The 71,654-nt window shown below is 40.7% G+C and overlaps 4 protein-coding genes across 4 annotated transcripts; 2 read left to right on the plus strand and 2 right to left on the minus strand.

Annotated features, from left to right (window-relative positions):
• The first annotated feature begins 5,991 nt into the window (after positions 1–5,991).
• LOC148880435 (Oxidoreductase family protein) lies at positions 5,992–48,255 on the plus strand. The gene is made up of 7 exons (XM_088962343.1): positions 5,992–6,503; positions 27,353–27,523; positions 35,823–35,987; positions 36,082–36,246; positions 47,397–47,531; positions 47,642–47,739; positions 47,900–48,255. The coding sequence occupies exons 1-7, from the start codon at positions 6,327–6,329 to the stop codon at positions 48,108–48,110; spliced, it is 1,122 nt and encodes a 373-aa protein (XP_088818469.1). The 5' UTR covers positions 5,992–6,326; the 3' UTR covers positions 48,111–48,255.
• A 782-nt stretch (positions 48,256–49,037) lies between these two features.
• LOC148880436 (GPI-anchored protein LLG1-like) lies at positions 49,038–52,568 on the plus strand. The gene is made up of 3 exons (XM_088962344.1): positions 49,038–49,378; positions 49,464–49,520; positions 52,056–52,568. Exons 1-3 carry the CDS (start codon positions 49,297–49,299, stop codon positions 52,304–52,306), a joined length of 390 nt encoding a protein of 129 aa, XP_088818470.1. The 5' UTR covers positions 49,038–49,296; the 3' UTR covers positions 52,307–52,568.
• A 2,598-nt stretch (positions 52,569–55,166) lies between these two features.
• Positions 55,167–57,622, minus strand: LOC148880437 (polygalacturonase-like). The gene is made up of 4 exons (XM_088962345.1): positions 56,790–57,622; positions 56,386–56,675; positions 55,818–56,046; positions 55,167–55,502 (listed from the first exon to the last, which is right to left on the minus strand). The coding sequence occupies exons 1-4, from the start codon at positions 57,210–57,212 to the stop codon at positions 55,278–55,280; spliced, it is 1,167 nt and encodes a 388-aa protein (XP_088818471.1). The 5' UTR covers positions 57,213–57,622; the 3' UTR covers positions 55,167–55,277.
• Positions 57,623–59,569: 1,947 nt separating this feature from the next.
• LOC148880438 (large ribosomal subunit protein eL15-like) lies at positions 59,570–62,496 on the minus strand. The gene is made up of 4 exons (XM_088962346.1): positions 62,441–62,496; positions 61,743–61,909; positions 60,059–60,256; positions 59,570–59,967 (listed from the first exon to the last, which is right to left on the minus strand). Exons 1-4 carry the CDS (start codon positions 62,442–62,444, stop codon positions 59,722–59,724), a joined length of 615 nt encoding a protein of 204 aa, XP_088818472.1. The 5' UTR covers positions 62,445–62,496; the 3' UTR covers positions 59,570–59,721.
• Between the last annotated feature and the right edge of the window lie 9,158 nt (positions 62,497–71,654).

Below are 71,654 nucleotides of genomic sequence, written 5' to 3' on the forward strand. Positions count from 1 at the left end.
CCGTTGCTGGTATGCCACAATCCAGATGTATGCCAGGTCGCACACTTCCTCGATTAGGCCCAAGTTAGTTCAGAGTTCGTCGTCGTACGCTTCGAACTGCAACGTTAGTATTTCGATCTCTGTAGGATCATGGCCTCTGTCCCATATGTCAGGTTGAAGGGGGTTTCACCAGTTGCGGTCATGGCAGTCGTCCTGTAGGCCCAAAGGACACTGGGCAGCTCGTCCACCCATAACCCCTTAGCTCACGCTAAGCGAGCCTTCAATCCATTGAGGATAGCCCTGTTCGTCACTTTGGCCTGTCTGTTCGCCTGCGAGTGTGTTACCGAAGTGAAGTTCTGTTGAATCCCCATCCTGGCACACCATTTCTGGAACTTGATATTTTTGAACTACTTCCCGTTGTCTGAGATCAACACCTTGGGTAGTCTGAAACGACACATATGTTTTTTTCAGAATAAGTTCTACACGTTCCAGGCTATAATTGTCACTAGCGGCTCAACTTCCACCCACTTCGTGAAATAGTCCACCACCATGATCAAAAATCTTCTTTGCCTGGTTGCTGGTGGGAATGGTCCGAGGATGTCAATCCCCCACTGCGCGAAGGGCCACGGGCTACTCAGGTACTTTAGATCGGCGGCTGGTTGATGGAGGATGTTAGTGTGTCTTTGACAGTTGTCTCATTTCTTGTGAGCTCGAGTGCGTTTGCCTTCATGGTGGGCCAATAGTACCCTTGTCTTAGTGCCTTTTGGGCTAGTGCCCTGCCCCCCAAGTGTCCTCCACAAAGCCCTTAATGGATGTCACGAAGTACCAATTCTACTTCTGAAGGCCGCAAGCAATGTAGGTAAGGGAGCGTAAAGGACCTTCTATACAATCACTCATTGATAAGGACGTACTGAGCTGATTGACGCTCTACCCTCCGAGCTGCATTGTGTTCTGTTGGTAGGGTCCCGTGGAGCAGAAAATCAACAAGTGGATCAATCCAACTCAGTTCTGCTTGCAACATGGGAGCGATCTCTTCTGACCCCCTGAGAATGTTGGGCCGAGGCTGGTCTTCTTTGTATACTGTTCGCATTGTATTGTCACTGGTGCTCTCCAACCGCAATAGGGTGTCGGCCTTAGTATTCTTGGATCTCGGTATTTGCCTGATAAACCAGGAAAGGAAGTAGGGCAAGAGTTCCCTTACCTTAGCGAGATAAACCGTCATAGTAGAATCTCAAGCTTCGTAGTCGCCATTGACTTGGTTTACTACTAATTGAGAGTCGTTGCACACTACGAGGTGCCTTACACCCATTTCCTTTGCTAAACTGAACCCGACAATCAATGTCTCGTACTCCGCCTCATTGTTCGATGCCTCAAATCCGAATTGGAGAGCATACTCTAGCTTTACCTTACTCGAACTGTACAATATTAGTCCAGCACCACTTCCTCGATAGTTAGATAAGTCATCAACGTGGAGGATCCAGGGCTCCTCGTCCCAGATCGGTCCTACCTTGATCGAGATCGGTGTCGCGCTAGTTGATGCCTCCGACGTGTTAGCAGGCTCAATCAGTTTGGGGGTTGGCGCGCTAAACGTGCATTTTGCTACGAAGTCTGCCAAGACTTGGGCTTTGATCGCTGGTCGTGACTCGAACCAGATGTCATGCTTGCTCATCTTGATGGCCCACTTTGTCAACCTACCAGAAATCTCGGGCTTGAGCAAAACATGCTTCAGAAACTTGTTGGTAAGAACGATGATGGTGTGAGCTTGGAAGTACGGGCATAGTTTCCGAGCTGCTACTACTAGCGCATACGCTAACTTCTTGGTCTACTTCTCTGATTAGTACCGAGCTGACCACCTCGTCACTCGCGGAGAGGTATAATTTTAGCTCGTTACCTTCCTTAGGTCGGGTCAAAACTGGGGCGGTACTTAAGTACTTTTTCAACTCGTCAAATGCGAGCTGACACTCTTCGGTCCATGAAAAATCTTTATTCTTTTTTTATTGCCTTAAAGAAAAGTAGGCACCGACCCGCCGATTTAGACATAAACCGGTTTAGGGCAGCTACCCGACTAGTTAGCCTTTGGACTTCCCTTATCTTTTGGGGTGGTCTCATATCTAATATTGCCCCAGTCTTGTTTGAATTGGCTTCGATGCCACGTCGGTTCACTATGTAACTGAGGAATTTACCCGAGGTGACCCCAAAGACACACTTGTTCAGGTTGAGCTTCATGTTAAATTTTCTCAAAATTTGAAAAACATAATTTAAATCATCAATCAAGAAATTCGAAAACTGTGTCTTCACAACCATGTCATCAACATAACATTCCATCTTATTGCCAATCAACGGCTCAAAAATCTTGTTTACAAGTCGTTGGAAAGTTGCTCCAATGTTTTTTAACCCGAAGGGCATTACTTTGTAACAATACATCCCTAGCTCGGTTACAAAAGTGGTCTTGTCCTGGTTGGCTATGTACATCCTAATTTGGTTATAGCAGCAGTAGGAGTCTATGAAACTCAGCAACTCGTGCACCGAGGTCGCATTCACTAGGCAGTTTATTCTAGGAAAGGGGAAGCAGTCATTCGAGCAGGCTCTGTTGAGGTCAGTGTAGTCGACGCACGGGGTTGACCACCCAGCTCAGGTAATGGACTTCCCTAACGAAGTCTACTGCGAGGAGCTTCCCAACCTCCTCGTCGACTACCCTTTACCATTCCAGGGCGAGGTTGTGTTTTCTTTGTCTAATTGGCATGACTAAAAGGTCCACATTTAGTTTGTGAGTAATCACACTAGGGTCAATACCGGGCATTTCTGTTGTAGACCAAGCGAAAACATCTAAATTATTAAGTAAGAAACTTACCAGTTGTGATCGGAGCGGTTCGCTTATCAGGGCACCGATCTAGAAGGTCTTCGTCGGCTCAATTTTGGAAACCAGTACATGGACTATTTCCTCCATTGGAGTAGCTTGCTCCTCCGAGTAGTCAGATGGTTGCTCCAGTTCGATATCATCCGCCAACTTTGCCTTGCCCTTTAATGTTGCCACATAGCACTTACGTGACTCTAGCTGGTCACCTCGTACTAACCCCCACTCCGCAATTCGTCAGGAACTTCATCGACAAGTAATAGGTGGACACTACTGCTCGCAGAGCATGCAGAACAGGTCAAATACCCGCGGTAGATAAGCTCTTCAATCTCGTCATGAAGGTTCCGACAGTTCTTAGTGATGTGCCTGATGTCATGATGGAAGTGACAGTAGACATTCAGGTTCCTGGGTGGCCACTTGGCAAACGAAGAATCCTTGATCTCCATCAGGATCTCACCTTGCTTTGTATTGAGGGGGTGTAAGATGTTCTTTCAACAGGAGGGGTCATAGATCACCGACCTAACCTAAACCCCTAGATGGTGACTTGCTTCTTTGACGAGGAGACTTACTTCTCCTCGGGGACTTACTCTTCTTCCACCTATACTTGTTGCTGCTTGCTCCTTCGTCTTCTCTCTTCCTCTTCTCGCCTTGTTGGACTTCTGCCTTCGAGCCGAGTGCTTTCTTTTGTACTCATGAACCGCTCGGCGAGGTCGAGGAACTCATTGAACGTCCTTGGGCGGTGTACTTCGATGTACCACACGAACTCCTTGTGTTTTACTCCCTTTCGTGCCGCAGTGAGGCACACGGCCGGGTCGAGGTCTGGTATCTGCTGACATTTTTCATTGAAACAGTTGATGTAGCTCCGAATTGGTTCGTTCTCCCTCTGGACCATGTTCAGAAGGCTTTCTTGTAATTTCGAGCACTTCTTACTAGTGACAAAGTGGGCAGTGAACATATCAGCAAACTGGGCCCAACTTTTGATTGAGCCTGGTGCTATGTTTCTATACCACTGCCTTGCTAGTCCTCTAAAGGTGGTCGAGAAGACCACGCATGTGCACCCTTCGTCTACTCTAGCAAGGTGCATTTGTGACTAGAATGCATCGATGTGGTCATTGGGGTTGAACTTCCCATTGGACGTCTCTAGAGTAGGTGTCTTGAAGCCTTTTGGCCTCGGTGCTGCTAGTATCTCGGGTGACAAGGGGGAGGGCCGACTCAACAATGCTAGAGCCAGCTGTGCAACTAATGAGCTCACTTCCTCCCTCACCTTGTTCAGTTGTAACGGTTGACTGCTTCTTGGTGGCAAACTATTCCTGGTGGAAGATTGGCGCATCTTGCGACATATTCGCTGCTTCTTTACTGCTGTTGACCTCTTATCAGGTACCTCTACTTGGGTTCGTTCGAGCTCTCGGACATTGTCGTGAGGTGGGAGTGGGTTCCTACCAGCCCGCGCCTCTCGCCCTGAGCTGGTGATCGTTGGCTTGCAACCCGTGATTGTTAGGCCGCGAGTGTTGTTTCTAATTGGTCCTTGCAACCTCTATCTTTTGGGTTTCCTCTTTGAGAAGGTTGGGGTGTGCGCTGACCGTCAACTCTATCCCGAGGTGGGGCCCGATCCCGAGGAGGGACTAGGACCTGTGAGTTTCCCACACTTCGAGGAGGAGATCGGCATACGCCCTGGTGCTGCTGCTGATCATGGGCCTGATGATGGTTCTGGTTCTGATTCTGAGGCCGATGTTGATACTGGTGCTGACACTGGGGTTGTAGCGATGGGAACTGTTGCTGATACTGTTGGTAGAAGTAGTACTGCTGGAACTAGTGCATCTGCTGCATTTGTAGCTGCATGGTTCAAACACTCTAGACCAGCTTGTCGAACTGTTGATGCCCAACCCTAGGAGGGACAACGGAGGGTTCTGGCACGGAGAAAGTGGTGCTTACCTGGGGAAGGGGAACATTCAACGACTGGGTTCGGTACTAGGCCTGTTGTGTTGATATAATTGGGACCCCCAAAACAGTGAGGGGGATAGTAAATTGGCTGGTATAGACCATGGGGAACTCTTGGCTAGTTGAGGTCTGTTCCTGTCCCTAGAGGCGGTCATGTCTACGCTCCTTGTGGTGTTGCTTGTAGAGGCCATTGAGTGGATGAGAAAATAGGGAATAGAGATTGTCTTTTTAATAAATTCCCACAGACGGTGCCAATTGATCGTGCGCAATTTGGATGCTCCTAGTTGTAAAGCAACTCGGACGTCAGTTGCCAGGTGGATCGTTCGAATTGCAAGAAAGAGGGAACAAAGAACTCAGGGTGACTAACCCGGCGAGGTCGCTCCGATGCTTAAGCTAGTACTCAATAGGTAGATGCGAGCTGGAAATCAGTAAGTAGAAAGCTAGAATGCACTTAATCGTGCATACCTTATGCTATGGGGTGAGTGCCCTTATATAGTTGAATTGTCGTGAGCCCCAAGGAGACTTCTCTGGGATCTTCGAATAGGGTGGTAGGAGTCTGTTCCACTCCAAAAGGTGGATAACATGCTGGCCGATAAGGCTCATCATCTCATCCGAAATTGGGCGGAATGAGGATAAGGCCTATAGTTCCGCGTCATGATTCCAGAGAGCTCAGTGAAAATACCTCATTTATTATTCAACCCAAAACCCATTTTTCAATTCTTTGGAATACTTTAAAGCATCACAATGAGAGCAAATTGTCCCTTAACAAGTAAAAATCTTTTATATATATATATATATATATATATATATATAAATATGTTTAATGAGGTTGACTTACCATTTAGGGGTAGTTTGATCATGAAAATCTCATTTATGTTGGCATGGACAATTTTCGTCAATGTACACTCTAACACTGGTCTAACTGATGGTGAGTTTTGAAGAATAAAAACTCACTGACATGGGGTTTTTTGAACATTTTAAAAAGTTATGATGAATTAAAGAGAAATGCTGAAAAATCGTGGTGGATTTTAGATAATTTAGTTATTGATTAATTGGCTCACCAAACGGTGTAATCCAAATAATTACTTAAAAAAATGTAAGTGAGTTTAGAAAGGACTCCAAACACTAATAACTATTTTTTCAAATAAGAAATTAAGAATTTAAGAAAGTACTCCAAACACTAAGAACTATTTATTCGAATAGTTAGTTACTCATGAAATAAGTAGCTATATTATAAAAAATTCTAGACCGATTCAATCAAAGCAAAGTCCATCCGAACAGCTATCATACCTTGCATTGGAAATATCTCGCAGAACTACGGAGATATTCCCGATGAAAGGTTGTAAAGGCTGTTTCGAACAGGGCGTTGCTCCGGACTGTACCGATAGGCAAAAGAGTCTAGATACACTGATACCTGCGGCTGATATAAAAATGTCAGGTCATGGTTCTCAGTTTTGTTGTGTATTCCCGTTGGGCGTTTCAGCGGGGAAGAAGATAATATAAACCAAGCCAAGGCCGTAGTGAAACTGGTAGTCTGACTCTGAGAGACTGAAACATGGCGGGAATAGTGAAGTACGGAATCGTAGGCGTGGGGATGATGGGGAGGGAACACCTGATCAATTTAGCCCATCTTCGGACGGAAGGCGTCGCCGTCGTTGGTATCGCCGACCCCCACGTCCCTTCTCAGAAACTCGCTCTGGATGTAGCCAAATCCTTTAACTGGGCACCGGAGGTATGTATGCATGATGATCAGATTTACAATTTTTCTTTCCGAAATTCCACTTCTACTAAACAGTAAGCACTCTTTAATATCCTCCATATTTGATATTTGGAGCAACTATCTGTCAACAGTCAACAGAGTAGGGTGGGTTTCAAGTTTCAATTTCCAATTTCGGCCATTCTTTAATTAATATAATAAATAACTAACCAGCCTCATTCTCTTAATTCTTGCTCATTCTAGCTAAGAATAAATAATTTGGTCACCAAACTTTAAATGGGACAATCCAGTACTCAAACATTCAAAATGTGACAATCTAATACCTAAACTTTCAAAATGTGACAATCCAAAACCTATCGTTAATCAGTCCGTTAATAAGCATTTAAGTGACATTTGAAAAGTAAAAGTTGCCCTAATAATACAATCTAATTCTCTTTATCAAGCACCCAAACATTGATAATAAAATGAACAGTCCTAAATTCTAGATTCTTCTAAGTCACCAACTTTTTTGAATAGAAGAGGCTAATATTTGGGACTGTTCAGTTTTTTGTCAATGTTTGGATGGTTCATAAAGAGAATTAGATGCCATTCGAAGGGCATTTTTGACTTTTCAAATGTCACTTAACGGCTGATTAACGGACTAATTAACAACAGGTACCGGATTGTCACATTTTGAAAGTTTGGGTACTAGATTGTCACATTTTGAAAGTTCGGGTACCGGATTGTTGCATTTTAAAGTTTGGGGACCAAATTGTCACTCGAGCCTAAGTACATTGTATTGATTGGGAATTTTCTCTTCCTTTTAGAATGAAAAATCAGCTTCGTAACACAAAAATTGAGTAGCTTGTAGCATGAAAAATAATCATGCCCCATCTTGCTCATTTCATTCTTTGAGGAAACTCTGTCTACAAAATTGCTGCCATAAATGTTTAATTTTGCAAAAGCACTTTTACAAAAACACTTTTATGAAAGTACTTTTACATGAAAGCATTTTTATGAACCCACTTTTACGAAAGCACTTTTACGAAAAGTACTTTTATGAAAGCACTTTTTTTGGAAGTACTTTTATGAAAGCACTTTTTTGGAAGTACTTTTACAAAAGTACTTATACAAAAGCACTTTTACGAAAGTACTTTTATAAAAGTACTTCTACGAAAGCACTTTTATTGAGCAACATAGGACATTTGTCAATATGACAAGAATTCATTTTTAGGAAATAAATGTTTGGTTCATAGAAATATTTTCTCATTTTGCCTATTTTTACCAATTCTTTTCCATTTTAGAATTTCATCTTGGGTAAGAATGAGAATTGAACCAAACATGGCCTAAATAGTCTCTGATAAGTAGACTTGGCAAGAAAAGTTTACCCAACCCGAAAGGCGGGTTCGAGTTGTGTTGGAACACAGGTCGCTACGGGTCACCTCTTTTCGAGTTGTCATTGAACTGGGTGGTTGAATTATTCAAACCGTTTGAATCAGTCAGTTATACCCGTATTTTTTACCCGTCTGACCTGTGGGTCACTCCTAACTTGAATATTTAGGATTAGGGTGTAGCTATTGTCAGCTGATCCAAATTGACCCGAAATTACCTACATCCAACCCAACATGACTCGATCCAATTGCCACGGATAAGGATAAGGTTGGTCAGGTCCAGATAATGTCCATGAATGCTAGGCTGACGTTTGATCTCTTTGCTCGATTATTAGTTGGGTGGAGCTAGAACAAGACGAAGTTGAGATCTACACGTCGTAATTGGTCGGACCAAGGAGTGCTGGACTTTTTTTGCTAAGTAGTTTAAGGGCATATGTGCAAGTAAAGATGAAAGGATAAAGACATAAAAAGATGAAAAGATATATAGATTTTGAATTTTTTACTATATTTCTTTAAATACTAATCATAGAAAATGCTAGTGTAGAAAAAATCTCCAGTATGTTAAAACCAAAGCCATTAACCAATGACAATCATCCACTACCCACGATGCCTGATACCTATAATGGTGGGTAACAATACAGGTGTGACCCACCCTTATTAATGATCATCAGCTCAATTTTGGCTTTATGGTGTGGCAAAAAATTTTCTCTTCATTGCAATAGGACTCTTTTAGCTTGTTTATATATGATGCTGTAATTTAACATTTTTGGCCTGCACAAAAACCTAAGGCAAGTATATACATCATTATATAGTACTAGTGTAAAATGACATGTTGTGCACCAATGCAAGTATTGACCATATATGATACATGGTATTTGGATTTAACTTTTATGACCTGTATCAAAACCAAGGCAAGTATTTGTTTTATATAGTATAATAGATAGATAGATAGATAGATAGATGACTAGGCGCATCAGTGCATCCAATTTGAGTCACCCCAAAACTAAAAGTGAAATACAATTATAGAAACTAACCCATGAACAACACCTGTTCTTAATCTTGATGAAGATTGTGTTGTCCAGAAGAAAAGAAGGAAGAGAGAAGAAAGAAAAGAGATTTGGAGTCTCAAAAAGATGCTGGCGACGCCAACTTTTTACTATTTTACTAGGGCGACACAACTTAAAATAAAAGATGCTGAAAGTACCAAAGTACCCTTGCGGTACTAAACTTACAGAATAATAACCTTTCAACATTCCCTCTCGAGTTGGGACATAGATATCAATCATGCCCAACTTGTCACATAAATTATAATGTCGCAAGTGATGCAACCCTTTTGTGAAGATGTCTGCAAGTTAGTCTTCAGAACTGACATAGGGAGTACACATTTCCCCTATGACAACCTTTTCTCTAATGAAATGTTTGTCAACTTTGATATGCTTAGTAGATAGTAGAAACCACTATCTGCTGATTCGGTCAAGCTTCTTGTGGAAGGAAGAGGTGAAAGCTGTAGATTTCAGCAATAGAAGAGGAAAGGAAAGAAGAGAGAAGAAGGTCAACTAGGATTGTGTATCATAACCCTAGCCGCCAGCCCCTCATTCTATTTATAATTAACTTAAATATGAGATATTACAAAGATGCCCTTAGTAGGGCGGCAACTCAAACTAAATAGTTACAATTCTTTAAAAAATAAAAACTAATGGGCCCAAGGCCCAACAACTTCTTAATTTAAAAGAAAATAAACTAAACACAAATCGGCCCACTCAACACTCCCCCTCAAGTTGGGAGTAGATGTCACACATTCCCAACTTGCGTAGATCATGCTCCAGCTTATTCTTTGCAATGCCTTTTGTGAGAACATCAGCAAGCTGCAGATCAGAAGAAATGTATGGAAGACAAACTTCTCCAGAAGTTACCCTTTCTCTGATAAAATGTCTATCTACTTCAATGTGCTTAGTTCGGTCATGTTGGACTAGATTATGGGCAATATTAATTGCTGCCTGGTTATCGCAGTATAGCATCATAGGTTCTTCTGCCTGTACACCGATTTCTTCTAATAGAGAATGGATCCAGAGAAGTTCTGAAACTCCATGTGCCATGGTCCTATATTCGGCTTGTGCACTTGATCTTGCCACAATTGTTTGTTTTTTACTCTTCCATGAGACTAGGTTACCCCCAACTAGGGTGCACACTCCTGAATTTGATCTTCCGTCATCAAGGCATCTTGCCAAATCCGCATCTGTATAGGTCTCTAGCTTCAGCTGTCCATGATCAGTAAACAATATGCCTCTGCCTGGATGCCCCTTCAAATAAGCAAGGATCCTGTCAACTGCCTTCCAGTGCTGGTCTCGTGGAGCATGCATGTATTGAATCACTACACTTACTGCATAGGAGATGTCCAGTCTTGTCATACACAAGTATAGTAGTCGACCCACAAGTCTTTGGTACCTCCCAAGGTCCTTTACTGGTTCACCTTCTGATGCATTGATTCCATGGTTCTGATCAATGGGGGTGCTAGCTGCCTTTGTTCCAAGCTTCCCTGTCTCTTGGAGAAGGTCCAAGACATATTTCCTTTGAGAGATAAAAATTCCATGTTTCGATCTTGCAACTTCGATGCCTAAGAAGTATCTCAGTTCTCCAAGATCCTTAATCTCAAATTCCTTATGTAGGTTCCTCTTCAGACTATCAATCTCACTTAGATCATTCTCAGTGACAACAATATCATCCACATAAACAATTAGGATTGACACCAAAGATCCCTTGCGCTTCACAAACAAGGTGTGATCAGATTGAGTTTGAGTGTAGCCAAAAACAATCAAGGCCTTTCTGAATCTGTCAAACCATGCTCTGGGAGATTGTTTCAAGCCATATAGTGACTTATTCAGCTTTCATACCTTTCCTTTTTCAGCATTATCATAAAAACCAGCTGGAAGATCCATATACACCTCTTCTTGCAGATCCCCATTTAGGAAAGCATTCTTCACATCCAGTTGAAATAAGGGCCAAGAGTATGAGGCAGTAAGAGAAAGGAGTATCCGGACAGAGGTCATCTTTGCAACTGGCACAAATGTCTCTAGATAATCAATGCCATAGGTCTGTGTGTACCCTTTTGCAACAAGTCTTGCCTTGTACCTTTCTATACTTCCATCTGCCTTGTACTTTACTGTGTAAGCCCATCTGCATCCAACTGTTTCCTTGCCTTCTGGTAGGTCCACAATCTCCCATGTCTGATTCTTAATCAAAGCCTCCATCTCTTCCTGCATAGCTGTCTTCCACTCAGGTTTGGAGAGAGCCTCACTAACACTCTTGGGTATAGACACTGAATCAAGAGAAGAGAGAAAAGCACGGTAGGAAGGAGAAAGTCCATTGTAGGATAAGTATTGTGAAATGCAATGAGCAGTGCACTTTCTCTTCCCTTTTCTAAGAGCAATAGGGAGATCAAGGTTATCTGTAACAGTGTTAGTAGGACTAATGGGAACTGAAATAGTAGTGGGATCAAGAAGAATACCTGAATCTGTATTAGCCGAATCTGGAGTCTCCAAGGGATCGACATGAAGTGGTGTGAGTTCTGCTCTAGTGGAATTAACCGCCTTATGAAGTCTCTGCCGTGAGTAATGCTGTGAGACGGAATGCAAAGGAGGTGGCAAGGTAGGTGACATCGGGTGGTGGTCAAGCACAGTAGTAGACACAGGGACTGGAACTGGGAGAGGGATAGACTGCTGACTTACTTCCCCAAAACACTCCCCCTGAGAAGGATTCCTTGAGAAGAAGTACGTAGATTCAAAAAAGGTAATGTCCATAGTAACAAACCGGTTCCCAGAGACTGGATCATAGCAGCGGTACCCTTTCTGATTCTCTGCATATCCAAGGAAGACACATTTCTTTGCCTTGGGATCAAGCTTCGAACGGTAAGGACCAAGGATATGCGCAAAGCAGACACACCCAAACACCCTTAGAGGAATATGAAACATCTCCCCCCTGAGGAAAAAGAAAGCCGAATGGAGTGTTGAATCCAAGCATACGAGAAGGCACCCTGTTAATCAGATATACTGCTGTGAGAACAACATCACCCCAAAAACGAATCGGAACTGTAGCTGTGATCATCATGCTTCTTGCCGTCTCAACAATGTGTCTGTTCTTCCTCTCTGCAACACCATTCTGCTGTGGACTGTAGGAGCAACTACTCTGATGGACAACACCATACTCCAACAGATATGAGGCAAGATGTCTCTCAAAATATTCCCTCGCATTGTCAGATCTGAACATCTTTATTCTGGTTCCAAACTGTGTTAATACCATCTGGTGGAATTGCCTCATCAAGGATGGTACTTCATCGCGGGATTTCATCAGGTAAATCTAGGAATATCGAGAGAAATAATCCACAAACAGGAGAAAATAGCGATAGCCGCCCATAGAAGGAACATGATAAGGGCCCCACACATCCGAATGAATAACATCAAAAGGAGAAGAACATCTTTTATTACTAGGTTTAAAAGAGTGTCTACAATGCTTTCCAAGTTCACAACCTTCAAACTTCAACCTTGACAAACTCACAGACTCAAACTGTTTTGGAAACAAAGAACATAAAGAAGAAAAAGACAAATGACCCAGATGATTATGCCAAAGTATAATCTGATCCACAGATTTTGACACTGTCCTTGCAAACATGATGACTTTGGTGAATTGGAAGAGCATCCAGGAGGTAGATTCCATTCACTTCACGACCACTCCCAATCGTCCTCTTTGAATCCAGATTCTGCAAAATACAATGTCCAGGAGAAAAAATTACTGAGCAGTTCAGGTTCTTAGTCAAACTACTAACAGATAATAAATTGGTGCTCAATCTAGGAACATGGAGGACAGAGGGTAAACAAATGGATTCATTAATCTTGACAGATCCCTTCCCAGCAATAAGAACATGGGATCCATCAGCTGTGGAGACCCTATCTCTGCCAAAACAGAGCTGGTAAGAAGAGAAAATAGTGGAGCAATGGGTCATGTGCTCTGAGGCTCCAGAGTCTATAATCCAAGGGGATCTCTCCTTACCTGAAGCAGAAACATAGTTTGCAGTGACATGTTGACTACCTGTGTGGGCAAAGGAGGTAGAGTGAGCTCCACCTATGCTACCTGTACCTTGTTGTCCGCTTGCGGCTGAACTGGAACTAGTTGTATTCCTCTGATTCAGGAGTAACCCAAACCTTTCAAGCTCGACCCTTACTACAACAACTGCAACAGACTCCAAAGCAGCTGTAGTAAGGGGGGCCGGAGTGTCACCGGTAACTGCCATGTGTGCATTTCCTTTCTTATTCTTCAATCTGGTCGGCACAAGATGTGGGTGAAGCTTCCAACAAGTATCTCTTGTATGCTTAGGCTTCTTACAGTAGTCACAGACTAAGTCCCTTTTGTCTTCCTTTGTTTTCATTGCCATTCTGTTTAGATTTCACAGCACTTACCATAGCGGACTGATCAGACATGAGATTCTTCATCATTACATCCCTCCTGCACTTCTCTCCTGACACAAATGCATATGCTTGGGAGAGAAGATGTTGTCGTGCAATGTCATACTCAGGGTTAAGGCCAGCAAGGAATTCGAACACCCAATACTTCTCTAAGTATCTTTGATAGGTAGCTGCATCCTTGGTGGTTTCCCAAGCAAAGGTCTCTAGATGGTCGATCTCCTACCACAGGGTCTTAAGGACTGAAAAATAAGCTGCAACAGATCTATCTCTCTGCCTTGTAGCAATAATCTGATTTCTCAGTTGATAAGCCCTAGCAACATTCTTCTTTTGTGAATAGGTTTTTGCAACCACATCCCATATCTCCTTAGCAGTATTTGCCCATAAAAAAATTTTACTTATATGTGGCAACATGGAATTACACAACCATGTCATTACCATATAATTTTCTTGCACCCACCGGGAGTTGCCAGTTTCAGGTTTCACTTCTTCACCAGTAATATACCCCAATTTTCCACGAGCCCCAATGGCCATCTTTGCAGATTGGGACCATTCCAAGTAGTTTGTACCATCCAACCTAACTGTAGTAATGGTCCCAGCTCCGAAGGGGTCACCAACACCTTCTCCCACAAGTCCCATTTCATTCCCGGGCTTATATTCAACTTTGTGTCCCCCCATACTTCTCAAAAGGGTATAGAAAACAAATAAAAAATGCAGCAAAAACAAACAAAACACCTTTTGGAACCAACGACACTTCTTTGGTGTCCTGAACTTTCTCCCAACGAAAGGTTCCCTTTCTATGGGATGGGAGAAGAGAGAGAAAAGGCAACCGCCCTCTCTAGAAGCCTCCAAACCACGTGGGACTTGAATTGCCCCTTATAAAAAACTCCAAGGAACCCTAAAAAAATAGGGCGCCATTACCTAGGTCAAAATTGAAGAGTAACAAAAACAGGACTTTTCCCCTTTCTCTAGTTTTTCCTGATTTTGATGAGAAACCCTAGACCAGCTACAGGGCATATAGATCCATCAAGAAAATCCAAAAACTGGGCTTACCTGAGAGCTTCAATCTGCCTCTTAAATCTCCATGTAGTCGGCCGATCTAGGGCTGCATGAGAGAATCACTTCCAGAACCTTCAACATGCTCTGATACCAAGTAGAAACCACTGTCTGCTGATTCGGTCAAGCTTCTTGTGGAAGGAAGAGGTGAAAGTTGTAGATTTCAGCAATAGAAGAGGAAAGGAAAGAAGAGAGAAGAAGGTCAACTAGGATTGTGTATCATAACCTTAGCCGCCAGCCCCTTATTCTATTTATAATTAACTTAAATATGGGATATTACAAAGATGCCCTTAGTAGGGCGGCAACTCAAACTAAATAGTTACAACTCTTTAAAAAATAAAAACTAATGGGCCCAAGGCCCAACAACTTCTTAATTTAAAAGAAAATAAACTAAACACAAATCGGCCCACTCAACAGTTCTATCATGCAGCACAAGATTAGCAACGATGTTTATGGTTGCTTTGTTATCACAGTAAAGAGTCGTAGGTCCATCAACTGGAAAGCCCAACTCACTCAACAAATTTTTTAGCCACATAATTTCAGCCACTCCATGAGACATTACCTGATATTCAGCTTCAACACTAGACCTAGCTACCACATTCTGCTTTTTTCTTCTCTAGGTAACTAGGTTCCCTCCTATAAAGGTACAATAGCCACTGGTTGACTTCCTGTCATTCAAGAATCCTGCCCAATCTGCATCGGTATACACTAACTTTCAAATGCCCATTCTTTTGAAACAACAAACCTGCACTTGGGAACTTCTTAAGATATTTGAGAACTCTTTCTGCTGCTTCAAGGTGGGTTTAAGATATTTGAGAACTCTTTCTACTGCTTCAAGGTGGGTAGTCTTAGGGGCATGGATGAACTAGCTAAGAACACCCATTGCATAAGTAATGTCTGGTCGAGTTATAGAAAGATATAGCAATCTTCCTACAAGTCTTTGAAACTATTTCACATCCTTAATGGGTTCACCTTGACAGTCTCCTAATTTGTGGTTAGGATCAATAGGGGAATCAACAAACTTCACTCCCAATTTTCCTGTATCCTGGAGTAGATCTAAGACATACTTTCTTTGGGAAATGAAGATACTCTTTTGTGAGCGAGCCACTTCAATTCCAATGAAGTACCTTAGAAGACCTAGATCCTTCACTTCAAACTGGGTAGCAAGGAACTCTTCAACTTTTGAATTTCATCATTCCAATCACCAGTGATAACTATATCATCAATATATACTATTAGTGTTGCAATCTTTCCTTCCCCTATTTTCACAAAGTGTGTGATCAGATTGACACAACTTGTATCCTCTTTGCTGAATTACTACATGGAACCTACTGAACTAGGCTCTCAGTGATTGTTTCAGTCCATATAATGATTTTTTTGACCTACACACTTTCTGTTCATTACCTTGAGCCCGGAAACCAGGGGGTTGTACCATGTATACTTCCTTCCTCTTCAAGGTCACCATTTAAGAATGCATTATTGATGTCAAGTTGATGAAGGTCTCAGTCAAGATTAGTAGATAAGGAGAAAAGAACTCTAATGAGTTCATCTTAGCAACGGTTGCAAAAGTTTCTGCATAATCCACTCCATACACTTATGTAAACCCTTTTGCCACTAAACGAGCTTTATACCGCTCCATTGTGCTATCGGCCATATGTTTTACTGTGAAAACCCATTTACACCCAATTGGTTCCTTCCCCTTAGGAAGATCTATAAGTTCCCATGTGCCATTTTTATGTAAAGCATTAATCTCTTCCTTCATAACATCTGTCCATTCAGGTATCAAAAGAGCTTCTGCTACATTCTTAGGAATAGGAACACTGTCAATGGAAGAGAGAAATGCTTGAAATGAAGGTGAAATGTTCTCATAGGAAACAAAGTGGGACATGGGGTGTTTAGTGGTGCAAGACCTAACACCTTTCCGGTGAGCAATAGGAAGGTCAAGTTCATCAGCAATAGAGGTATCAATGGCAATAGGGTTAGGAACATCAATGGGAACCAAGGTACCTGGTTGGGAAGGATCCACCCCGGAGAGTTTGATGGCATTGGTGGTACAACTTCTATATGCTCCATAGCTCTTGAACTTGGCTAGCCTTTGTGACGTCGAAAGAAAACACGAAAGGGAGGAGGATCAGGAAGAGGAGGTAGCTGAACTAGTTTCTCCTCATTCCTACACTCCCCCTGAGGAGAAACAGGGAAGAAAGGCTCACTCTTAAAGAAAGAGACATCCATAGAAACATAATATCTCCGAAAGACGGGATCAAAGCATCAGTACCCCTTTTGAGTGAGGGAGTATCCCAAGAAGATGCAAGGAATAGCACGAGGATCCAATTTTCCACGGGTGGGTGCCGAATTTTGAACAAAGCAACGATAACCAAACACACGAGGAGGAATAGAAAGAAGAGGGGCCTTAGGAAAAAGAAGCTGATGTGGGGCTTTGCACTCTAACCAGTGAGAGGGCATACAGTTAATGAGATAGGTAGCACAAAGGACAGCCTCAAGCCAAAACCGTTTCCGGACATTCATATGAATGAGTAAACCCTTGGCCACTTCAAGAAGGTGTCAGTTCTTTCTTTCAATAACACCATTTTGTTGTGGTGTTCGAGCACATGACCTACGGTGAAGTGATCCATGCGAAGAAAAGAATTCTGTGAGATCATTATGAAAATATTCTTTGGCGTTATTGGATTGGAAAATTTAGATCTCAGTTTGAAATTGGGTGATATATCCATGTGTATCTAGAGTAATCATCAATAAAGGTAATAAAATATTTGTAGCCATTCTTGGACGGTAAAGTAACAGGGCCCCAAACATCAGAATGAATAATATGACAAGGAAATTCAGATTTATTATTCTTTGAAGAAAAATGAGTTCTACAATGCTTACTCAATTGACAAGTTTGACATGTAAATTGTGACACTAACATTGACTTAAATAACTTTGGAAACACCAATTTTAAAGACTCAAAAGACAAATGACCGAGATGACTGTGCCATAAATAGACTTGACTCGTACTAGACTGACTCTTGGACTCTGTAACTGTAAGACCAGCCTTATTCTCCAGCATGCAGAGTCCATCCACCATACGTCCTCTACCAATCGTCTTCCCCAAGGCCAAATCCTGGAGTACACAATAAGAAGGGAAAAAAGGTTACTGAGCAGTTTAAAGAATTAGTGATACTAACAGAGAACAAATTAATAGGGAATTTTGGAACATGTAAGACATTAGTCAGGGTGAGGCCAAAGGGAAGAGAAATGGTTCATTGACCAGCTATGGTAGAATATGAACCATCAGCTAGTATCACCTTGTCTCTTCCAGAGAGGAGGTGGTAAGTCTGGAAATAAGTGGACTTACTAGTCATATGTTTTGACGCTCCAGAATCAATTATCCAATGAGAGTTAGGGGAATGAGACGATACATGGAAAGCTGTGGCAGAGTTACTTGATGTAGACGCAAAAGAAGTTGAAGGAAGAGAATCCATCTGAAGAATTGCTCCACCATAGATTTCTAAATGGTCACAGAAGGAATTAATAATATCCTCCCTCGGGTCAGAACCAGAAGTGTGTGTTTGAGTCATAGTAGTAGTGGGGGGCCGATTCTCCTGAGAAGCCATATTTGTTGTGGTGAACTTTCTTGGACCTTGCTGTCTTGACTTCTTATTCAGATCTGAACCTTGCTTCTTGTTCAATTCCTGGGCCCATTTTGGTTTCCCATGAAGATCCTAACATGTTTCACAGGTGTGTTGGGGTTTCTGGCAATGGGTGCACCATAGTTTGTCTTTGTCTTTCACCCTTTTTTGAAGGTCCCCCTTAAAAAAATTTCCCCCACCTGTAGTAACATTCCCTTTTGCTGCCAACACAACTGCATCCCGTCCAGAGTTGTTCATTAAATTTCTTCTACTTTCTTTTGACTGTACTAATGCATAAACCTCCTGGACAGATAGAAGATCTTTGCTGCCTAAGATCTGGACTCTGATGGATTCATACACTGGGTTCAAGCCATGGAGAAATGCAAACACTCTTTGTTGGGAAACAAGCTTCTTGTACATTTTTGCATCTTCATCACACTTCCAATCTGCACTTTGATAGTGATAGTTGAAAAACAGCCCACTTGATGTATGGAACTATTTGAGATTAGATGCAAACCAGAAAATAAACAAACAAGAGAGGAAGAGAAGAGAGAGCTGGCGGCAGTGAGTGTTAGAGAGTAAGAGGTTCGAACATAACCTCTCTCTAACACTCTAAACATCTTATTAATAAGTTAATCTTTGACAAATTATAGAGAGGCCCTTGAGTGGGCAGGAAAATACAAAAACAGAACATTACAGAGTATGGGCCCAGAATGATGCCCACAATAGAGAGAAACATAACATAACATGAAATGACAGTCTATGGGCCATTCGGCTCATCTTCTCTACACTCCCCCTCAAGCTGAGCATAGATGTTAATCATGCCCAGCTTGTCAGTATCATGTTGAAGCCTTGCCTTGGAAATGCCCTTGGTGAGGAAATCTGCCAATTGTCCTTCAGAAGTAATGAATGGAAAACACACTTCACCGGAGGAGACTCTTTCTCGAATAAAGTGTCTATCAACCTCAATATGTTTGGTTCTATCATGTTGTACCGAGTTGTGAGCAATGTTGATGGCAGCCTGATTATCACAGTACAACATCATGGGTTTGTCATGATCAATCCCAAGTTCTTTCATTAAGGACCTTAGCCACAACAATTCCGAGACTCCATGTGCCATGGCTCTATATTCTGCTTCTGCGGAGGATCGGGCCATAACTAATTGTTTCTTACTCCTCTAAGAAACAACATTACCAGCCACCAAACTGCAATACCCTGAAGTAGATATTCTATCATCAATATTTCCAGCCCAATCAGCATCAGTATAGGCTTCAAGTTTCAGATGACCATGTTTGGCAAATAGAATTCTTTTTCCTGGAGAGCCTTTTAGATAGCACAAAATCTGTTATGCTACTGCCATATGGGTATCTCTAGGAGCATGCATGAACTGGCTAATGTAACTGGCAGCATACGCAATATCTGGCCTAGTCATGCACAGGTATAGAAGCTTCCCAAGAAGTCTCTGAAAGACCCCTTTGTCTTCTAACAAAGTTACATCCGAAGCTAAAAGTTTGTGACTCATATCAATAGGAGTTGCAGCTGGTCTTGCACCCAATTTTCCAGTTTCAGACGACAAATCAAGGACATATTTCTTCTGGGAAATAAGAATTGCATCCCTGGATTTGACAACTTCTATGCCAAGGAAGTATCTCAACTCCCCCAGATCCTTAATCTCAAATTCTGTACGGAGGAAAGACTTAAGGGCCAGAATGCCTGAGGCATCATCACCAGTCACTATAATGTCATCAATATACACAATGAGATACACTGTTAGAGATCCACTTTTCTTCACAAAAAGAGTATGATCTGACTGTGTCTGAACATAACCGAATTTAACAAGTGCAGCTCTAAATCTCTCAAACCAGGCTCTAGGAGATTGTTTGAGGCCATAAAGAGATTTCTTCAGTTTACATACCTTTCCTTGCATATCTTTCCCATACATTCCTGGAGGAAGACACATGTAGACCTCCTCATGTAAGTCACCATTCAGAAATGCATTCTTTACATCTAACTGATAGAGAGACCAATCAAAGTGGAGATAAAAGAACCCTTACAGATGTCATCTTAGCAACAGGGGCAAAAGTCTCCAGATAGTCAATCCCATATGTCTGTGTGTAGCCTCTTGCAACAAGTCTGGTCTTGTACCTCTCAATAGTCACATCTGCCCTGTATTTAATGGTAAAAACCCACTTGCACCCAACTGGATCCTTCCCTTCAGGCAAATCCACCACCTCCCAAGTACCATTTTCATGTAGAGCATCAATTTCAATCTGCATGGCATCTCTCCATTCTGGAATCCCAAGAGCTTCTGATACAGACCTAGGAATGGGGTTAGAAGCAACTGAGGAGAGGTAGGCACAGTATGAGGGGGAAAGTAGGTCATAAGAAAGGTGTTTGGAAATGCAGTGTGCAATACACTTCCGCTTTCCTTTCCTAGCACCAATGGGGACATCAAGATCTGGGAAGGATGATTCCAAGGGAGCTGAAGCAGTAGTTGTTATCTCATCTGTGATTGGGAGTGTATGAGCCTCATCTGTTGTAAGGGAAATCACTTGCTCATTCTTGGATCTCTGCCTTTGATACACTTTGGGATTATGGGTAGAACGAGGAGGTAAAGAAATAGGAGCACTAGGACAAGAGGAATGAAGTGGCTGATCCTCCTTTGATTCATTTGGTGAGGATACAGGTTTGTCAAGAGACTCAACTGGGACAGGAAGGGGAAGAGCAAAAACTTGTGACAGACTCTCCCCCTGTTGACAATGTCCTTCCTGAGAGGAACCATAAAAAGGAGAAAGTTCATCAAAGGTAACATCCATAGAGACATGTCGGGTGCCAGCCTTTGGATCAAAACAACAATAACCCTTTTGTGTGGGGGAGTAACCAAGGAAGATGCACTTGTGGGCTTTTGGTTCAAACTTGTGTCTCTGCACACTTGGAATGTGAACATAACAGGTACAGCCAAACACACGAAGAGGAATTGGGAAGAGATCCTTGTTTGGATGAAGAAGACTGAAGGAGGATTTAAACCCTAAAACCCTGGATGGCATACGGTTTATGAGATAGGTAGCAGTAAGTACAACATCACCCCAAAATCTTGTGGGAACATGTGAGGCAAATAAAAGGCTCCTTGCAGCTTCAACAATATGTCTATTTTTCCTCTCAGCAACTCCATTTTGTTCAGGGGTTCTAACACAGGAGCTTTGGTGAATAACCCCCATGTCAGAGAGACACAAGGATAAACTCTTCTCAAAATACTCTTTTGCATTGTCAGATCTGAAAACCTTAATTCTGATATCAAATTGAGTTAAAACAAATTCATGAAATTGCCTCACAAGTCTCGGGACTTCATCTCGGGATTTCATTAAGTATATCCAAGTGAATTTAGAAAAGTCATCAATAAACAGGATAAAATATCTATAACCCCCCATAGATGATAAGTGGTAAGGCCCCCACACATCAGAGTGTATGATATGAAAAGGAAAAGAAGATATTTTATTGCTCACAGGGTAATTTTTTCTACAATGCTTTGACAACTGACATGACTCACAATTGAGACTGGACACACTGACTCCCTTAAACAGTTTGGGAAGCAAATGACTTAAAGCAGAAAAAGGTAAATGACCCAACCGACAATGACTCAACATAATTTGACTGACAGACTCTGAAGAAGTAGAACCAAAAGCAACATTCTTGGGATGATCAAAGCATTGGCCAGGGGTGTCGAGCAAGTATATTTCATTCGCTTCATGGCCACTCCCAATCACCTTCCGAGACTTCAGGTCCTGAAACACACAGTGAGAAGGGAAAAAGGTTACACAACAATTCAATGACTTGGTCAAGCTACTTACAGATAACGAGTTGGTATTTAACTTAGGTACATGAAGAGTGGAAGATAAGAGTAAAGAGTCTGTAGGCTTGACAGTTCCCTTGCCAGAAATAGGGGCAAGAGAACCATTAGCTAAGGTGATTTTGTCACGACCAGTAAGCAAATCATATGACACAAACAAAGTGGAAATGTTGGTCATGTGATCAGAAGCACCTGAGTCAATGATCCAAGGGGTCTTGGGATTACCTGAGGTGGACGCATGGTTAGCAGAAGCCCTTATACCTGAGTGAGCAAATGCGGTGGTGGCTGGACTTCCAGAAGGGTTGGATGATGAAGTTACACCTTCAAGCTGGCTGATCATCTTTCCAAACTTCTCATATTCAGCTTTCATGGCTGCCAATTGTGCACTGGCAAACTCAACCTCTGTATCTGTACTTGTGGCTGCATGTGCACTTCCTGTCTTTCTACTATCATTCTTCTTCTGGAATCGGATAGGGACAAGACTGGGATGCAATTTTCAACACTTGTCCTTGGTGTGTTTCAGCTTCTTGCAATATTCACACACCACCTCCTTCTTTCCTGTGCCACTGGGAGCTCCTATAACCCCTTTGGGTTTAATTCCCATATTTATAAAATGATCATTGGTACCGACTCCTTGAACCTGCACTTGCCTCCTACTTTCTTCACTGTTGACCAAAGCATATGCTTGAGACAATGAAACATCTTCCTTGGACAAGATGTTTTGCTTTGTAATGTCATATTCAGAATTCAGCCCTGTCAAGAACTCAAAGACCCTATTCCTTTCAACCAATTTCCTGTATGTTTCAGCATCCTTAGGGGTATCCCATGTCACAGCCTCTATCAAATCAATCTCTTGCCATAGAGATTTTAGGGCTGAGAAGTATGTTGCAAGTGACATCTCCCCCTGTCTTAGATTCTTCACATCATTTCTCAGTTTGTAATCTCTAGCAACATTCAACTTCTGGGAGTAAGTTTCTACAACACTATCTCAGATTTCTTTGGCTGAGTTCATCCACAGATAATGTTGACTAATCTGTGGCTGCATTGAGTTCACAAGCCACCCAATCACTGTGTAGTTTTCTTGCACCCATCTCTCATAAGATGGATCATCCTCTGGAGGAGCTTTCTTGCTCCCAGAAATAAAACCCCATTTTCCTTTGCTACAAATATGGATTTTCACTGATTGTGACCAAGCCAAGTAGCTGGTCCCATCAAGCTTAACTGTAGTTACAGCCAGCATAGAATCGGTTGGGGTTCCCAAAATCTGTCCATATTCAGCAGCATTCTTGTTTTCAAGGCTTGAGAAATCCATCATGTAAAGGCTCCAATTAGGAGGGTCTTGATGAGTTTAGTTTGAGCTGAATAGGCAACAACAACTAGCTCACAGAATCAGTTCAATCTTGATAACTGTGACAGTCCAGTTCGGTGGTAATTCTTTCTATACTGTTTCAGCCTTCAAAGGACACCCAACAAACCTCCAAACACAAGGTATTTCAGGTTCCCAACAGCCGTTGTCCCAAAGAGAAGAAGAAAAAAAAAGGTCACAGTTCTTAAGAGACCTTTTGTCGAACACTCAGAGTGCAGTAGTTAACAGCCTACTGCTAACTAGAAGAAACCACTTCATAGTGTTCAGTATAGGTCCAAGAAGAGGCTGGGATGAAGATGAGACTAGTACCACTTAGTTTAGATCAGTTTCAGCAGCTTGGTAGTCCAATAATCAGCTGAATAGCACTTCCAAAACAACCCAGAAATTTCTGAGTAGAATCAGTCCAGCAACAGTGGGTTGAATGGAGGTGGGCTTTGAATGCTTTAACAGTCCTCCCAAACAAAAAAAAGTAACCCAGCAAAGGACTGAGAAAAGACTTACAGTAAGAGAGTCTCTGGTTTGAACTATAAACTAGGCCAAACACTTGTTCTCTGAGATAACTTCGAAATTCTTTTTCTCTGATTTCAAATTAGGCCAAACAACTTGCTCTCTAATTCTTCCTGGTCACCGAACCCTTCTCCAAGTGTATAGAAACTTGGGCACCCTCCAATGACCTCCAAGAACCAGGCGGATGACTGTAAACTTTCAGCCCTAGAACCTCCTCATGCAGTTGGCTGAACAGCCCACTTGAAAAACAACCCACTTGATGTATGGAACTGTTTGAGATTAGATGCAAACCAGAAAATAAACAAACAAGAGAGGAAGAGAAGAGAGAGCTGGCGGCAATGAGTGTTAGAGAGTAATAGGTTCGAACATAACCTCTCTCTAACACTCTAAACATCTTATTAATAAGTTAATCTTTGACAAATTACAGAGAGGCCCTTGAGTGGGCAGGAAAATACAAAAACAGAACATTACAGATGGGCCCAGAATGAGGCCCACAACAGAGAGAAACATAACATAACATGAAATGACAGTCTATGGGCCATTCGGCCCATCTTCTCTACAGTGATCTAACTCCTTCCAGACGGAGGTCAAGTCTGAATAGTACGTAGAAAGGTTCCTCTCCCCATGTTTACAAGTGGATGATTCTGCCTGTAACTGATAGATTTTTGCATAGTGACGTAGTTCAGAATAGGTCGATTTTGCCTGCTCCCAAATCTCATAAGCTGTTTTAGCCCACATAAAGTTCCTTCTTACCTGAGGTTGCATAGACACCAAAAGCCAGGACATAACCATGCTATTTTCCTGGTTCCATCTATCATACTCAGCACTCCCAAAATTCGGTTCTTTAATTCTCCCATTTATATACCCTATCTTCCCCTTGCAATAATGTATAACTTGATCCCCCTCGACCATTCTAAATAATTCAAGCCATCCAGGGGTATAACAGCCATAGGGAAGGATAAATCTATACCCCCACTTATTTTGTTTTGCATTGAAGAGACTCCAGATGTGGCAGTCTTCACCACTCATAATCACAACTTCAGGTTACACTCCAGGTGAACACAAAACCCCTAAAAAAAACAGCCGAACACCCCAACAAAACTCTTTGCACCAGGGAATTAGAGACAATCTGTTATGGATGCATTCGTGGGAAGGGCATACCGCCGCCGCCGGCAGCAGCAGTGAGGAGGGCTCACACAGCAACTTATCTTGCCACGTCAGCTTATCCTGCCAGCTCTCCATTAGCTTACTTTATCCAGTTCTGTTCTTACTTATCTATTAGAGATAGGAGTTAAGTTCTGTTCTTAGTAGGAGTCTGTTTACCTATTAGAAGTAGGAGTTTGATTTTAAATTGGATTGTCCTAGCTTAGCCGAATGGAATAAGGAGTCACCTCTTGTAATCTCCTATTTAAGGAGCTGTGAATTGGGAATAAAGGCATTCAGTTTTCCAGTTAAGAGAAGAGTGAGGAGAGTTCGGGTGGTCTCTTGGACAAATCACCCATTCGGTTGCCACAATAGGGTCTGCATGCAAGGGAAGGCGCAAGGGGAAGCAAGAGGTTCTCCCCGTGGACCGACCCGTGACGAGATCCTACGCCCGGGCCCATAACACAATCACTCCCCTCCTTTTTCCCCTTTTAAAGCTCAGTTCTTCAAACAAAACCAGCTGCTGTTACAGAACTAACAGGTCATCACCGGCCTACCATAAATCAGGTATGGCTGCTGTCGCAGCATGTACAGGTCCTCTCTTGACCTACAAATCAAGTGTGGCTGCTGTCGCAGCATATACAGGTCATTCCCTGACCTACAAATTCATCAGAAGGCTGCTGTCGCAGCATATAAAGGTCATCTCCGACCTACAGTTTGTTACAGGGATCAGCCAATCCCACAAAAAAGGAAAGGAAGTGCTGCTCACCACACATTAACTAACTGAACCTATTACAGGTTCTGTTCTGGCACATGACCAGAAAAAATGAAAAAAGGAGAAAGGGAGAGAGAGCACTTCAGTCCGATGCAGAAAAGAAAACTGGATCTGGATCTTCAATAAATCTTACTGTAGCTGGCGAAGGAAGAAGACAGAAAAGGTTTGCTCGATCTCTTCTTTCAGATCTGACAGTCCCGCTCTGATACCATGTTGTCCAGAAGAGAAGAAGGAAGAAAGGAAGAGAGAAGAGAGAAGAGAGAAGAGAGAAGAAAGAAAAGAGATTTGGAGTCTTAAAAAGATGCTAGCGGTGCCAACTTTTTATTATTTATACTAGGGTGGCACAACTTAAAATAAAAGATGCTGGAAGTACCAAAGTACCTCTGCGGTACTAAACTTACAGAATAATAACCTTTCAACAGATTGTATTCGTAAGTTTTTCAATTCAATTTCATTGTCTAATACAGAGTCATGCAGTCACTGTCATAATGCTAATAAAAAATGAGTTTGTTTCCTAGAGTTCCAAAATGTATCTGTATTGTTGTAAACTAAGAAAAGTGCATATTTTCCATTGGTTTTCAATGTTGCATAATGTATGTGTAATATTGTTAACTAAATTCCAATTAGGTATGAAATTATAGTGTGTTCTCATTTGTACCACAAATCACAGTACACATACAACATGTCTTGGAAGGGTAATGCACATGAGTGGTTTTACTGCTTTTAGCACGTTTCTTGTATAAAAATGTTTCCATGAGGCATGGAACCTCTATAATTCAACCAATGAGTTCAAATTGTAAAAGTAATACTATGAAAAAAATAATACAGTAATATACATGTTCTCCATCAAAACTTATGACAATCTCTTTGGTGAGCTGTGAATTTCCATCAGCCCACACAGATCTTGTAGAACAACCCTATACTATCTTACCATCTCCTGAAAAGAAAACTCTGATTTTGCAAAATTACCCCCTAACCAACTTAATATAGTCCTTGAAGGCTGCATTTGTTTCCAGTGCAAAAACAAATATGTACCATTCAAAATTCCTTCTAACTGGTTTAATTTTGTACTGATAAATTTTGAATTTCAACCAAACGGTTTTTGGTTGTAATGAGTACAAACATGGGTTCCAAGAGTAAAACTCATCTTTTTTTTCTACATTAACCAACCATGAGTGCAAAGTTTGTATATAAAAAATCATATAAACTTTGTATTCAATTGTGAGTGCAAACATATCTTGAAAGTTGTGATATCAGTACACAAATGTATGCTTAATAAGTGCTTGCAAAACTGAACCAGAGTACATTTATGCATTGAACTGGCATTTGCACTGCAAACAAACGCAGCCCATATGAACCATTGAAAATTGAAAAGATGCTATTAAGTTGAATTTCAGCAGTTTCTAATAAATTACCATATGGTACTTGCATTCCTTAAATCTCCCTCCACTACCAAGGAATGATCTGTACAGCTATCACTTCTTAACAAATGTATCCCATGGTACAGTAGTACTTTGGTGGGAATTGCACATGCTTTTCGTATTCTGTCTACTCTGTATGTGACTTTGAGAGTTCTGTAGGTTTTCTCAGGACACAAGGAATCTGTACAGCTATCACTTCTTAATAAATGTATCCCATGGTACAGTAGTACTTTGGTGGGATTTGCACATGCTTTTCATATTCTGTCTACTCTGTATGTGACTTTGAGAATTCTGTAGGTTTTCTCAGGACACAAGGAATTATTGGAGAGTGGACTTTGTGATGTAGTGATTGTATCAACTCCAAACATGACTCACTATCAAATCCTTATGGATATCATCAACCACCCAAGGCCCCATCATGTACTTGTGGAGAAGCCATTGTGCACAACAGTTTCAGATTGCAAAAAGGTCGAGCATATGTGGCTATTATTCTATGGTGTTCTAACTCCATGATATAATTATCTTTCCTTGCTTTATTTACTTGAATCATATTAAATGGAACATGAAGTCTATCACTGTTAATTATCTTGTTCTTTGTAGTTAGTGATATTGACTATAACATACACTACCTAACCTGAATTTGTGCATCACCCTCCACATTTTCCCTATATTTGAAAACTGAAATTAGAAAACTCTAGCTAGGATATACAATGGGTAGTTGAGAATTTGAGATGTCTTTTCCATTCATCCCCTCTTGATATGCACATTCCATCATTTCTTTTTTCCTTTAATTGACAATTTTATTATTTCTACATTGTAAACAAAAAAACTAATTGCACATAATTGAAAATTTTGTACCTTGACTGTCAGGGTGGACATCTCGTTCTGCTGGAGCAGACAGTTGGGTTGGGAATGGATGGGAAATTTTTGATTGGATCTCAGCCCATCTGGGTTAGCTTGTTGGGTATCTAAGGGTTTTTGTTGCATTGCTCAAGCTTGGTCTGTGGTGTTTGGCCTAGGTTCTTGACCATCTTGTTCTGATGATCTTATCTTCTCTTTTATTTCTCTTTTCTTCTGATTTTGGTATTAATAAAGTTGCCTTTACTAGTACAAGAAATAATAGTGAAATTTGCTTAGGTTTTAAAATTTCCTGATATAATTGCTAAGGTACTTAGACAACATCAATTTGGTTATAGGGAAATCCTTGCTGCAATATCCCTTTTCTCAAGGGTTTATTGTATTGTCATTGGATAATCTTAATGTTTATCTTGTAGTTTTGATCGACCTATTCAAATCTTTAGTTCTAAGAACAGCCCTCCATCATTCCCACACAGTCCTCTAAAGTCAAGGCAGGTAAGCCTGAAGGTAAGGGAATGGAGTTCGTGCAGGAAGGTCAGTGGAGGAGATCCTTGAAGATAGAAGCAAAAAATTTCCTGTTCGAAGAGATGAGAATCAAGGGGAAGGTAAGCCTGAAGGTAAGGGAAGCGAAAAAGGGTACAATATTGCTGGAAGGATTAGAAGTGATTGAGTAGCTAAGAGAGTTCATAGCTGGAGCCTATTCAAAAGGTAAGCAGATAAACTGGCAGGATTTTAGTACATTAGAAGGGAGAAGATATGCTGTTGAATGTAAGAGGAATAGAAAAGGTTTCTTCGTAGCTTTGTCTTAATTTTTTGGTAAGGGACGAAGGCAACTGGTGTGTCTACCAGGAGGAAAACAGAGCCAAGGATGGGGGGAAGTTGACTGGTTGCTCAAAGAGAAGCAAATGATAAAAAAAGCTTCCATAAGGGAGGAGAAGGCATATCTCAGCAACAGCAGGGTAGAACAAGGGCCAGTGGTCATGGCAAAAACAAAAGGCCAATGTAGAATGGTGGGAGGTCTAGAGAGAGAGAAGAGTGGGATAGTAAGTTTGTGATACAAGCCAAAGAAAAGGTTAATGATTGGAGGAGGGTAGCTGACTTACTGGCAACCAGGTTGGTGCTGAAGAGTGTCTTCATAGTAACCCCCTTCGATAACTGTAAAGCCCTCCTAGATCCAGTAGAGAATGAATTGGAAATATCAACTATCAATATTCAGGCTGATTTCGGATCATTCACAGTCTTTAAATGGAATCCAACACCAACTCCAAGGATTTATTTGTCGAAGATGGTGTGGTGGTGCGTGTAATAGGCTTGCCATTTCATCTGTGGAAACAAGAAGTAGCAGAGTCTATAGCAGTATTGTGTGGAGGAATCTTGAAAGGAGCTTTCTCGGGTGATATTTATTCAGTAGCAGTCCTGTTAAGTGGTGTGAAGCCAGAAGACATTCCATGAAAGGTAGAGGTATGAACAGAGGGGAGTTTTGTCTCTGTGTGGCTAGCATCCTCCATTGAAGCAGGGCTATGGAAGGAGGCTCGTATGGTAGGAGGGGAGAAGGAGGAAGAAGAAGCATTACGTGGACTTGTGAGATTGGTTAATTCAAATGGGAAGGAATGTTTCACTAAAAAGGGCCAACAAATTCTGGGAAGCCAAAAATCTTTGGGGCAGATGGAAGGTCAAACCTGTAGAAAGCAAGAAAAGGCTATGACAAATGGCAGATCTTTTGTGTAGGTGGTGTCAGGGGAAATAGACAAAAATATACCAGTGTCTAAAGGGAGAGGGCTGAACCAGCAACCTCAGGCAGGGAGGGTTGCTGGTTCGACCATTAAAACAGGGGGCGTGACTTGTTAAGAGGTCATGTGGGAGGAAAAGACTTAGAAAATGGGCCCAGTCGAGTGGATCCCTTTTCTGGTGGGCCAAGAAGGCCACTCAATTTAAGGTTTTAAAGCTGGGTTCTTATATTACAAGTTTTGAGCCCAAGGCCCATTACAAGACAGATGGGCCAAGGGACCCTTTAAGTAAGCACGTGACTGGGAGGAGGGATGAGCTGATAGACGAGATTAAGCGTCTATCTTCTTCTACCTCAAATCCCTCCTTTCGGTTGAACAGTTCAGGTGCAAAATCTCAAGACTCTTAGTCTCGAGGCTCTTTACAGTGGGTCCCATCCAACCTGGCGAACCGTCTCTCACCAGATAGGTGCAACCCGAGATATCTGAAGCCTAGTGATTTGAACAGAACAGGGTTTGAAGATTGGTTGAGTGAACAAAACAACAGTGACGATTCTAATAGAGACGAAACTGTAAGTTTGGGAAGTCTGTCTCCGAAAAGCAACAAAGATTTACTTGAAATAGAAAGTTTGCATACAAAGTTGTTGTTTTTAGAGGAAGAGATTGAAGAGGCAGGTGGCGGGAAGACTAGAAATGGCGAAGAAAGTGGTCCTAAAGCTGTGAAAACTCCTCTTCCCTTCGTCGAGGGAGCTGACCTTGAGTCTAATGAATTACAGGATGTTGGTGGAGAGGGACAAGAATCGGACGTGAGGATGGATGTGGGTATTCCAGTGTCGGAAACATAGAGAAAGGATTTCCAAGTGGGTAGGTCGTCAGGAAGTGATTCTTTCACTATGTCTACTTCACAACTTTGTCCAAAAAGGGGAAAGGCTTTAAAACCATTTGTCGCCTGTCAGCAACTCAATTCCAGTGATTCTAGTCCTACCCCCATCCTACCAGGTATGGGTGTCAATTCTTTTTTAGGTACTGACTCGTGTGCTATGCCTGTAATAGATATTCTAGCTTCCCATCCAGGAGGTTCTGATGCAAGAGAGAGGGTGATAGTGGAAGGAGGAGAGAGGGTGATGGAAGGAAGTAGTAAGGGGGAGGCAGACAGAATTTGGGAGTTGATCTGTACAATGATGGAGGAACTAAAAAAAAAGGAAGGATTCTTAGAGAGATGTTGTAGCCAAAATAAGTGTGAGCAGGGTAAAATTCTTCCTCAGACATTGGCTGGAAAGGATGGAGAAAGAAAGAGGATGATTGTTGTATTAGGAAGGGGGGGGGGAAGGAACAAAGAAGAAAAAAAGATCTGAAGTGGAAAGCTAATCTCAGACATTGAGGGAGATTTAGAATTTAGAGGTAGAGGGGATAGGGGAAGGGCCTAAAATGAGGAGATTATGGCATTTTCATGGGTGTTTTTGCTATTTTGTCTCGATGAAAATTATTAGCTGGAACGTAAGAGGGTTAGGGAGTGCAAGAAAGAGAAGGGTGATTAAAGATCTACTCCGAAGGGAAAAACCCGTTATTGTGTTGTTACAAGAATCCAAAATGATGGAATTAGATGGGAGATGGGTGAGGAGTTTTTGGAGGTCTAGAGGTTTAGTTGGAGCTTGTCTCCTTCTTGGGGAGCCTCGGGGGGGGGGGGGGGGATCGTAACACTGTGGAGGGAGGATGTGGTGGAAGTAGTGGAAGAATTGATAGGCAGATTCTCAGTTTCCATTAAGTGTAAGAATGTAGAGGATGGGTGTGTATGGGTCTTAACCAATGTGTATGGCCCTAATTCCTATAGAGAGAGGAATGAGATGTGGGAGGAACTATATGCAATCAAGGGGCTATGGGATGTCCCTTGGTGCCTGGGTGGGGATTTTAATGTCATTAGATTCTCTGATGAAACCAATAATCCCCAACGGGTAATTACAACAAGCATGAGGAAATTTAATGGTTTTATTGAAGAATGTGAATTGAAGGAAATACCTTTGTTGCAAGCCAGTTACACTTGGGCCAACCTTCAGGAAACCCCTTTGTGTTTGAAGTTGGATAGGTTCTTATTTAACCTTGCCTGGGAGAATAGTTTGGAAAACTTGGTTGCTAGAGCGTTACCCAGGGTCACCTTCGAAATCACTTTCCTATCTAGATAGGTATTGAGTTTTTTCCTACAGGACCCAAACCCTTTAGATTCGAAAATATGTGGCTTACCCATCCAGATTTTGTAAAAAAAGTGAAGGAATGGTGGGGTGAGGAGGAGAGGGGGGTAAGATGGAAGGGGATCAAGTTTCATAAGAAATTAAAAAGGTTGAGAGCCAAAATAAAATAGTGGAATAGAGATCATTTTGGTAGAATTGAGGAGCAAAAATTGTGCCTAATCTCTCGAATAGAAAACTTGGATGTAAAGGAATCTCAAAATGGGTTGACCGAGGAGGACAGATTGTTAAGGAGACAATTGAAAAAGGATTTGGAAGAGGTGTTACTGAGGGGAGAAATCAGTTGGAGACAAAAATCTAGACACAAGTGGATTAAGGAAGGCGATGGGAACACTAGATTTTTCCATGATTTGGCAAATGGGAGACGAAGAAAGAATCTTGTGACTAAGCTAGAGATAGGCGAGGAGGTGATTACCAACCAGGATGACATAGCCAGAAAATATGTGGACCACTTCAAATCGATTTATAAAAGACCTTTGAGTGATAGAGCAGTCGTGGAAGGGGTGGAATGGCCAAGAATTGATGACGGAGTGGCAAGGTGGTTGGAAAGGGATTTCGAGGAAGAAGAGATTAAGAAGGCCATCTTTCTAATGGATAGATCCAAGGCTCCAGGTCCAGATGGCTTTACAATGGGTTTTTATCAATACTATTGGGAGGTGTTGAAAGAGGATTTAGTTGAAGTCTTTAAGGAATTTGCAGACAATCACATTATAAGCCCTGGAATCAATGCCACCTTTTTGGCCTTGATACCTAAGAAGAATGATGCCAACCACCCAAAAGATTATAGGCCTATTAGTCTGGTGACAAGCATCTATAAATTTCTGGCTAAAGTGCTCTCGTTGAGGATCAAAACAGTCCTCCCTTCTATCATTAGTGAAACCTAGGGGGCTTTCATTCAAGGGCGACAAATAACAGATCAGATCTTAATTGCGAATGAGTGTGTGGAGGAAATGAAAAGGTCTAGGAAGAGAGGTTTCATTTGTAAATTGGATCTTGAAAAGGCCTATGATTTGGTGGACTGGGAGTTTCTATTAGAGGTTATGCGAAACTGTGGATTTGGGGACAAGTGGTGTAGTTGGATTTTTTGGTGTATCAGTACTTGTCACTACTCTATTATGGTAAATGGTATGGTGAGGGACTTTTTTCCAGCTTGTAGGGGTGTCAGGAAAGGGGATCCACTCTCACCCTTCTGTTTTACCTTAGTAGCTGATGTGATTAGTAGGATCATTACTAAGGCTGACAGTGAAGATGCCATTAGGGGTTGGAGAATAGGGAGACACCAAGTCCCCGTCACCCACCTTCAGTTTGTAGATGACCTAATGATCTTTTGTGAAGGAGGTTTTAGCGAAAAGGTAGCAAACCTAAAGGAGCTAATCAAAGGATTTGAAAGTATTTCTAATTTGAGAATTAATTTGGAAAAGAGTTGCATAGCGGGTATAAATTTGGAGGTAGGGGAGGTCGAGGCTATTGCGGAGTGTCTTGAGTGTTCCACCTCTGCTTGGCCTATGTCATACTTAGGGCTTCCTTTAGGGGCAAATCCTAGGGAGAGTAGATTTTGGACCCCAGTGATAGAAAAGTTTGAGAAGAGATTGGCCTCATGGAAGAGGAATTATGTCTCTTTAGGAGGGAGAATTACCCTAATAAGAGCTACCTTGGCTAACTTACCTACCTATTTTTTGTCTGTATTTATGATACCAGTTAGGGAAGCTAGGAAATTGGAGAAGTTGATGAGAGATTTCTTATGGGAGCTGGGACAAGAAAAAAAGGATCACTTGGTTAATTGGGAAATTGTGTGTAGAAGTAAAGAAGGGGGTTTGGGACTTGGGAGGGTAACTAGAAAAAATCAAGCTCTGTTAGGGAAATGGTTGTGTTAATGGCCATTAGAAAGAGAGAGATTGTGGCATGAGGTGGTGGGAAGCATTCATGGGAGGTCAGAGAATGGATGGGATGCTGGTGTATCAAGGCAAGCTAACCTAGCAACACCTTGGAAGGCCATTCACAACACCCTTCCTCAATTCCTCAATTTTATCAGGTATGAAGTTTGTTCTGGCAACACTGTTCATTTTTGGGAGGATATTTGGGTAGGAGACACACCTTTAAAGGATCTGTTCCCTTCGCTATTTTCTGTTTCTTTGTACAAAAAAGAGGTGGTCTCAAAATTTGTCTCACCTTTGGGAACACCCTTAGATCCTACTTGGGATTTTGGGTTTCGTAGAGGACTTAGGGATGATGAAATTGAATCTCTTTTTGTCTTGCTTGGTTGTCTTAATCAAGTTTGTTTGGATCCCTCCAAGCCAGATAAGAGGGTATGGACTCCTAGACCCAATGGAACCTTCACTTGTGCTTCTTTCCTCAAGTCCATCTCTCAACTTTCTACTCACCAACCCTTTCCGTCAACATAAATTTGGTGCAGGCCAGTTCCCCAAAAAATTATGGCATTTTGTTGGAAAGTATTCCATGGGAAAGTAAACAGTCTAGATAACCTACAAAAGAGAAGGCCTTTCCTCTGTATTTGTCCTAATTGGTGTATCCTCTGTAGAGCTCACGTTGAGGATTGTTACCACCTATTAATATCTTATCCCTTTTCTACAGACCTTTGGGCTTGGCTACTTTCGTTGTTTGGGAGCAGTTGGAGTCTACCAGCAGAAGTTCACATGCTCTTCAACCATTCTACCTTTTATTGGCCTACAAAAATAGGGAGAATTATGTGGAGATGTGCTCGTGCTACCTTGATTTGGACTCTTTGGGAAGAAAGGAATGCTAGAATTTTCAAGAAAAGGAAAGGAGCAGTCAAGAATTGAAAGGCTGTGTTAAATAGGGCAATACCTTGGCTGAAGACCGTGGAAATCTTTCATCAATTCTCCTTTAATGACCTTTGGAGACATTGGTCAGCAATAGCAAGGTGCTCATCCCTAAAGGACAAATCAATTACAAGTTGGTCTCCTCCATCCGAAGGCTCACTGAAGTTGAACTTTGATGGAAGTAGCTTGGGTAATCCAGGATTATCCGGAATGGGGGGTGCTTTGAGAAATGAGAAGGGAGAGATTTTGTTGCTCTACTCAAGTCCCTTGGGAATTGGGAACTCCATCAGGGCAGAACTTTTAGCTGTTGTACAAGGGGTGCAATTTGCAAACCAGCTGGGGGTACAACACCTAACGATCGAGGGGGATTCCAAAGTAGTGGTGGGTTGGTTGAAAAATCCTGAAGAGGCTATGTGGCGTTACAAGAATGAAATGAAGAAATTTAGTTGGTTGACAAGGAATATGTTGGTCACTGTAGAGTGGGTGGGGAGATCAGCAAATACTTTGTCAGATGTGTTAGCCAAGCAAGGGGTAAATAGGGAAGAATTGTTTTGGGCTCAGTTGTGATTCTTGCTTTTCTTTCCTAGTTTACTTGTAAGATTCAAGGAGGGGCTGCAGCTCGTGCCTCTCCCTAGGATGATGTATGAATTCACTCTAAATCTGCTTCTGAATTAACAAATTTATTATCATTCATAAAAAAAAAAAAATCTTAATGTTTATCTTTTGGTCAGAAGAAGATTCCATTCTGTCACAAGCATTCTTTGAATGTTGTTTCTACCTTTGTACTAGAATTATAGTGATGCCGGAATTATAAAAGTTCATTATGCTGGAATAATTGTGCGAAAGGGGGCTATCGTCATTGCCATTATGGACTTATGAGAAATAAATAAAATTATGTTTGTTTTCCTAAGCTCCTACACATAAACCTTCTTAACCCCCCTTAGGGATTATGATTCTGCATCTACACAAACACACATGTAGTATCCATATACATTCACATATTGTGTATATTTTTACTGTTTCTCATGTTTACTTCCCTTGTAAAATTTCCTTCAGCTACCTTAGGCTAGTTTCTGTCACTTCTGTTATTAAATATATTGGGGTTACATCAAAGTCTCAGTGAAACCTGGGGTTCTCCTAGGTAATAGATGCTGCTGGTAGGAGGCCAGAGATATTGGTGCAAGTTGGCCTGGAGTATAGGTACATGCCACCTGTGGCTAAGCTGATAGAAATAGTTAATGGTGGAATACTTGGACAAGTCAAAATGGTGGCAATACGTGAACACCGGTTTCCTTTTCTGGTTAAGGTAGCATGTGCTATTCTCTCTTTGTTCTTTCCTTTGTCACTTCCAAACTTGCTACTATATTAATGGATTTTTGTTTCCTTCCTTTTTATAACAGGTCAAAAATTGGAATCGTTTTAATTGTAATACAGGAGGAACTCTGGTAGAGAAGTGCTGTCACTTTTTTGATCTCATGAGACTGTTTGCAGCTGCAAATCCAGTTCGGGTGATGGCTTCTGGAGATATTGATGTTAACCACAAGGATGAAATCTATGAGGGAAAGGTAAGTCTTAATGAACCGGGAAAACCAAATTGTAAGCATAAAGGGATAACCGGATAAGTAAAACAAGTCAAGCAGTAACTTACAAATTATTTTTCTGGTATATATTGATACTATTTATAAGGTACACGAGCAGAAGGGCACTTGAGGAACCTGAGTGCAATATGAACTTTTCTTTTTGAAGATAAATAAAGAAAAAACTTTATTGCTAAATAGAAGAAAATACAACAAAAAACAAGTGAGACAACACAGAAACCACAAAAAACAAAACTTTCAGGATCAAAAACAGACATCAGAACTCCTTTATGAGTTCAGAGAAGTCCAGAAATCAGCACAAAAGTCTTCTTTCTTCCAGCCCATGAAACTCTGGAAGCAGCAGCACCAACCAATAACTGTCAAACTGATGACATCCACCACCTCTTCCATTTTTTTTTATTTTTCTCCTAAGAAATTCTTCTGTTTCTTTCCTTCCAGATCTCCCAAAAAACAGCAAAGGGAATACAGGTCCATAAATCTTAGTTTTAACACCAACTTGGATTCTTGGCCAGAAACTAAAGATTTCGGCTGGATTTGACATAGAGCACCTGTCCACCTTGAACAGCTTGAAAAAATAGGACCAAACTGGAGTTGCAAAGCTGCATTGAAGCATTAGGTGAAGAACATCTTCCTCTCCAGCAAAACACAGTGCACACCTACTTGGAAACTGAAAACCTCTGAACTTTAAGTTGTTTTGAGTTAAAATGCAACCTCTAGCAATCAGCCAAGCAAAGGCTTTAGCCCTTGGTGGCACTGGTTTCCCCCAAACACCCCTAACTGGATCAGCTGCCACCTGATTTCCGATCAGAGCCATGTACATTGACTTGACTGTGAACACCCCATCCTTACACTCTTTCCATAATCTGATATCTGCAGCTGAGGGATTGATCTCCAAGGCCTGAAGCTTTGCCAACAGCTCCAAACACTCTCCACCTCCCAATCGAAAAGAGGCCTTCTGAAATTTGGATTCCAAACCACAGCACCATTAATTACTTCATAGCATTCTGAAATAGGCACTTCCTTCTTGCCCAGATTGTATAACCTTGCATGGGCAGATTTCGCAGAATTTCCCAACCCCTGACCAATCATCTTCCCAAAACCTTATACTCAAACCACTTCCTACTTTCCATGTATAAAAAGGAATTGTCAAAGAGTCAAATCTCATGATCCCTTTCCATACACTAACTCCATACAAGTGTCTCACTTCCTTTGAATCCCACCCAAAGTTCACTACCCCATACTTACATGCCACCACTCTCCTCCAAAGTTTCTCCCTCTCTCCCAAACCTCCAAACCCACTTCCCCAATATGAACTTATACCTTATCTTCATTTATTATATATTGATGTTACTCCATTGAAACTGCTCTTATTTTCATATTGATAGGCAGATTTGTTAATGAACCAAGTTTAGCTGAGCTTTTCCAGTCCAGCTTGATTTGGGCATGTTACCAACCTAAGGCTTAATTTCTCAGTTCAGCTCACCTAAGTTAATTTTGGGTCTCTTTATGACCTGGAGTTGGAAGCTTGCCAAATTCATGTGGCAAAACATTTGTTTCATGTCAGTAAAGTGAGCAAAAGAAAATAAAGAAGTTTGTCAAGTCAAAATATGGTATATTTAGGCCATGTTTGGTTCAACCCTCATTCTTTCTCATTCTTGCCCAAGATGAAATTCTAAAATGGACAATAATGGGTAAAAATGGGTAAAATGAGAAAATATTGCTATGAATGAACCAAACACTTTTTTCCTGAAAAATGAATTCTTTTCAAACTGGCAAGTGCCTTATATTGTTTATTTTCATTGTTAAAAAAAAAAAATTGTGTTAGCAGTCATAAACCACCAACCTAGGTCTCCAAAATCATTAGCATAGATGTTTACCGGTAGGGCTGTCAATTGGACTGGATTTGGTCCAATCCAATATTGGTCCATTTATAAATGGACTGGACCAAATCCAAACAAACCAAGTCCAATCTAGTCCAAATAAAATGCAAGTGAACCGGATTGGGTCCAGTCCAATCCAAATTGAATCAAACACCAAAGTAACATGAGAAATCCAGAAAATATAAAAAACTACAACACCTGCCACAATCCAATCCGGTCCAATTAAAATGCAAATATACCGGATTGGGTACAATTCAATCCAAAGTGAATGAATAAAAGCACTTTTGTAAAAAGTACTTAAAGTGCTTTCATAAAAGTACTTTGATAAAAATACTTTCACAAAAGTGCTTCTGTAAAAGTACTTTTGTTATAGAAGTGCTTACGTAAAAGTTTTTTCATAAAAGTGCTTTTCTAAAAGTACTTTCCTAAAAGTGCTTTCATAAAAGTACTTTTCATAGTACTTTTATAAGTGCTTCTGTAAAAGTGCTTTCATAAAAGTGCTTTCGTAAATGTACCTTTGTAAAAGTGCTTTCATAAAAATACTTACGTAAATGTACTTTTCATAAAATTACTTTTATAAAAGTGCTTTCATGTAAAAGTACTTTTGTAAAAGTGCTCTAATTTTGGGGGTTTGTTTTTTAGAGGCTACTAGGGCCTATGATTGCCCGTTTTCTAAGGGCTTTGTTTGGGGGTTGGGTTTTAAGTGGTGTTTTGTTTTTTCTTTGGGTTCTTGGCCTAACCTGGGAGGTTTTTTAGGGCCGAGGTTTCTTTGCTTGTCTAGGTTGGGTTCCTGGGGAACTTTCCTCATCCTTTTGATGTATACAACTTGTATACCTTTTTTCTTTAATATACTTTCCCTTTTTCAAAAAAAAAGTACTTTTGTAAAAGTACTTTGCTTTCATAAAATTACTTTTATAAAAGTGTTTTTATGCTGGTGGTTAGCTAGCATAGATTTTCTTGGGAAACACTTACCCAAGTAAGTGTATTTACCCATGTTCTTTTATTTCCCAAGTAAAAAAAGGAAATGACCATTTTAGCCATAAAAATCCATTATTAAAAGGGGCATTTTTGTCCCATTCAAGTGTTGGAAACTTCCCCCCTTGGTGGGAAAGTTATTTACCCACCTAGGAGATGGGTATCACTTACCCGGGAAAATAAACTTTCCCTGGTTCCCACATCAATATGAAAAAAGAACATGGGATTCTTGGTCAATGGGAACCAAAATCCCATTGACCAACTTTCCCCCCTCTCAAAATCCAAAAACAGAAGGCCCCCAAATATTTAAAGAACTGGTCATGAACCAAGCTAAAGCCACCCTCTTTTAGCTTGAGCTCATTTAGCTAAATGAGATGGACTCTATAGTCAGTCTTGGCTTCTTTACAACCTTAAATAGGAATTAGGGTGGAGTATTAAATCAGTAAGATGGTGCAATTGAATAAAAAATCTAAGAAGTTCCATCAGCTAATGGTCTATAATCTATTCAGTTAGTATTTGCCCACCAAGCCGTTGCATGACTCATGTATGCATGGTTCACTCAACATAACCTGTTAGGACCTATCTCTTTCCCTGTATCTTATCTTTCTGCTCTCTTGTACATATATGCCTGAACAAATATAGAGAAATACAATTTTTACTCTCCACATAAAGTTTTCAGTTACGCACCATTCTGTTTCTCTATCATTGTTTATATGGAGTTATATATTAGCTTCATTGTGCAACTTGGCCAAAGCTGAAACTACTAGAACTCTCTATAAGTAAATCTATGTGGGTTATCATATTAATAGTTATTTTGATATGTCATTCAGAGACATTTGTTTCATGTCAAAACATCTAGTCAATCAAATAGAAGGGCTAGTAAGCCATATATTTCCTATGCTGAAGCTTACAACCTGATGCTTCTAGTTACCATCTTTCTATATTTCTGTTTTGTCTACAATTGCATTTGATTTTTCTGATGAGCTTATGGTTGTCTTCAAAGTTCAAACTAGTTGAAGGTTCAAGAGGCCAAGTATATATTTTCTAGTTCACTCTCAGGATTTAGCATCTCTATTCATGGAATCTCATCAATAAGCTTATACTACCAGTACTATAGAACCCCTGATCATGTTGCATACCTGTCTTGTGCATATTATATATGGCGTATGGTATGGTTACTGCATGGGCACTTCAAAACTATACATGGACACTTCTAAAAATATATAAAAGTACCTTTATGAATCATAGCATAAGAATTTAAAATATTACACCCATAAAATTTGGCAATATATAATCATTGAATAATGAGACTACTGAAACTACATGTAAGGCTATGTTTGGGTTCGTGACATCAGGGGATGGATTGGAGCAGGACAGAAAGGGCAGAGGAGCCATAAATGGAATGACCAGCTTTCTTTAGGATGTGTTTAGTTTGAAAGAAAAGGTAGGGAAACCTGTACAAACCTTGTATAGGTTTCCCTACCTTTTCTTTCAAACCAAACACAGCCTTAAGGATTCCAAAATCCTTTAAAATGGCAAACAACCACTGCTATGTGCCATCTGGAGTCTACTCTCTTCTTTTTCCAAGCCAAATGGTGAAAACTCAGAGCGCAGCTGATTCACATATCCCCTTGAATCCCACCTTGTTGTTTCCGCTGCAATCCATACACAGCCCAAAGTCATGTTATCATCATATTAATCGAGTTACTCATCAAAATATCCATGTCTTAGATCTGAAAAGTGAGAGTAGTATTCCTTTTTTCCTTTACTCAATGCTCATGTCTGTATACTTGGGCATCTCATCTAACAAGTAACAAGAAGAGCAACTAAGACTTCACTTCCTGAAGCCTATGTGTCTAGGCGGTTGGATACTATGTTACCCAGATATAGCAAGGCACAGCTGGATACAGTGCCAGATATGAAATTTAAACTAAAAATTGAGGTATCCAACATGATATAGAGCCTTTGTACAGGTATTCTAGGACCACAGGTTGAACAGTGTTTTAAAGGCGTGCAAGGCGTGTGCCTGGAGGTGTGCCTCCTGCAGGCAAAGCACCCACATAACGCCCTGATGTGACGGATCAGCCACCATCAGCGCCATCAGCACGCCATCTAAGTGTCTTGGGTTGGGTCCTTGTACTCTTTTTGTAAAGGGGGGTATGCCAATGGCAATTATGTAAATAGTAGTATGAATATTCAGTATTTTGATGTATCATTCTGTCACTCCCCCAAAAGCTTAACGTACTCTTTGAGGGGAGGTAGGTAGTCGAGTGAGCTCATAAGCGTGTAAAGGTTAAGCACGAGATCCCCTCGACACTGTACTGTGTGCTTGTGCTTACTACTGATTAATGCAATACAAGTTGCCTTTTGTCTAATTTGTGTGCATTCTTGTTTCCTTTTGTGTTGTTGCTTGCATTTGTAGGCTTTCTCGACCCCATCGAGCGCCGCACAGGGCCCCGTCGATTAGCCCCCGTGACAGTTGGTATCAGAGCCTCGTTGACACTAGCGGTTGTCAAGCCCAACGAGTCCCTGTCGTTCCCCGCAACAACACCAGCCCGATGAAGAAGCATGATATGCGAGAGGAGATCTAGGAAGGGATCTCACGGGTCTATGATGAGGACGAGCCTAGAGGTAGCTCTCCCAAAGACAAAGGCGTCAGCTCAAAGCCTAGCAAGCATGACAAGTCAGTTGGCAAGCTTGTGACCATGGACAAGCGCATCATGCGCTGTGAAGCAGTGGTTGGTGAAACTCGTGACCGTGCGGACGAGCTTCAACTCAACCTTGAGACCGTAGCAGCGGTTGTGGAAAGATTGGAGGACCAGCTTGGTGACAGCTCCAACAGGCCAGACAACCCACTAGAAGACCTAGTGAAGGGCATACAGATCCAGCTCGACGACTTGAAGGGCGAGGTGACCCTTTTGAAGAGACTGATGGCCAGTACAGCTAGTGCACCTGCTGCTCCAGCCCCTCCAAAGATCAAAGTCCGCGAGCCTACCTCATATGCAGGGACCCGCGATGCCCGGGAACTTGACAACTTCCTGTGGCAAATGGAACAATATTTCACTGCCGCCGAACTCGTTGAGGAGGCAGCCAAGGTGCGTACTATTGTTATGTATCTTACTAATGTTGCTATGTTATGGTGGCGCAGGAGATGTGCCAATGCGGAGCGAGGATTATGCTCCATTGATACCTGGTCCGTGTTCAAGAGCGAGATAAAACGCCAGTTCTATCCAGAGAACATGGAGTACCAAGCCCGTCGGAAGCTCAAGAACCTAAAGCACACGGACTCATTGCATGAGTACGTGAAGGAGTTCTCTGCACTATCGCTCGAGATCACGGACATGTTAGACAAGGACTTGCTCTTCAACTTTATGGACGGCCTACAACAATGGGCCGAGCTTGAACTCCAGAGACGAGGTATGAAGGACCTCGCCACAGCCATGGCCGTTGCTGAACAACTGGTAGACAACAGGCGACCAAGCAAAGATGGCCCCAAACCCAACTCATATCAGGGCCTAGGGAAGATAGGAGGTGATAGGAAACCTTACTACGGGCCCAAGGGAGACTCCGGGCCAAGTAAACCCAACACTTTTTAAGTTCAACAGGAGACCGGAAGGGGACTCTGGATACAGGGGTGGTCAGTTTGTGAAGAGAACACCTCCAGCACCATGCTTCATCTGTGAGGGAAAACATTGAACCAAGGATTGTCCTAGTCGGGGGAAGCTCAATGCCTTGCTTGCAAAGCTTAGTGATGATGAGCACAGTGAGGAGGAGAAGGAACCAGAGGAGACAAGAATGGGGGCTCTACGAAGACTCAATGCAATGAAGAAGAAGGTGAGCCCGCATGAAGCACCGAAGTTCAAGCTGAAGGGACTGATGTATGTAGACATTCGCTTGAATGGTAAGCCCACAAGAGCCATGGTGGATACAGGTGCTATACACAACTTTATCTCTATGGAGGAGGCATCCCGAGTAGAACTTGCACCTACCAAGGAAGTCGGATGGTTGAAGGCTGTGAACTCTAATGCCAAACCCATACAAGGTGTAGCTCGTGGAGTGGTCTTGCAACTTGGTGACTAGGAATGGATGATAGACCTCTCAGTCGTGCCCATGGATGATTTTCAAGTTGTTCTCGGCATGGACTTCTTAACCCAAGTAAAGGCGGTGCCCATGCCCTTCCTCAACTCAGTGTGCATATTTGAAGATCAGGCTCCTTGCATGGTTCCAGTTGTGCCAGAGACCAAGTCCACCCCCAAGATGCTCTCAGCATTGCAACTCAAGGATGGAGTGTGGAAAGGAGAGACCACTTACCTAGCCACATTGGTGGACTCCGACCTGCCTGACCCACCAACCGGGCATATCCCGCCAGCAATTACAATGGCACTAGAAGAATTCCAGGATGTCATGCCTCCCACATTGTCGAAGAAGCTTCCCCCAAGGAGAGAAGTTGATCACAAGATTGAGTTGGAGCCTAGAACCAAATCACCGGCACGCCCGCCATACAGAATGTCTCCTCCCGAGCTGGCCGAGCTACAAAAGCAGTTGAATGAGTTGTTGGATGCTGGGTTGATTCAGCCTTTTAAGGCCCCTTTTGGAGCACCAGTCCTGTTTCAAAAGAAGCATGATGGATCTCTTCGGCTCTGTATTGACTACCGAGCTCTCAACAAGCTCACCATCAAGAACAAATATCCCATTACCTTTGGTGGCCGACCTCTTTAACCAGCTCAGCAGGGCCAAGTACTTCACCAAGCTAGACCTGAGGTCGGGGTACTATCAAGTGCGTATAGCCGAAGGGGATGAACACAAAACAGCTTGTGTTACCCGATATGGGTCCTTTGAGTTTATTGTCATGCCCTTTGGGCTCACTAATGCTCCAGCCACCTTTTGTACATTGATGAACAGAATATTTCATCCCTACCTGGACCAATTTGTTGTTGTGTATATTGATGATATTGTAATTTACAGTAGAACCTTGGAGGAACATGTTGACCACCTCCGTACTGTTTTCTAGGTCTTGCGGGACAACGACCTGTTTGTTAAGAAGGAGAAATGCTCTTTCGCCACAAAAGAGGTGGCCTTCCTCAGCCATATAATTCGAGCAGGCACAATCAGCATGGATCCAGCTAAAGTCAGGGCCATTCAAGATTGGGCACCTCCCACCAGGGTCACCGAACTTCGCTCCTTCCTTGGCCTCGTGAACTACTATCGAAGATTCATCTCTAGATTCTCAGCACGAACCACTGCCCTCACCAACTTACTGAAGAAGACTAGCATGTGGACCTGGAATGAATGTTGCCAAACAGCTTTTGATGATTTGAAGAGAGCTATCTCAGCAGAACCTATCCTCGACTTGCCTGACCCAAGCAAGCCGTGTGAGCTACACACAGATGCTTCTGACTTTGCCATTGGTGGGGTCTTGATGCAGGAAGGACATCTCGTCACCTATGAGAGCCGCAAATTGAATGATACAGAGAGGAGGTACATTGTGCAAGAGAAGAAGATGACAGCCATCGTCCACTGCCTCCGCACATGGTGACACTACCTGCTTGGCTCCAAGTTCGTGGTCAAGACTGACAACATAGCTACTAGTTACTTTCAGTCACAGAAGAAGCTGAGCCCTAAGCAAGCTCGATGGCAAGATTTCTTAGCGGAGTTTGACATGACTCTAGAATACAAGCCAGGGCCGATGAACAGGGTTGCTGATGCACTTAGCAGGAAGGCCGAGCTTGCAACATTATCCATAGGTGAAGGTCCCTCTAAAAGCCAGATCAGACTGGACCTCATTGAGCGCATTAAGGAAGGACTCCAAAAGGACCCCATTGCTCAGAGCTTATTGACAGCTGCTCGTGAAGGGAAGACTAGGCGATTTTGGGTTGAAGAAGGCCTTCTTTTGACAAAGGGAAGGCGGATATTTGTACCGAGAGTTGAAGACTTGAGGAAGACTCTCCTACGTGAATGTCACGACAGCTTATGGGCAGGACACCCTAGGTGGCAGCGTACCTTGGCACTTCTACAACATGCCTGCCATTGGCCTCATATGGAGCAAGATGTTCGAGAATACACAAGGGCATGCCTGATTTGCCAGCAAGACAAGCCTGAGCGTGCCAAGCCTCTTGAACTCCTACAACCTCTTCCAACGCCCTCACAACCTTGGGAGAGTGTTTCCATGGACTTCATCAGCGATCTTCCTAAAGTGGGAGACTATGCATCCATTATTGTTGTTGTTGATAGATTTTCCAAGTATGCCACTTTCATCCCAGCACCAAAGCACTTTTCAGCTGAAGACACGACATACCTTTACTTCAAGCACGTGGTGAAATATTGGGGAGTCCCATAGAACATTGTTAGTGATCGGGATCCCCGATTCACTAGTGCTTTCTGGACATAGCTATTCAAGCTTCTTGGTTCGAACTTGAACTTCTCCAGCAGCATCCATCCAGAGTCAGATGGGCAGACAGAGAGAATGAACTCCCTCCTTGAAGAGTACCTCTGCCATTTTGTATCAGCTACACAGAAGAATTGGGTTCGATTGCTGAACATTGCACAGTTCTCCGTCAACACACAGAAGAGCTCCTCCACCAATCAGAGTCCTTTTGAAGTCATCACCGGCCAACTACCAAGATGTCCGCACAGCATCGTCAACGACCATCAAGGGAGAAGCCCTCGAGCCTTCACTTTCACCAGGGAATGGAAAGAATGCCTTGACCTCACACGAGCCTCACTAGAGAAAGCCTCCAAAAGAATGAAGAAATGGGCCGATTTGGGTAGACGACCCGAGAACTTCCAAGTAGGTGACCTGGCCTTAGTAAAACTCCATTCCCATTGCCTTAGGTTCTTTCGAAGAGTACACCCCGGGCTTGTGAGAAAATATGAGGGACCCTGTGAAATCTTAGCCAAAGTAGGAGCATCAACCTATAGACTCAAACTACATCCTTAGCTAAAAGTGCACCCTGTTTTTCATGTAAGCCAACTTAAACCCTACCATGCCGGCAGCCAAGATACCTCCCGAAACCAAGGCCAACGCCCACACCCATCCTACCAACCACCCAAGAACCGATCCCTTGACTCCATCCTCAACCATAGGTTGTCCCAATCCTCCCAAACATCAGAATGGGAGTACCTGTCCCTTGACTCCATCCTCAACCATAGGTTGTCCCAATCCTCCCAAACATCAGAATGGGAGTACCTGGTGAAGTGGAAGGGACCTGCAGAAGAAGTCACCTGGGAGCTTGCAGAAGACCTCCTTCTATTCGTAGTGAAGATGGACATGTACCTGAGGAAGAATCTTCGAGGACAAAGATTGAATTGAGTGGGGGAGACTGTGACGGATCAGCCACCATCAGCACGCCATCTAAGTGTCTTGGGTTGGGTCCTTGTACTCTTTTTGTAAAGGGGGGTATGCCAATGGCAATTATGTAAATAGTAGTATGAATATTCAGTATTTTGATGTATCATTATGTCACTCCCCCAAAAGCTTAACGTACTCTTTGAGGGGAGGTAAGTAGTGAAGTGAGCTCATAAGCATGTAAAGGTTAAGCACGAGATCCCCTCGACACTGTACTGTGTGCTTGTGCTTACCACTGATTAATGCAATACAAGTTGTCTTTTGTCTAATTTGTGTGCACTCTTGTTTCCTTTTGTGTGTTGTTGCTTGCATTTGTAGGCTTTCTCGACCCCATTGAGCGCTGCACGGGGCCCTGTCAATTAGCCCCCGTGACACTGAGGCATATGCCAGAGGTGTTAATACCTCTGAGGCATATTCCTCAGGTGCAAGAAGCGTACGCGTCATACGCCTTTTTCATGAGGCGTGCTAGAGGCATACGCGATAGGCCTCGTATGCCTCTTTCATGGGGTGTGCTAGAGGCATATGCCTCATGCACCTCACAAACACCTCATACAAAAAGACAGAAAAAAAGAAAGAATAGAAAGAAAAAAGAAAGGTAAGGAAGAGAAATAAAAAGAAAGAAAAAAGAGAAAAGAAAAAAAAAAAAGGGAAGGGAAGATAAGGGGAAAGAAAGTGGGCCTCCTCCCCTGCATGTTAGCTGCTTAATTGAACTTTGGAGACAAATTTCCCAGCCAGAGTAAAATATTATATGTTTTATCTTTATGTAGTTTAAAAATTAAAATGAAGACCTGGAAGCATTTGATCTGTATTGTATTGAAATTGAGTTGTTTCAGATAATAATTCCTGAAATGTAATAGTTTTTGCTCTTATCTTGTTGCTTCCTTTTGTCTGTACTTACAACTTACCTCTGGAAGCAGGTACCTGATATCATTGATAATGCATTTGTTATCATTGAATTTGACAATGGTTCTCGTGGCATGCTTGACCTCTGCATGTTTGCTGAAGGGAGTAAAAATGAGCAAGAAATATCTGTTGTTGGTGACATTGGGAAGGTAGACCACTCTTTCTTCCTAACTGAGAATCTGAGATAGACAGCCAGTGGATATTGGGTATTTGGTTTTTTACTGGTCCCATCATGACCCAACTTAACACTTGTTTACAGGGTGAGGCCTTTGTTCCTGAGAGTATCGTGCGGGTGGGCAGTCGAGCAACAGGGAGAGATGGAGTGCAAACTTTAAAAGTTGAGGACAAACGGATTAAGTGTGTATAGACTCTGTTTTGATATTTCTTGCTCTTTTCATCTTTTGTCAGCTTCCCCATGATGCATGTTGATGCACTAGTTGGTCAACTAAAATCAATTATTGACTATGGAAAATATTCTGACCACTCTTTTGAAACTCACTGGGATTGCATTCACCAGATACGATGGGCTGCATCATGGATCGAGCTATTTGGAACACCTCAATTTCCTGTCTCTGCTGAGAGCTCAAGGTGTCCGAGCCCCTGCAGTAGATTTGCAGGATGGATTGCTTTCTGTCGCCATGGGTGTTGCAGCCCAGCTTTCAATAGAGAATGGCCGTTATGTTACCATTGAAGAAGTAATGAAGGAATGGATCCAAATCATACAATAAATAAAGCTTCTCTGTTTTGATTCCTTTCACATCTGTATGTTTTACTTACTCTATTATATTATGGTTCTGTTTAAGTGTATTAAACAGAATTTTGTCTTCATGTACTATCAAAATAAATTTGTAAATCTGTAATGAATTGGAACCACGGGCCTGGCTAGTTGGCTTCTACCCAAAATAAAAAAGAAAAAAAGAAAGCCACTGATATGGGAGGTAGAGCTGTCAATGCTTGGAGCCAACCTGAAAGACCCGGATCAACCGGATCCTATATCACACAGGGTCTGGCTCTGCATTTGAGTCCCGATTATTAAGAGGGTCAATTCTGGGTTTGCATTTGAGTTGCAATTAAGACCTGAACTAATATATGAAGAAGGTTATTCTACTTTATTTTTCTCAACATTGCACTTAAAAATTTTTCGAAGTTGCCCCCCCCCCCCCCTCGAAAAAAAAAGACCTCTCTGGGGCAATGTAGGTCGCCGATCTAGATCATGGGCCTTCTTCATTGAATTTGCATCTGTACCCTCAGTACATCCCAATCGTGTATTGAAAATATTTTGCAATAACAACTACAGGGAGATATTCTTAATGCACGGGGGCGCTGATGTAAACTCTTCTTCATCACCCTTATTTTTATTTTTGTTGAAGCCAATAGAATTTGCTTGGTTAAGCGTTGCAAGATTTATCTACCCTACGTCATGTGAAGTCAAAGCTCGAAGCCATTGGTTGAACGTTGAAGCACATGGGCTCCACACCTGAGCCACCGCCAGTTCAATCATCCATGCCAATAACAGCCCGGCTGGACATCAGTGGGATCCACCGGAAAAAGGCAAAATCGATTTAGGTAACCTGTAACCGGACGACTGAATAATCTTAATTAGTAGTTAACACTAATTATGAAAACATTTAGTCAATTTATTTCGGTAAACAGTTACCATATCTTTCCTTAATCATGATGAAAGCAACATTTCTCACTTCTCACGAGTCACAACTCACAACTCGCAATCCGCAGGATACAGAAACGCGTTTCTACTACAGATGAGTTGATATACAGCTCAGAACCTGGAATTGGGCGCGGTCATCATCTGATTCTATTTCCTTTACCCAAAACGAAAGCATCTTTTTGAGAGCTCTGTGGAAAGGAAGATCAAAAGATCTCTTGAAACAAGAGAAAAAATAAAATTAAATTAAAATGGTGCCGAATCGCTCCTTGTCTGCAGCTCTGTTGTTCCTCCTTTGGATGGGCTTGGCTGATTCTTCGAGCTTCATTTCAGGTGACTTTAAATACGTTTCGAGTTTGGCCTCCCGTTTGTGCGGTTGTTTGTTTTCTCGTATTTGGTTTCAATCCAATCTTTGCAGATAATGTCTTTGATTGTCACGGATCTACCGGTCGGAACCTCCTTCAGGCGAAAAAAAGTTAGTTTTCTGCCCTTTTACTCTCAAATTCTTTCGTTTTTTCTCATGGAACTTCGGTATACTTCTGTTGCATTTTCAAGATCATAATATCTGAAGTGGGTTTAGAGTCCCTTTTATTTTTCTGGAAAAGTAGAAAGTTCGTTGTGAACTTAGGGCCTTTATAGATTGATTAACTTAGCGGTATAGCGTTTACTTGGAATGCTCTATTCCGTGCTGGAGTTTTCAGATATCCGAAGATATCCTTGTTGATTTCAGGAAAGAAAGGTAGGAAAAAAGTCAGAGTATGGAATTTCAATCGGGAAAGAAGCAATTCACTTGAATGATTTTTATTTTCTTTATACGAACTAGTTCTATAATTTGAATTTATTGAAAATTTGCATAAGGTTCTCATGTGCAAGAATTATTCACAGTTCACACAAAATAGAGAAATCAGGTTTGCCCAACCCCACATATAGGGTGTTGATTTCTGGGTTTGGTGGCAGCTATGTTGTCGATGAGCTCCAGCTTGCCAGGTCAAACATACGCGTTAGACTATTGAACAGCAAAAATGTGGTTGGTTTAAGCCCAATGCAGCTGGTTCCAGCTGGCAACCGTCACATTGTGCAAACCTAGTTTGCTCACCAAAAGAATGAAAAAATAAAAGAAGGAATTATTTCACATTTTTATGGGAAATTCTCAGTCAATCTTGAATCTCCCCAGCCCCAAACCCCCCAATTTCGTTGCCAGTTCTGTTGTTCTAATTGGCTTATTGTTTATGACGTGATTTAATATCAAAATAATTATGTTGATTGAGTAAATTGGTGTGATTAATCTTCTATATTTTCAATAAGCGAAAGTGACTGTTCGCTGCATAAAGTGACATGTATAAGATGATAAGATTTGTTATTTGGAATAACACTTTTACAGTTCCATTTGTTACCTTAATACAGTGCATTATCTCTTGTGATATATGGACTGCTGGTGCAAAGTATTAGTGGAATTGTTCCTTTCTGGATATCTGCTTTTGTGCCTTCTGTGGACTGTTTAATTTTATTCTATTTTTTTTTAAATTAGATTATAATGAGCTTTATATGGATCTTTTTTTGTGTGAAAAGCCTATGTTAGTTTGGATAATGTTTCATTGCAAATGCAGATGTGTTTTTTTTCACATTTTTGGTATATCTGTCAGTATCATAGTTTTTAATTAGTATTCATAATTAAGATAACTGTATAGAAAAATTCGACCTTTTGATTTGAGTGCACTGATTTATTTAGTAGCCCATTGACTCTATCTCTGATTGATTAATTATTTGTTTTGGTGTTTGGTCATATGAACCACTAAGGTTACTGTGACTTGTGAGGGAAAATCGGTGGCTTTAGGAAAATGTGTGAGCAATAACTATCCTTATTGTATATTAGGCTGTGTTTGGTTGCAATGCAAATTTATTTGCACTGATGTAAAATTATGGTAGTGCAAATGATTTAGGTCCAAATTCTGATTTACTTTTCTTTCAAAATTTTCCATATTTTTGTTTGATTTCAGTAAAAAATGAAGTAAAATAAGACTTGAAGCAGAACAAAGTAAAACCCAAAACAAAATCAAATCAGAATTTGCATTCTTTTCATTTGCACTCCCATGCATTTGCATTAGTGCAAATAAAATTGCACAGCAACCAAACACAGCCTTAATATCAAAACTTATTCTGTTGTATGACAAATCTATTCCTAAAGTATAAAACATTGAAAAAATTGCATCTTTAAGTGTAAAATACTAAAGGTGCACTAGTATTAATGATAAGAGGTGGACCTATCATCTGAGTTCAAGCAATCAACAAAACTCTCGAATCAAATGCTTCAAAACTTGATGTGTGGCTAAAGATGCACTTGATTTTAAGAATCTTGGTTACAAGTGCACTGATTGGAAAAAATAAAAGTATACATAACATTTGAAACCTGAGATGTACAAGGTTTTTATGACTTATCATTTTATTTAAAAAAAAAAACTTGAAAGGTACCTTTTGCACATACTTCAAATTTTTAGAGCCATCAATTGGCCAATTCATGCATCTATTATAAGTTTGAAGACATTTAAAGAATAGCCATAGTCAGTTCATGAATAATGATGCCCTGAATAGGAATAGACCAATATAGGTTTGTTCATGTATGTTAATAATTTATCATATATTATTGGAAAAAAATGTAGCCAGGGTCAGTTCATTGAGTAGGCAAACTGATTGCCAGATAGGCGCAATTGGTGAACACATTGAGTAGGCACACTGATTGCCATTCTCCATACGTGCTCAATTCATTGCACATATGGGATGGGAGTCATGCTGGTGGTTCAGGTGTTGCACACTGATTGTGTGTTTTCTCTGTGTACTCACTTAGCGTGCCTCGCAGATCTGGACTCCAAAACAGAATAAACTGATAGTTAATTTGGGTATAGCTAAAGCCATGTTTGAATGTATCCGATAGCAATAGTTTTGTAATAATTGCATCATGTTTCCAGATGTTAAAATGATGGTGAAATAATGTTCTTCCTCTGGTGATCTGCAGGTTGCCCCGTGAACTTTGAGTTCCTGAACTACTCAGTAATCACAGGCCAGTGCCAAGGGCCCAAGTACCCTCCAAATCTCTGTTGTGGAGCTCTTAAGGAGTTTGCATGCCCCTATGCAGCGGAGTTGAATGACTTGACCAATGATTGTGCATCGACCATGTTCAGCTACATTAACCTCTATGGGAAATATCCCCCTGGCCTTTTTTCCAGCGAGTGTCGTGAAGGAAAGGAAGGGCTAGCATGCCTTTAGCACCTGAGGTATCTCCTAATGATGCAATCAGAGGTCATATTGGTCTAACTGTATTTCCACTCTTAGTTCTTATAAGCTCGATCCTCATGTTTCTGTTCCAAATATTGTGAAGCCCAGATGTTAATATCATTCAGATGGTGCTTGTTTGTTCTTGAAAACTTTATGGTATTCTTGAGCCAGTTAATGTTGTACTACTTTATGTATCAAACAGCTTTAAATTCCACATTCTTTAATCAAGATAACCCCAAAAAGTATTATAATATCTGTTCGTGCATAGAGCATTACCAGTTCCGTACATGTAGGATGCATGCAAAGTGAGTCCCTAAGCAGCAACCCATGCATGAGCATAGCCAAGCAGATCTTTTATTCCAAGTCCTTGCTACAATGTTTACAATGTTTTGAAGATTGTAATTGTATTATAAATCATAAAGTATGTTGAATCAAATCATTTCATGAATATCAAAAAGTTAGTACTGCTTTTTTTAGAAATTTGTTGGTTTTTAAAATTATAAATGAAGACATAAATGTATATAAATAGTGATTTTATTACTTGTACATATCTATCATATATGTACTTAACTGAGTTTACTACTTGCACACCAGAAGCCAAAGACAACATAATGACTTGGGAGTCAATGAACCTACAAAATAACAAGTCTTTGACCTACATATGATGGGAAAAATCTTTAATTTTCTAAACAGAAAAACTACTGTAATAATGGTGTGAAAATAAAATCCCTTCGGTAAAGCTTAAAACAACCAAATAAATGCATCAGGTTACATGAATCATATAAATTGTAAGATTTCTTTAGGAAATTATTTAAATGTAAGATTCAAATAAATTGTATAAAAAAATTAAAATTTTCACAACAATGAATATTAGTGCCACATTCATTTTTCACTAAGAAACCATCTTAAATATACTCGTGGGGGTGGGGAGCTCAGATGAATTGAATTCTAGGCCTCCATCTTTCTAACACATTATTTGCCAGAATTGCCCTAAAGACGGACAATTGCCACCTTAGCTACCATTCTGCTACCAGCAAAAAAGTCCTGTAGCAATTTCACTGTCCCACATCCTCTATTATTATCTAGCATAGACCACTATAATCAGTCCTTGCGCCATGGTAACTACCCGTGGTTCAAGTAGCCTAAGCCCTGATGATCAGAGCACCTGGTTCAGATTAGATTACGAAATGCTATAAATGGTTATCATATAAGCACCATTCTCAAAGGTGATGTTCTGAGATTTTAGGCAACTAGATTATCTTCTGGTCATTCCTGTTAATAGCTTGTTACATACATAATGAGCAGATTCAGGTGTTCGGTGTTGTGCAAGCAAGACACCACACTTTCTTCTGGTGAAATTCTTTGCCGGGAATATACTTTTCAAGCTTAGACACGGTGGAATCAAATAATTAATGCGTGGTGGCTGTTCAAAACAATATATACATTGGGAACTGGTCCCGATCCGATAATAATCAGGACCAGAAAACAAGAACCGGAATCGATCCATCATTCCAAATCCTGAAAGTAGAACCAATACAATCAATTCGGTTCCATCGGGTCAGACCCAATCCAATGACAGCCCTAATTAGGCCCGATAATTCAGCTCAATGGCTCTAATTGACCAATGACCATGTATCCATCCCTTGGGTCATATTACAAAATGTGTCGCTCATCATTTTCCTATACTTGTAATATTGCAAAAATGTGTCAAAGTGAGATGTTTGTTCGTCTCAGCTACAAAATGTTTCCATTTCGCATGTCTATAGATCAAGGAATTTTCCAGCCCATGACATTTCTAAGCATGCTCTGTACCTGGGTCAGTCTGAACCTTGGGAGGTCCACCGGATTTTATTCTCTAATTTTCAGGTTAATTGTACAAAGACTCAGGTGGTGTTTGATAACACTTTTCAGACTTCTGAAGTCTGAAAATGTTGATTTTCAAATATCAAAGGCGTTTGGAAGTGTATCTCAATTTGGGTCTGAAAACTATCTTCAGATCTGAAATAATAGGACATGGGTTAGGCGTTGAACGCGTTCAGATGTGTTTCAGACCTTGTTGAAAGTCCAAAATACCCTTGATCTCTCTCTCTCTCTGTTGCAACCGAATAATCTAATTTAGGGGGTAAAATAGTAAAATTAGTGAATTTCAGATGCTAAAGGTTTGATCCAACATAAACAATCTTCTTTATTCAGAGCCTCTAAAAAGTAAAAAAAAAAAAAAAAAAACTCTCTTTTCAGATTTCAGACTCTTTTAATATCTTTTTAACTTTTCAGATTTCAGATTTATCAAACGCCACCTCAATTGAATTAACGAATTTTCCTTCCGGCTTAAAAAAATAAAATAATGTTTATTAGGAGTGCCATTCAACAATTAGTTTTATATGAAGGACTGAGCAGGAACTACTTTTAGACAAAAAGGGTCAGAAAGTGCATGAAAACCCTAATCTAGTTTTGGCAGTCCAGGTATGCACGAGATTAATGTTTAGCTCACTGAGACACCATTGTTAAACCCTAATCTACCTTTGCATCAAATGAATCCAAGTCACCATCAAAATGAAACTATGATATACTCTATCCATGTTCATCGTTGTGTCTCTTTACAGAAGACAGATCTCCTCAAATGAAACTTGTACATTGTGCAAACTTGTAGAATTGTACTGTATGAGGGAGCCCAAGGCATCTTGTGGCCTGCAATACAAGACCCAAAATGAGGAATTGCAATAGTCTTTCTTCAGATCTAATTACACTTAAATATTGGGGAAAATATAGGAGAATAGGATATCTTTTAACAACACAGGCTTTTATTCTCTCAGACATGGGTTTATATAAATTATATACAATTGTTGAACATTTTTCTTTGCTTTACAGTAACAAATGTACATGATCTAACATTTTGTCCTGATTTACAATTATTGTAAATTAAAAAGATAAGTAGTTTCTGCTGTTACGTTTGAAATAACAATTATTGTATTAAACAGCTTGGTGGGACGATCACACCATGAGCTACTCCACGTGCATTCTGACAGGAGGACTGTGCTGGTTTACTCTGGTAAGTGAGATTTATATCTTGTAAGCCGATATCTTTGCATGGAGCAGTTGGACTGCAATCGAACTTCACAGCAACTTTAGTAGCTGATGTTCCTTTAATGTCTCTATACGAGATTCCACTTATTTGCACTCCGGAGTCCTGTAGAAAATATCATAACAGATACGTTGAGTAGATCACATCAATGTGAACTGAACCAATAGCACTCTGCCATTTACTTCTATACCACTTCTGCACCCCCCAAAGAAAAAGAGAAAACGAATTCAACAAATTAAAGCTGAGGACTACCATCATAGGAGTCCATACAGACTATAGCTGATGAAGAAAATCCCTCATCAAATGGAAGATAATGGATTATTATTCATGTTCTCCCTATTCTAAGACTTTGTACTTTGTAGGCTTCAAAGCTCAGAGATACAAAAGAAACCTCTAACTGAAAATTATGTAATTGTTTACCTGGTAAGGACAATTCTCATTACGTGGGCAGTAATTTTGATCGATAACAATTGGGTTTTTGACATTTTTCATCACAACGTGCTTGTACACCACGCCTCTCACAAACCCATTACTGGGTCTACCCCAAGATTTAATCCTTAGACCATTTTGAGTTCCTGTGAACACCACACTCTGCACCACCACGTTTTGCACACCTTCTTCTTCCAGGTCTTTAGCCAAGCTCCCAATGCTGCAACATGCACAAACACTCCTTCAGAATTCAGATTCAATACATGAAAACTCATTGGACAGGTCAAATACGAATAGGATTAGGAGCTGCACAGCCTGAATCTTGATAGCCGGCGGCCAGAGCCCGGATGGCCAGGCAACCGACCGGATTGGCTTCATCGGCAGCTCAGATCGATTGAGAATTGCCGCCCAAAAGAGAGAAGCAGGTATATATGACAATGGCTCAAAACCAAGGGCTAAGCCTCTGAAATCTGATTCTGATACTGAGGTCAGAATAACTCTGACCAAATCAGACGTGAAAAACAAAAACGATCGATATGCAAGAAATGCAGCATCTCACCTTATGCCATGTCCAGGCCCGCAAGCAACACCGTGAACCTGCAAGTTCGTTGTTCCAGGACCAATGGAGATACAGTCATCACCGGTCTTGATGCCTGTGTTGAATACGCTGATATTAATCGAATTCTGCACATGTATGCCATCTGTATGCGGGCTCTGGTCTGCGGCATGAATCAGAACTTTCTGTAATACTACATTCTGACATGTATGGACAACAATATGACCTAGTTTGGAGTTGATCGATGTCAATTTCTGGACAGCTATATTTTTCGAGCTGTAGAAACCAAGTGACTGCACAAATGGATCATCATCGATCGTTATTCAAACGCAATTGATGATTAATCTATTACATGAAAAATAGATCAAGGCCATGGCGATGATATGTGTATATATATATATACGTACCGTTGCAGCACCAGGACAATTCTTCGATACACTTTTGCACTTCCACAAGCTTGAGCCTCGTCCATCCAGATACCCTCCGAGAACAGACACCCCATCGACATCATCGAACATGAGCCAGTTCTCAGAAGATGGCATCTCCTTATAATCCGGAGCGACCAGGATGGCATCCATTCGAAATGTAATCCCAGAATTGTTACACGGCCCACGGAAGACCACTGGACGGAGGAAATACTTCTTGGGTGGTACGTATATAGTTGCTGGCTTTGAAGAGCTGCAGGCGGCCGCCCATGCTGCGAGAAAAGCCTCACTTGCATCTGTCTTCCCATCTCCCTTGGCCCCAAAGTCTGCAACATTGATATCTGCATCGGTTGATGACAGTAAGAAGAGTACTGAAAGAAGAGGGCTCTTTAGTGGTTTTGCCATGTTAAACAATTAATAAAGACTACTTGCAGGTAGTTTGTAGGGGAGGGAGCTTCTCTGATCAGGTTGAGGCAGATGAAGGGAAGATATCTAAGAAAGAAGGAGAAAGGTTTTAGCCTTTTAGGGGTTGATGATGAGAAGCTACAGACAACAGCCAGCTTGGGTCCTTGTTCTTTAAATAGAAACGGAGAAAGCTCAGGCCTCAGGTGGCCAAAACACAAAGCAATGCATGCCGAAAATGACAGAGAGGTTCAAAGGCAAAGGCACGTACGGCCGTTAACTTGATGAAGGGTGGGTGAGTAGTGATGCATGCATGATTTATATCTTTCGGTATAAGAAACGGCTTCGACGATGAGTAAGTGTATATGTCTATACTATATATAGGATTAGGAGAGAACGGATGGAAAAGAGAAGACGTGCGTGTGCACGGCCGGTCGTATTGCCCCGGCTGTACTTTACGTACTAGTAGTATTCATTCTTTTAATAACTCTTCTTCTTTTGTTTCTTTTTAAAGAAAACCAGCTTTTAACACTATCTTTGGGCATAAGCCATGTCCGTTTTATTGCGTGAATGGGTAGCAGTGGATGCACGCTTAACTAGATTCGAGTGAATGTTTACAGGGGATGGGAACGTCGTCAGATTTCTCAGCTGGGCACGCCGTCGGCCGTCCAACTGTCCATGTCCCAATTCCAAATTTCCAATGTTCGGGATGAGAAAACTTTTTCCAAGAATTTAAAGAATCTCATTAGCTCAAATTTCTACCATTTGCGTGGCTTAAAAAAAAATAAACAACTATAATTTGTTTCTCCTCTCTTTTAATCTTATAGAAATTAGCCTGTCCGTACTTTTCCGTTAAAAATTAAGGTCGATGCATATATTAATTATGAAATCATCACATTATATCCAACCTACCCATCATTCCTCTGTCAAAACTCATTTAAGTTTTAATCACAAATTAAACCTCTTCAAATACATGTAATTTCACCATCTAGGTTGTGTCCAACAATGGGAATGGTTGTTTTATAAAACAAAAACAAATGCCACACCACCATCTCATAACATGTTTCTACCTACTATAAACTGAAACAAAATTAAATTCCCTCTTAAAATTCAATATTTTTTATTTAAAATAGATACTTTCGTTTGGAATTGGAATTTATCCCTCACAGAGCGCTGTTCACACCGATTTCTGCCTTTTTACAATCACATCGTACGGTGTATTGGAAACATTTTACATGAATAATAATATAAGTCAACATTTTAAAAAATAATTCGAAAACGGAATTGTTCTAGCCATTGGTTTTCAGCTCAACGATCCGACCATCTAGTTCGAATGAATGGTTTATTTTAACAGTAAAATTCAAAATAATTAAAAATAAAAAAAACAATTAAAATTTATTGAACGGATCAACAGTTCGACCACTCAATTCAACAGTTTGTTGATTTTTTCAATACTTTTTTACCAGATTTCGGATTTTGGATAAAACGTAATCAGTTGCCTGAACGGTTTCCGAGCCCAATAGTCCGACCATCCAGATCAAACAGCGATTCAAAAACGTTGATATAAGTAACGAGATGTTCGGATGTTCCTGATGTACAGCCAGTTGGTACTTGGTAACTTCTGATGTGAGGTCGGTGTAAGGAGCCCTTGTGTGAAGCTAATCCGGACACGGGTATGATTCATATAACTTCGATACTTGATCCAAGAGTTTTCAAATTTGAATTGATTTTCTTTCCAATAGTTACTCTGTCTCTTGGATATGAAATCTCATTTTGGCTTCTGGAGATTGCAATGGCCATGTAACTTTTTTTCCCTTTTTAGCTCGGCAGGCCATAACTTTTGATCATTCAAATGCACTTACTGAGAGAGACAGCATTTCACAGCTTGCGACTTACAATTTCTAGCTCTAGGTTATCAGCATGTTTCAGATCATACTAGTCCTGTTATTTGAGTAATTGGGAGTGGAGAGATCGAGGGGGGTGTCCGCCGATAATGTATCGTTTTGTTCTTCGAAACATAAACGGCCACCTCAGTTGATCAGCATGTAGCAATTTTACTTTAATTTGAAAAACCCATAAATCAATACATTCTTAAAGTTCAGAAGCCTTAACTTGCTAATGGCATTAAAAGGTTGGAAATTCCTTAGTGTACAACCGTTTCTAGACTTCCATCTATAAGACCTGAATATATTTAGCAAATTCAACAATGGTGGAAATTAGTATGGATAAAATGCTGAAAATAACCCGTTTCTCTCTTGTTTTCTAACCAAACAATTTCTCATCTTCACCTTCTTCCAATTCTACTTTTTAAGACAGAATTAGACGCAACGCAAGTATCCCAAGCATCAAAAAGCATTCAATGAAATGAAAAGGTGTAAAAACGCAACTAATATGGCATGAAATGTCTAAAAGTTTCCAAACTGAACATGTCCCAAAATATTTTCCGCATACTAAAGAAACAAGAACAAGTAATATGAAAATCCAGGAGCAACAAGAAAAGCAAGTAGTAGGATCAACGGTAGCGACGAAGAGAGAGGGTATTGTTCCTCTTCCAGGTGGCCCTTCGGGAAGGTCGTGCCTTGTGGTGCAAATGCCCCTTTCCATGGAGACCCCTGTACTTCTTCCCTGCAGAAGTGAGACCTCTAAGTTCCCTATGCTTGTGCACAGGCTTGCATATCCAGTTGATTCTTGGGTCATTGCGGATTGCATTATGGGCAGCATCCACCAAAATGATCTCATAGTACTTGTAGGTAGAATCCTGCATAAAAGAGTAAAAATATTACACACCACAACTTTCAGATGAACAGCATGGGTTGGAGGAAGAACCAGATAACATTAACACTACAAACCTCATTGATCCAATAGGAGTTGAGCACCTTCAAGCCACCCAATTTCCGACCAGCTCGTTCCTCTGCAACTGACCTCTTGTTGCGCTGAAACTTCAGCTGGGTGATACCTTGGTTTGTTGGCTTACCATACATAATACCCTTTGGCACAGGTCTCTTGCGACCACCACGTCTAACTCGGACACGATAGATCACATAACCCTGGAAACAATATTTTAAGTATAATCCATGCAATATGAGACAAGTAATTATAGCATATGAGAAACCATCCTCCACTAAAATATACAGATAGTTGTAGGGATGCAAGGTAGACAAGATGTAAAGGTCAATAGTTTTGACACAGAAACAGGGTAAACAATCAATTAATCATCTCAAGATTTAAGACAGAGTACAAATTAGATGGTCAGGCCGAAAGAAATAGCCTGCAGATGGGCTTCAGAAATGAGGCATACACTTGTTCATAGGAAGCAAGACCTCGTCAACATTATTAAGGTGGTTAAAGCAATAAACTTTCGCAATGCATACCTCACCATTGTGGTTTTCATTTTTTAAATTATGGTCTAGAATTTCATAAAAGGATCAAATCTACTTAATAACATTTCATAGTGTCATCCATGTCAAGACAGATCTCTTCTCCTGATCCCTCTAAATTTTGTACCTTTTTTAATTTTTGAAAAGATAGAAAGTATTAAATATGAGGCTATTTAAACTCACACTTAATTTTCATTTTTATTAGGAAATTTAATCTAATAATTTCCCTGTAAAATATGGGGTGTCTTTAACGCCCTTCCATTCATTGCTCAAGCCATTGTGGCAGGTTTTTATGTCAACGTGGCAAAAGGTCCATGTTGTTTCACCTTTAAGGATACCCTAGAGTTACACACCAGGGCCTCAAGAACAAGTTAACAGATATACAGATAATCCATGTACCAGGACGTCCTTTTAATGTAATTACTTTTTTTATAAATCTTTTAATGTAATTATTTTCAATATCAGTCTTCCAGTTCACAGAAACTTATTTATCAGCAATACAAGAATGGCTACAGAAACTCTTCAAAACCATGGGAGGAGAAAGACAGCTGTATTTAATAAGATGGTTGGTGACTATGTAAGGAAGGTCATGGTGGTGAATTGGTGATTCCCAAAAACAATAAAAAGAAAAAAATGGGGGCGGAAGATTTAGCATTGCATTTGCTTCTCAAAATGGATGAAGACGGCCACAATAGAGTGCCCAATTACCTTTCCACTTTTTCTGTTGTATTAAATCTTTATTAACTAACTCATTTTATAATGATAAATTACCGAGATGATGACAGCAGATATTCACCAAGCTGGTTTATCTTTTCTACATCGCACTATTTCATTTTGTAGTTAGAACGAAGCGGGGCATGTCAATCTATCACTGGTCAGTGTTATATTTTCTATGATATCTGTTAACAATGCAGTCCCAGCTTCTATAACAATAAGAATGAAAGTGAGAAAACACAACGACAAATAACAATAAGCCAAAAATTAAGATACCAAGTCATTGAAGCATAGAATTTATTATTTAAAATGAAACTATTGAGTTATTTGACTTTCGAAAGAACGGTGCAAGATGTGACTGAATAAACATAAAAAATAGATCACAGAAAACACAGAGATACACTCGGTGAGAAAAATATAGACGGAATATAACAGCATTTACCTGTTTCGCCTTGTAACCCAACCGGCGAGCCTTGTCGGGGCGGGTGGGTCGAGTTACTCGGACAATCGAAGGCAGCTGGCGGTACTCCCAACACCTAACCCTCTGCAGAAACCTCATCACATCGGATTGTTTCTTTCTCCATAGCTCCGACACGTACTTATAAGCCCCTACATATCAAAGAGGATAAAAGAAAAGAATCAAAACTCCATTCCCAGAATTTGACAAGCAGCAGAAGGCACCCAAAATACCAAGTACATAAAATCAAGAGAAAAAACCTCGGATCTTCAAACTGAGTTATATATCTCGGGCCATACTGCATATGAACCACAGTTGATTAAGGAAAATAAATAAAACGAAGAGCGCATACACAAATCCATCGGCCGACACAAATAAAACATCGACGTCGTAAAACGAAGCATTTAGAAATCTCTAGGAAGAAAGCAGTGCGTAGCTTCAGCGAGACAAAGTAAACAAAAATATGACAAATAGGTTCATGAATTTTTGGCATTCAAAATCCATAACAAAGCCCCATAATTTCATTACTAGAATCAAAATCAACAAAAAAAATACCCTAGCATCGAGAAAATTAGTAAGGAAGCTGTGAAATGATTTACAAAACAGCAATGAAATCAAATGAAGTCTAAAGATTTCCGGCATCGATCGATGAAACATAGATAAGAAAGACATTGTCCACTCACCCATGGTGGTGTTCCTCCGCCTGCACACTCGCTCTAGGGTTTTGGCTTACAAAGAGGACTCGACGCAACTGAGAAACAATATAAGGGATCAAGAAATAAGATCTTATCCGTTCATTATCAAAACATCCTGTCCGTCTGTTACGAATAACAAGAAAATCCTAACCCTAAAAATATTTACCTAATAACGAAGGCAACCTCTAAAATTTTATGTTCTTCTATGTAACGCTCTTTATTTTATGAAATTACACAAGAGACCTAAAAGTATAAAAAACAAGGGAATAGTCCTTTAATTGACATTTTCATGTCAGAAAAATGATCTAATGAGGGGTAAACAAACACCACCTTAGATCGAGCTGGGGAAAAAACAGGAATAGAGAAAATTTTGGCTGCCCACGTTCGACAGCCAGTGGCCAGTGCTGTCCACAGGCTCACTTCACGTGACGTGATATTTCAGTCCACGTAGTACTGTAATCGGATTGGATTTGGATAAAATCCAGTCACATTCCAATCCGATCCAATTAGCTGAAACTCCAAAATATTAATTTTATGTTATACAGTTATATTTGTGTATAAATATAAAATACTAATTTTATTATTTTTGGTATTTTTTATTGTTTATTTCACACAGCATACATGCAATGAATTTTAATTGAATTGGATGTTAGATCGGGTCTTTGGACCTTCAAAGTCCATTTGACAGCCGAAATGCACATCGACATGCTTCACATTATAGGTTGAAAATGAATCCAATTGAATTGGATACAGGTAGATGAAGATCCTAATTTGATGCATTTACGAATTAAAATCATATCCGATATTGAAGTTCAAGTAAATTAAACTAATTAAAATAGGTCGAAGAATTATATGTTACTAAGGCTAAGGCTGTGTTTAGAATGGGTGTAAATGAAGAATGATGTAAATATTTAATTTGGTTCGGTTTTGTTTGTGTTTGGAAAGAATATGTAATAATGATCGATATAAAATTTTAATTTCATTCAATTTTGTGCATATTTGGATGGGGTGGAGTTTTATATTGTAAATCAATGTAATACTTCATCATATATAAAATTTTATGTCGATTATTGATGTAAAACGTTACACTAAATGCATCACATTTAAAAAAACAACAATCACTTAATGATGATTCAATGTAAAATGTTATCGGTATACACGTTTTACATTAATTTCAAATGCAGTCTAATAAAATATACTAGAAAATGACCATTACCTTATATTTTTTGCATAAAATTAATTAAAAATTATTTATATAAAACTTGAATTTATGACAATTTAGTAAAAGCAACTTATTCAAATTATCTTTACTTGTAGATACAACATGAATTTTTAAGCATATATGAGTGTACATATTTAAATCAAATCGATTAGAACTAATATTTGATCCGATTCGATTATAAACAGATAAAATTTAGATCACCCTAGCCCCTAATGAAATCAAATCCTTATTCAAACTCGACAATCTGATACCATTTGCAAGCCTTATTATCCGTGTATGAGGTTTTTGTGCACTACCTTGCCATCAGCCAAATCTTTGTTCATGGAGCACGAAATAAAAATCTTTTGATGTGAAAACAAAACAAATTGGTTCTTAAAACAAAAACACAGGAAAGTTCTCGTTTGTATATGTTTATTTATTCCAAAACTGGAAAAAACGTGTACTGAATTCTTCGCATAAAGAACGTTTTTTCGTATGGTTATTTAATATCAACTTTTTAAATCATAAATTTGATAGTACAAAAATTTGTTTTTGTTTTAAAAACTATCATTTTAATGGTTTAATTAAAAAAAAAGGTTTTTTTTGAACAAAATCAATTTGCTCTTATTTCTCAAGACAAAAACACACTTCAAGAATCAAGAGCATGTTTTGTTCTTTTGATTTGGGAAATTCAAAAAGTAGTGAAAACAAATTAAAACATTTGTATTCTAAAACACCCCTTGACAGACATATTATTCAGTTCAACATGTAAAAATCATAAAAAAATAGAACAAAAAAAAAATTCATCCCCCCCCCCCCACCCCTTTATTGGTTATTTTTTATGATGATGGTTGATTGGTTTTAAGTTTCGCAACCATCAATCTATGCTAGTGAGCTTCGATGGTATTGAGATGCAAGTTGAGATGCCCAATTTGAAGAATTTCAACTACAATAGGCTTGGTTTAGGGTTCAGGTTCATTGAAATTTTGAAATTTTAACAAATCCCAACCTAAGTAAAGTTGCACTCCTAAGTATTATGAATTGCCATTATAATTTAGTCTTACACAAAGTAATGAATGGGATGCTTTGGGCCAAATTTTGAGCCCAAATAACCAAGATCACATCTACATCAACATAAATGATATATAAGGTGAAGAAGCTGTAAAGTGGACCGTGCCACGGTGAATGGGCATGGCCTGGTTTCTGTAGCAATCATGTAGTGCTAGGCTTGGCCCAAACCCCATGTCGTGTTGGGTTGGGAGTTTTGAGGTCTGCATGCCTACCCTATAATAGATTGGGTAGGGTCAGTTCGATGTTGGTTTCATTTGGCTCCAAGTAGAACCTATCCATTTGCTTACGAATCCGGATCAGGTAGGCATGACAATGTAAGTATGATAAATGAGTACTTTCAATTTTTTTATACTTGTCCATTGAAATACTCCCAACCTACCATTGAAAAAAGATTAAAGACAACTTTTAACAGTTGTCAGAATATTTATAAAGTACTCGCTAAATGTACTTTCTATGTTGTGCCTACTAGATCCGATTCCTTTGCTCACCCCTAATACCAATTGGTTGGCTGTCAATTTTTTTTTCCAGTATCATATTATTGAACCCTTCCCTCACGAGGGCCAAAAGCGGATGCAATTGAATGAAGGTTGTGTTATCAAGTTTGATTCATTTATATTCAGATTCTGAATCCACGGGGTAACAACATTGTGGTGTAACTGAATATTAAGTTTATCAATAAAATTTCTTATTTTTATCAAAAACGTCAAATTAGACACTTAAATTATTATTCACACACATGCATCTTTCTAATTGAGATGATATTAATATTATATATCATGAACAAAATGTTTCCAAAACAAATTTTATGACACTTGAATCAATGGATCTTAAGGTTGTGTTTGGTTGCAATGCAAATGAATTTACACTGATGTAAAATCACGACAGTACAAATTATTTAAGTGTAAATTCTGACCTATTTTTGTTTTAAATTTAAGTTTATTTTGTTTTATTGCAATACAAATGAAGTAAATTAAGACATGAAATAGAATAAAGTAAAACCCAAAACAAAATTAAACAAGAATTTGCGATCTTTTTCATTTGCACTCCCATGCATTTGTACTAGTGCATGTAAAATTGTACTACAACCAAACATTAAAAAAACAACATTTTGATCCACTTTACTAACAAAAAGAATATAACTTTTAAATATATATATTATAACGATGATACTTTGCCTTGGTTTTGTTGTAGGGCATAAAAGTTAAATTTAGTAAATAATTCATGGGTGGTGTTCGATTTTTGGATTTTGAGGGGGGGGAAGTTGATCAATATGATTTTGGCATTGACAAAGTTATATACTAATATATATGTTAAATATCATATAGAATATCTATAATATATTATATTATATTATATATATCATTTATATAACAATATATTAATGTACATTTATATATTAAATAAATTTGATTTTAACCGAAAACCGAATAAAAAAATTTGGTTTTAAAAAATTTGATTTATTCAGTTCAGTTTTTAACCAAATAAACTGATTGCTCACCCCTACGCGTGCCAGCCCGACATGGTCCACATATACATAGGCTGCAACTTGGTGCTTTTTTCTCCTTTTTTTATTCATTCATGCCTTGGAGAACCAATGGGTTCTCAATGGTTTGTGTGGAAATCATTTCAGTTACTTTAGTTGTATATCCATTTTGGTTACTACAATTGTAGATCTATTTGGGTTATTTAATAAGTTTGAAATTCGAGTTCCACTCAACAATTTGTGGCAAAACTAGGTATGTTCTCCTTACTCTTTTATTCATTGTGTTTGTGAATTGTTAATCTTACCGAAAACCAACATTAAACCAGATTATGATTGAACAACAACCTCTATTTAGTTGCTAGTGTTTGAGAATCTTGATAGGCCTATTCTTGAATGAGAAACATAGGTCTATTTTGGTGGGCGTTTTCACTTGTTTTCAAGTTTTTCTTCCAGAAATGCTTATTTCTAGCAATGTTGCAGTAGTGGGGTAGCTTGTAAAATGGTTGATCTCCCTATTCCCATGTCTTGGTGTTAGACGCACCAGATAGCCTGGTTTTTCATCCTTGCACCAACTTGTAACATGGATCAGTTTTTCTATGCATGAATGAAGGAGATGTACTCAAGTTTCTTTAGATCCACTTAAGCCTTTGCTCGAAGGTCAACCCAAGCCTTTGCCACGGGTGTAAGTCAGGCGGGTTGGGCTGGGTTTAAGCTCAACCCAGGCCCAACCTTAAGAATTAGGCATAAGGTCTGAGCCTGGCCCGGGCCCCAGGTCAAGCTCAAACTGTCCAACCAGAGCCTGACTCACTAAAATTTGATTCACTTGGGTTGGGCTCAGGTTGGTCAATCAGACCAGGCAAAAATTTAGGGCAAATTTGTTAAAGTATCCCTATGGTGTAGGAAATTGACTAACTCTACCCTTATTGCTTACATATTGTCTCCCTAAGTTTTTTGACAATTGGCATCATCGCTAAGCATGAACGAAAAAAATAAAATATAAAATGTGCCCTTCACTATTCCCTAAATTTTCAAAATAAAACCCAACTAGTGAAAATTTTCAATAATCGTAAGATAGTTTGGGTCCATTGGAAGGATGAAGATGAATGAGGTTATTCTTATTTTACTATTAATAAATTATGTAATTTCTTCAATCTCACAGGTCAGGATCTGATGGAAATCCATATAGAACTCTACTCTAATGCTCCTTAAAAAGTCATATTTGATCTATGTGACAACTGCTTGAAGCATCAAGGGTCCAAATTGGGTTGATGATTTCATGCATGGTTGTACGATATGTCTCCAGTTAAACAATCTGAACCACTAAACAAGTTGATTAATAACTGGGTTTTAAGACTTTGGCTTCTCTCATGAATAGGGAACAAAAAAAAGTTCATAATTTAAAACTAATACGTCCAACTCATCAATCACTCTTAAGAAAATTCTTGTCTAGAACTGAAGTGAAGAGAAGGGAGAAGAGAGGAAGAGAGAGGAGAGAAGAGAGATTTGAGAGAACCAAAAGATGCTGGCAATGCCAGCTTTTTAGTATTTATATTAGGGCGACCAAACATAACATAAAGAGAAGGGGAATTACAATAGTACCCCTGTGATAGAAATAAAAACACAAAGAAAAACAACTTTAACCCATCTTTAACACTCCCCCTCAAGTTGGGACATAAATGTCAATCATGCCCAACTTGTCACATAGATCATTGTGCCAAAAATGATGTAGCCATTTTGTGAAGATGTCTGCAAGTTGATCTTCGGACCTTACATTTGGGGTTTACACTTCCCCTTTGACAAACTTTTCTCTGATAAAATGCTTGTCTATCTCAATGTGCTTGGTTCTATCATGTAGTACTAGGTTAGTAGCAATGTTTATGGCTGCCTTGTTGTCATAATATAAAGTTATAGGTTCATCAACTATAAATCCCAATTCACTCAATAGATTTTTTAGCCACATTATTTCAGCCACTCCATGAGACATTGCTCTATATTCAGCTTCAACATTAGATCTAACCACCACATTTTGCCTTTTGTTTCTCCAAGTGACTAGGTTTCCTCCCACAAAGGTACAATAGCCATTGGTAGACATCCTATCATCTAGTGATCCTACCCAATCTGCATCAGTATACACTTCAACCTTCAGATATCCATGCTTTTGGAACAATAAACCTGCACCTGGGAATTTCTTAAGATATCTAAAAATTCTTTCAGCTACTTCAAGGTGGGTGGTCTTAGGGGCATGCATGAATTGACTAAGAACACCCACTACATAAGCAATGTCTAGCCGAGTCATAGAGAGATATAGTAGTCTTCCTATAAGCCTTTGAAATTGCTTCACATTTTTTTTATGGATTCACCTGGACAATTACTTAATTTGTGATTAGGATCAATAGGAGAACCAACGAGTTCCACTCCCAACTTTCCTACATCTTGTAACAGATATAGGACATACTTTCTCTAAGAAATGAAGATACCCTTTGTGAGTGGGCTACTTCAATTCCACAAAAGTATCTTAAAGGACATAGATCTTTCACCTTAAACTGAGTAGCAAGAAATTTCTTCAAATCTTTGAATTTCATCTTTCCAATCACTAGTGATAACTATATCATCAACATACACTATTAGCGCTGCAATTTTCCCTTCCCTTCTTTTCACAAACAATGTATGATCAGATTGGCATTGCTTGTAGCCATTTTGTTGTATAGCTAATTGGAATCTATTGAACCAGGCTCTTGGTGATTGTTTCCTTTGGACCTTGATATTTTTGCCTCTATCCTTTGCATAAAGAATGATGCTCCTGGGGCTCCTCCGGAGAGGCGCTTTAATTACCTCTCCCTCCTATCACGGCTATAAGCTCTTATACGAGCTATCGAATAAGATTCCCGCCTGGAAGCGGGATTATTTTGTGATCCGTAACCCCGAGGGGTGGCCCTTTCCCACTGCTTGGAGGGGCGCTATCCAGGACCCTGGGGCCGAGTTAGACCCTGAAACTTGGAAAACGATGCTGTCCTGGGCGTTAGTAGGCTTTTATTGCTTGGACTACTTAGCCGAGGAGAAGCTCGTGTAGGCAGGCTTGAGCCTAGGTAGGTCGGTCTTTTAGGTCGTGTAGTGCCTTGTGACTATTGTGTACACATGCATTTTGTTTATTGTTGGACTAATGCCTTGTGGTCTTGTGGCAGCCATCATGTCTAGTTCCGATTCACACCGCCTTCTCTCGGGCAGCCAGAGATGCCAGGTGAAGAGGACGCGCCCCGACCGAACCCCGCCTTCAGGAAGCATTGAGTTCAGGTCTGCCGAGTCGGTCCTGCCCTCTCCTTGGCCCGAGGTTCCGATGCCCCCTCCTGAGGGGACTAGTGGGACTAACCCTGGGGGAAGCGAGCTCCCTCAGCCGGGGGAGGTACCCTGTAACCCCCTTCAGCCTCGTCCTTACCCCCGATTCCTAGTGAGAAACTGGGAAGGGGTGAATGATTATCTGGTAGCTCGTCTGAGGAGTCGGAAGGCAATCACCAATGATGAAATCACTGAGTGGGGAAACATGGAGCCCGGGGATCTCTCTACGTTCGCCTCTGCTCACTGCATGGTGGTAAGTGACCCTTTTTCCCTCTTCCTCTCTTGTTTCGCCCTTTTGATCTTTCTTTTTTGCCAATAGGTAAATTCTGTCATCCATGCCATGGCTCTCCAGACGCGCATTCATCGCGTCGACGCCCTCGACCAGCGTGCCACCAACCAGAAGCTCCAGGTCGAGCTCGACCGGATCCAGGGTGAGCTCCATCACACACGCAAGGGGGTGTCTTAGGAGCTGCTCGTCCATGACCAGGAGGCTCAAATCGCTCGGCTTACTGAAGAGAGCGCACGCTATAGGGAGGAATCATCGAGGATGGTGGGGGAGAGGGAGCTTCTCAGGCACCAGGTGCGGGACTTGGAATCCACTCTTCTGAATCAGACCCAAAACTTTGATCAGATGGTGGAGGCTGAGCGAGAGAAAGCAGTCTAGGATTTTAAGGACTCCCAGGATTTTCATGACCTCCAGGCGGAGTATGGTTCAGGTTCATACCGCTCAAGGTTTAAGCTCTGCCAATGGCTGGTTCGGAAGAAGTTCTCCGGGCTCAACCTCGACGGCATTACTATGAAGGGTCTGTCTCCTGAGACAGCAGACCAAGCGGATGAAGAGGAGCCTGATTCTTCGGAGGATGAGGAGGCAGAATCTTGAGGTGGCGTTTCTCTAGGCTTCTGTGGCTTCCGAGTGCCGCAAACTCAGTCTTTCACAAGTTTTCGGTTGGGCGGTTGTGCCCTATGATGATCAAACCTTTCCCCGAGCCGTTTAGCTCGGTTACTGCACTTGTTATTTTCTTTGTTGTTGTTGTTTTTTTTTTTTGTCAATGAAAGTTTCTTCCTTCTTCTGAGTATGATGAATTCCCTTTGTTTTTACTAAAGCAATTTCATCATTTGAGTTGTTAAAGTTACATACTTGAAGTAGGGCTCTTCTGTAGGCGTTATCCCGATTTGTCATGCTTAAGGCCCTATGGTATACCGCGAAGTGATTATAACGTATGTCCGTGCTAAGCATTGGTTGGCTATTCAGTTCTACCAATGTATGGGGACGAGCTATGCTTCGCAGGGTTTAAACCCGAGCTGCTTATGCTTTTGATATTTCATACCTTGCCTTCACCACTGAAGTGTCTTTCTTCACACCAAGGTCTTTGTTAGCTCGGTGTTTTGGCCCTTGGGCTGAGGGAGTGGCTTGTGGCCCACTCGCGGAGTTTGCCCATGCCATAGAGGCGGTTGGGTCCTGTTGTGTCAAGGTCATATTAACCCGGTATTCTGGCCCTTAGGCTTTGGGAGGGACCCGTAGTCTGCTCCTGGATTTCTCCCAGGCCGAAGTGGCAGCTAGGGTCTTCTTGTGCCAAGGTCATGTTAGCTCGGTCTTCTGGCCCTTAGGCTTTGGGAGGGACCCGTAGTCCGTTTGATTTTTACAGATAATATTGCCTCAGGTTGACAATATTCCATGCTCGAGGCACTTGTTTCCCTTCAAGGGTCTCGAGCTCATATGTTCCTTCCTCGAGCACTCGTTTCACTCGGTAAGGACCTTGTTGGACCCGAGCTTGCCAACACCGGGCTCAGGCACCATAACTTTATGAAGGGCCAGGTCGCCAACACGGAGGTTTCGCCTCTTGACCCTGGCGTTATAGTACCGAGCTACTCTCTGCTGGTAGGCTGCGGTCAGAATGTACACGAGGTCCCTTACTTCGTCGAGTAGGTCGAGGTTGGTACGTAGCTCATCTTTGTTTGTTTGATCGTTGTATGCTTCTAAGCGTAGCGTAGGTACTTCGATCTCTACGGGAATCACTACTTCGGTGTCGTAGGTGAGATTGAAGGGTGTTTCTCCCATGGCAGTCTTCTCTGTGGTTCGGTAGGCCCATAGAACACTGGTAGTTCATCTGCCC

Source organism: Nelumbo lutea, chromosome 1, assembly GCF_056320005.1.
Source record: "Nelumbo lutea isolate HS-2025 chromosome 1, American lotus-T2T, whole genome shotgun sequence".
In the NCBI taxonomy this organism is placed as follows: domain Eukaryota; kingdom Viridiplantae; phylum Streptophyta; class Magnoliopsida; order Proteales; family Nelumbonaceae; genus Nelumbo; species Nelumbo lutea.

Bases quoted from the DNA above. Each gene is read 5' to 3' on its own strand.
- LOC148880438 (XM_088962346.1), bottom strand. The intron at 60,257-61,742 runs GTAAATGCTGTT...TATTGTTTCCAG, and splicing joins TGGGTTACAAGGCGAAACAG to GGTTATGTGATCTATCGTGT. The intron at 59,968-60,058 runs GTTTGTAGTGTT...TCTTTTATGCAG, and splicing joins ACTCCTATTGGATCAATGAG to GATTCTACCTACAAGTACTA.
- LOC148880436 (XM_088962344.1), top strand. From the start codon at position 49,297: ATGGTGCCGAATCGCTCCTTGTCTGCAGCTCTGTTGTTCCTCCTTTGG. The intron at 49,379-49,463 runs GTGACTTTAAAT...CAATCTTTGCAG, and splicing joins TTCTTCGAGCTTCATTTCAG to ATAATGTCTTTGATTGTCAC. The intron at 49,521-52,055 runs GTTAGTTTTCTG...GGTGATCTGCAG, and splicing joins CCTCCTTCAGGCGAAAAAAA to GTTGCCCCGTGAACTTTGAG.
- LOC148880435 (XM_088962343.1), top strand. From the start codon at position 6,327: ATGGCGGGAATAGTGAAGTACGGAATCGTAGGCGTGGGGATGATGGGG. The intron at 27,524-35,822 runs GTCGAGCATATG...GGGTTCTCCTAG, and splicing joins CAGTTTCAGATTGCAAAAAG to GTAATAGATGCTGCTGGTAG. The intron at 47,532-47,641 runs GTAGACCACTCT...ACTTGTTTACAG, and splicing joins TTGTTGGTGACATTGGGAAG to GGTGAGGCCTTTGTTCCTGA.
- LOC148880437 (XM_088962345.1), bottom strand. From the start codon at position 57,212: ATGGCAAAACCACTAAAGAGCCCTCTTCTTTCAGTACTCTTCTTACTG. The intron at 56,047-56,385 runs GTGAGATGCTGC...TGCATGTTGCAG, and splicing joins GGGCCTGGACATGGCATAAG to CATTGGGAGCTTGGCTAAAG. The intron at 55,503-55,817 runs GTAAACAATTAC...TATTTTCTACAG, and splicing joins ATGAGAATTGTCCTTACCAG to GACTCCGGAGTGCAAATAAG.